The sequence below is a fragment of the Budorcas taxicolor genome, chromosome 6 (genome assembly GCF_023091745.1).
Source record: "Budorcas taxicolor isolate Tak-1 chromosome 6, Takin1.1, whole genome shotgun sequence".
NCBI lineage: Eukaryota > Metazoa > Chordata > Mammalia > Artiodactyla > Bovidae > Budorcas > Budorcas taxicolor.
Window position 1 is genome coordinate 45,235,710 of NC_068915.1, and position 68,889 is coordinate 45,304,598.

The 68,889-nt window shown below is 39.2% G+C and overlaps 1 protein-coding gene across 1 annotated transcript; it reads left to right on the forward strand.

The window, feature by feature from the left end:
• Window positions 1-25,545: 25,545 nt before the first annotated feature.
• PI4K2B (phosphatidylinositol 4-kinase type 2 beta) lies at window positions 25,546-59,404 on the forward strand. The gene is made up of 10 exons (XM_052642167.1): window positions 25,546-25,855; window positions 41,867-42,003; window positions 43,718-43,918; window positions 44,691-44,822; window positions 47,009-47,162; window positions 48,996-49,057; window positions 53,089-53,188; window positions 56,769-56,902; window positions 57,430-57,489; window positions 59,231-59,404. The coding sequence occupies exons 1-10, from the start codon at window positions 25,546-25,548 to the stop codon at window positions 59,402-59,404; spliced, it is 1,464 nt and encodes a 487-aa protein (XP_052498127.1).
• The last annotated feature ends 9,485 nt before the right edge of the window (window positions 59,405-68,889 follow it).

Sequence of the window (68,889 nt, forward strand, 5' to 3'; positions counted from 1 at the left end):
CATCTTTTTTGCATGTTAGTTCTAAAAGGTCTTGTAGATCTTCATAGAACCATTCAACTTCAGCTTCTTCAGCATTACTGGTTGGAGCATAGACTTGGATTACTGTGATATTGAATTGTTTGCCTTGGAAAAGAACAGAGATCGTTCTGTCATTTTTGAGACTGCATCCAAGTTGGAAAAGGTCAGTTTTCATTCCAGTCCCAAAGAAAGGCAATGCCAAAGAATGCTCAAACTACCACACAATTGCACTCATCTCACACGCTAGTAAAGTAATGCTCAAAATTCTCCAAGCCAGGCTTCAGCAATACGTGAACTGTGAACTTCCAGATGTTCAGGCTGGTTTTAGAAAAGGCAGAGGAACCAGAGATCAAATTGCCAATATCTGCTGGATCATGGAAAAAGCAACAGAGTTCCAGAAAAACATCTATTTCTGCTTTATTGACTATGCCAAAGCCTTTGACTGTGTGGATCACAATAAACTGTAGAAAATTCTGAAAGAGATGGGAATACCAGACCACCTGACCTGCCCTTTGAGAAACCTATATGCAGATCAGGAAGCAACAGTTAGAACTGGACATGGAACAACAGACTGGTTCCAAATAGGAAAAGGAGTATGTCAAGGCTGTATATTGTCACCCTGTTTATTTAACTTCTATGCAGAGTACATCATGAGAAATGCTGGGGTGGAAGAAGCACAAGCTGGAATCAAGATTGCCAGGAGAATTATCAATAACCTCAGATATGCCTATGACACCACCCTTATGGCAGAAAGTGAAGAGGAATTAAAAAGCCTCTGGATGAAAGTGAAAGAGGAGAGTGAAAAAGTTGGTTTAAAGCTCAACATTCAGAAAATGAAGATATGGCATCTGGTCCTGTCACTCCATGGGAAATAGATGGGGAAACAAGTGTCAGACTTTATTTTGGGGGGCTCCAAAATCACTGCAGATGTGGATTGCAGCCATGAATTTAAAGACACTTACTTCTTGGAAGGAAAGTTATGACCAACCTAGATAGCATATTGAAAAGCAGAGACATTACTTTGCCAACAATGGTCCGTCTAGTCAAGGCTATGGTTTTTCCAGTGGTCATGTATGGATGTGAGAGTTGGACTGTGAAGAAGGCTGAGCACCAGAGAATTGATGCTTTTGAACTGTGGTGTTGGAGAAGACTCTTGAGAGTCCCTTGGACTGCAAGGAGATCCAACCAGTCCATTCTGAAGGAGATCAGCCCTGGGTGTTCTTTGGAAGGAATGATGCTAAAGCTGAAACTCCAGTACTTTGGCCACCTCATGCGAAGAGTTGACTCATTTGAAAAGACTCTGATGCTGAGAGGGATTGGGGGCAGGAGGAAAAGGAGATGACAGAGGATGAGATGGCTAGATGGCATCACCGACTCGATGGACATGAATTTGAGTGAACTCCGGGAGATGGTGATGGACAGGGAGGCCTGGCGTGCTGCAATTCATGGGGTCGCAAAGAGTTGGACATGACTGAGCGACTGAACTGAACTGCATTTCGGACTCTTTTGTTAACTGTGATGGCTACTCCATTTCTTCTAAGGGATTCCTGCCCACAGCAGTAGATATGATGGTCATCTGAGTTAAATTCACCCATTCCAGTCCATCTTAGTTCACTGATCCCTAGAATGTCGACATTCACTCTTGCCATCTCCTATTTGACCACTTCCAATTTGCCTTGATTCATGGACCTAACATTCCAGGTTTCTATGCAGTATTGCTCTTTACAGCATTGGACCTTGCTTCTATCACCAGTCACATCCACAACTTGGTGTTGTTTTTGCTTTTGCTCCATCCCTTCATTCTTTCTGGAGTTATTTCTCCACTGATGTCCAGTAGCATATTGGCAACCTACCCACCTGGGGTGTTCATCTTTCATTGTCCTATCTTATTGCCTTTTCATACTGTTCATGGAGTTTTCAAGGCAAGAATAGTGAAGTGGTTTGCTATTCCCTTCTCCAGTGGACCACGTTTTGTCAGAACTCTCCCCCAAGACCTGACCATCTTGGGTGGCCCTGTACAGCATGGCTTAGTTTCATTCAGTTAGACAAGACTGTGGTCCATGTGATTAGATTGGCTAGTTTTCTGTGATTGTGGTTTCAGTCTGTGTACCCTCTGATGCCCTCTTTCAGCACCTACCATCTTAGTGGGGTTTCTCTTACCTTGGACGTGGGGTATGTCCTCTCAGCTGCTCCAGCGCCACGCAGCCCTATTAGGCATTTTACCAACATCTATTGAATGAATAAATGAATGTTTTAACTATTTAAAATTTGTCCATAAAAGTTAAAAGAAATACCTACCAAAGCTACGGCTTCCCCTGTGGCTCGGGGGGTGAAGAATCCACCTCTACTTCAGGAGTTGCAGGAGACACAGGTTTGATCCCTGGGTTGGGAAGATCCACTGGAGGAGGAAATGGCAACCCACTCCACTATTTTTGCCTGGAAAATCCCATAGACAGAGGAGTCTGGTGGGCTACAGTACAAAGGGTCTCAAAGAGTCGGACACAACTGAACAATTAAGTATGCGACTTCAAAACTTAGTCTTCATCTACCCTCTGACCTAGTGATTCCACTGCTAGAAAGTGAAGTCATTTAGTTATGTCCGACTCTTGGTGAGCCCATGAACTGTAGCCCACCAGGCTCCTCCATCCATTGAATTTTCCAGGCAAGAGTACTGGAGTGGGTTGCCATTTCCTTCTGCAGGGGATCTTTCTGACCCAGGGATCAAACCTGGATCTCCCACACTACAGCAGACCCTTTACCATCTCAGTCATTGCTGTTTCCCTTCTCCAGAGTATCTTCCCAACCCAGGAATCAAACCGGGGTCTCCTGCATTGCAGGTGGATTCTTTACCAACTGAGCTATCAGGGAAGCCTCTCCACTGCTAGTTATATATACAAAAGTGCCATGTGTCTACAATAGACCTATGAAAAAGTGTTCCTAGTAGCTCCAAACTGGAAACAACTCAAATGTTCAACAGAACAGACAAATAAATGTTACAATGTTCACGCTTTGGGATGCTATACAACAACATAAAAGAACAAACTATTAATATTCACAATAGCATGGTTGAATCCCACGGACATAATATTGAGGAAAACAATATACACACAAGTACATACTATTTGTTTTCATTAAATAAAGCTCAAAAACAGAAACAACTAATCCATGATGATAGAAATCAGTGGTTACCTCTGGGAAGGGGAGATAAATATTGAGGAGTAGGGACATGAGAGAATCTCTTGAGGTGAAAGAAATGTTCTACATCTTGATCTGAATTATGGTCATATTGGTTTATACACATGAAAAATTAAGCTGTATACTTGAAATGTGTGTACCTTACTATATATATGTTATACTTCAATTTTTTTAAAGAGCAGATAAGTTTTTTTCTTTTAAAGGATATGCATGGAATATTTTTTACTCAGTCTTCATTTCAGGAAGGTATTACCTTAAGTGCCTTACAAAATAACCTTCATAATTACACTATCAAGTGGGCAGTGCTATCTTGCAGATATGAGACTCAGAGAGATTAAGTTATTTTCCAAGGTCACACAGCTAATCAGTGTCAAAGCTGAGATTTGAATACAAATTTATCGGATTCCAAAGCTCATGATTCTTTTCTCTGTGTTACTGTAAAATAGGCAGGCACTTGCATAGCCAACTTCCCAAAGTCATAGAAAAAATTATCACTGTGACCCAGTGATACTCTACACTGGGTAGATTTTCCTATAGAAATTGCCTAAGTAGAACAGAAAAGGCTTTATGTACAAAGATAGTCATTGTAGGATTTATAATAGTAAAAAAAAAACCAACTGGAAACAACCTAATTATTCAACAGCATATAATTAAGCAAATTATAATGTATATATTCAATAAAAAATTATGCAGCCATTAAAAATTATGCCCAAGAAAGCTTATGATATAATGTTTAATGGGGTAAAACGGAATAGAAATTGCATTTACTTTAAGAATACAGCCATGAAAAACCAAAAAATTTAAACTTATGTCCATAGAGCAAAAAGCCTGAGAGTGTTTGCATGTAAAGAACACTAACAACGTCTGCCTCTAAAGAATATGATTTGGCAAGGTGGTGGTAGGAGTTGGGGTGGGTGAGGGGTTAGGGAGAGGACAGCAACTTTCATTTTTTGCTTTACAAACCCTGTATTTTATTTTTATGATGAAGATGCATTTTATGATGAGATTTTAATTCATTAAAAACAACCAGAAGGGAATTTGTAAAATATTAACAATGGGTTGTCTTTGGGTAATGGGATTTGGGAGATTTTGTTAAAGTCTTCTTTCACCTTTCTGTACTTTTTTAATATTCCTATGATGAGCATATGTTCCTTTACACCGGAAAAAAAGATAAACATTTCAATGAGATGATGCATTTGAAAGCACTCTGTAATCTGTGAAGCAATTCAATTATAGAAGCGCTTTCATTACTACTGTAAAACATATTAAATGCTGTACATGCCATTTGTAAAGTCAGAGGGCAGATCCGCTAACCAGCTGCCCAAGCACTCAAGTCTGTGCAGCTGCCACCTTCCAGAGGTGGGAGGGAGGCTGGGAAACCACCACTGCCCACTCAGAACAATTATAATGCTTTAGAATTTCTCTGGCAAAACCGCAGGTGTTAAATTAGAAAAGCATTTCTTGGGGCTGTGGTTCTCAGCCCAGGAGGCACATTAGAATTACCTGAGTGAATTTTTTAATGCCCTACCCCCAGAGATAAGAAATCTATTGTTTAGGGTGAGGCCCAGGTGTGGGCACTTTAAAGATGTTTCCCAGTTAATGCTAATAAGCAGAGAGAAGAGTGATGCCTTTGGGAGATACTGTAGATAAATTCTCCATGCAAGTGCTAGAATGGCTTCCTTGGATTTTCAGGTAGTAAAGAATCTGCCTGCTATGCAGGAAACCGTGCTATGCAGGGTTTGATCCCTGGGTCTGGAAGTTTCCCCTGGAGAAGGGAATGGCTACCTACTCCAGTACTCTTTCCTGGAGAATTTCATGGACAGAGGAGCCTTCCAGGCTCCAATCCATGGGGTCACAAAGAGTCAGACACAACTGAGCAACTAACACACAACACACATGTGCTGGAAAGAGTTCTAAAACCACTCTGGGAATGATTAACTCTCTCACCAAAACACTAGAAAAATTTTGCTTTCTTCAAGCCAACCTGAGGTTTTTGATTTTTTTAAGTTAGAATTTTAATTACTATTTCTGTCTTTACAATTTACAAGGGTCATCATGGAAATAATCTCATTTGATAATCTCATTGAATTATGATAATATATGTAAAGTACTAACAGGTATAACTGTCTGAGACTGTTCTGGGAAGTAAGTGAGGCAAAAACCATTGTTTACATTTTACCTGGGAGGGAATTGAGAGAGTTCAGAAATTTCCCAAGATCAATTAACAGCAGAGTTGAACCCAAGTACCTTTCCCAACTACAACATGTTGGTTCCAAGAATTGGCTCCTATCTTTGAGTTTCCAGTGAAATTTGTTGTTGTTTAGTCTGTTTAGTTGTTAAGTCATGTCAGACTCTTTGTGACCCCATGGACTATAGCCTGCCAGGCTCCTCTGTCCATGGGATATCCCAGGCAAGAATACTGGAGTGGGTTGCCATTTCCTTTTCCAGCTGATCTTCCAAATGCAGGGATCAAACCAGCGTCTCCTGCATTGGCAGGCCGATTCTTTACCACTGAACCACCAGGGAAACCAGCCAATGACATGATACTAGAACAAAAGATTCAAAGAAGCTTTGTGTTCCTCCTTTCCCACTGCATCCCAGGACCTGGAAAGCAAAGTAAAAATATAGCTGACTCTTGATATCCATGGGAGACTGGTTCCAAGACTCACACAGATACCAAAATCCAAGAATGCTCGAGTCCTTTTTATAAAATGATGCAGTATTTGTTTTTAACCTAAGCACATCCTCCCAAATACTTTAGATCATCTCTAGATTACTTATAATACCTAATACAATGTAAATGCTATATAAATAGTTGCCTTTGAGCAGCAAATTCAAATGTTTAGGGGAACTTCCTGGATTTCACCCCCCTCAAGCATTTTCACTCCACAGTTGGTTGAATCTAAGGATTCAAAGCCCACAAATTCAAAGGGTCACCTGTGTTATATGAACATATTTTACATGAAATTATGACACCAATAGCACTGCTGAGAGCAGGGCCTGGACACATGAGTAAGTGTGTATTGAATGAAAGAATGAATGACTATATCCTCCAAGATAACATTACCCCCATTTGTCTTAGTCCTTTCAGGCTGCTATAACAAAATGCCATAGACTGGCTGGCTTATAAACAACAAGCATTTATTTCTCAGAGTTCTGGAGGCTGGTAGGGCTAAGATTAAGGCACTGGTATGTTCAGAGACTGGTGAAGTCTCCCTTTGTGGTTCGTAGATGGCAGTCTTCTCGATGTAACCTCACATGGCAGACAAGGTGAGGGGGCTCTTAGGGGTATCATTTGCAAGGGCACTGTTCCCATTTGTGAGGGCTCTACCCTCATGACCTAATCACCTTCCAAAGGCCCCAACTCCTAATTCTGTCATCTTGGTGGTTAAGATTTAACATATGTATGAAGGGAAGGCCATAAACATTCAGATGTATAGATAGAACCATTTTACAAAGGAGGTAACCAAGACTCCAAGAGAGAAGATAACATGCCTGAAGTAAGAGAATTATGCCAGACAGAACTGAAAGGAAAGAGAAATCAGAACAGCCAACCTTCTATTTTTATCCATGATACTAAACTACTGACTTTTATAGCATTTAGAGACTAAGCCCCAAGGATAAGTCCTTAGAGATAATTTATGTAGCAACTCTTCTCTAGATATTAAACAAAGATACTATAATAGGATGAATATTGAATAGGAGTTGGCAGCAGTGATTTGCTATTATAGTGTTTCATTGAAAACAATTCATTTTACTTAAGACTTACTTCCAAAATCCTTAGTCTGATTAATGACAACCTTATGAAATGATTTAAAAAAAAAATAAAAAAGATTTTGCTTCCTGAAAAATTCGCATAATATAGTGTGTGACAGATCACCATAGTCATATATTTAGATCCACAATTACTAGGCACAAATAAAAGAGAGCTGAAGAGAAGACATCATACATGGTTTTAATCAGGAAAGACAAAGAGCTTTCCAATCAATGTCTTGCAAAATCATTAACCAAAGTCCTAAACTGAAGCTCAAATAATTGAAAAATGAAAATGATCCATCTACTCATGACAGGGAGATTGCAGTCTAATAAAAAAGTTGGATGCATATATGGATGAAAAGGATTGACACTACCATTTGGTAATTGGCTAAATAACCATCATAAATAAATGGAAGAAATAACCAAGTTAAAAGCAAAACTCAGAATCTTCCCCAGCATCTTTAAGAGGTCACAACACATTGATCTGGAATTTAGATGCTCAAATCATTGGTTATATGTAATGGAACTGAATGGTAAAAGGCTTTACAGTTCATCCATCCATTATCATTCCTCCATCCATCATCTATCTGTCCATTCATTCATCCAGTCATCCATCCACTCATCGATCCATCCACTATGTTTAACAAACATGAAATTACCATTATTTGATCATTTTGACTTCAGAGAAAGGCAGCTTCATGTGGCTCAATAAAAAATATTCAGTAAATACTTATTTGAACATGCTAACCATGTTCAAGTCTTGGGGAGTAACAGTTGGATAAGAAATACTCCCCATCGCTTCTAAGCCTTTTGGCTAAGATCAAGAAATACTCCCCATCTCTGCAAATCTTCACTGGGAGAAACACACACCAGCTACCATTTACAAGAGAGTTGCAAAGTACTATGGGATTGTATTAATGACTGAATATGCATAGAAAGAACATACCGCAAATTGTCAATGGTTGGTGGGAATTTATAAAATTCTTTTTCCTTCTGTTTATTTCTACATTTAAACTTTTCATTCAGTGAACATGCATTATTTTCATAATTAAAATTTTGTTGAAAATGTACCATAAAAGTTGCTGAATTAATGGATATTAATAGGTATGTGTAAGTTAAAGGATTTAAAACTTAAAATAGGTTAAGTAATTTAGGGAAAATATAAGTGAGAAATTGAATATACAAACAGAGAATTGTCAGACCAGATATTAAAACAGAACTCTGACCCACAAACTGTAGAAACCAGCCTGGGAAACCAATCAATTGATATTATTTATAGTAACCAGACCGGAAAGCCAGTCTTCTGTGTAAATCAGACCACTGTCTCTATCAACTGGCCTAGGAAGCTACATTGATGCTTTTGAACTGAGAAGACTCTTGAGAGTCCCTTGGACTGCAAGAATATGCAACCAGTCCATCCTAAAGGAAATCAGTCCTGAATATTCTTTGGAAGGGCTGATGCTGAAGTTGAAACTCCAATACTTTGGCCACCTAATGTGAAGAGCTGACTCATTTGAAAAGACCTTGATGCTGGGAAAGATTGAGGGCAGGAGGAGAATGGGACGACAGAGGATGAGATGGCTGGATGGCATCACCGACACAATGGACATCGGTTTGGATGGACTCCGGGAGCTGGTGATAGACAGGGAGGCCTGGCATGCTGCGGTTCATGGGGTCGCAAAGAGTTGGACATGACTGAGCGACTGAACAGAACAGAACAGAACAGGAAGCTACATAATAATCTCCACAGCAGCTGCCCCCAAATCAGGCCAGGACTTGATTATTAACTGAACTTCCCTAATATTTGTCCTCACTTTGAACCTGGGACCAATCAGACACAGCCTGATATACACCCTTACCAATATACACCCTTACACCATATAGGATGTCCTATTTCTAGTTAGCCCACCTCCAGGCTTCTCCAAGCCCAACAGACTCCAATCGGTCCATACCTGAAGCTTTCTCTTTGTTTTACTATAAAACTTTCCCACTCCTTTGCCTGCCTTTCAGTCTCTGCCAAAAGGCAAGTAATGGTGGGTTATTCCTTTGCTATAGCAAATTCTAAATAAAAACATCTTGCCTGTCCTCATTTGGTTAGTCTTCATTTATTTCCATAGGAGACAAAGAGAAATGAACTTGGGAATGAGCACAGCACACAGAGTGCAAATGACAAAGGCATATACATGTATGAGAAATAAGCATTATAGCAACTCTCCATACCCCACTGATCACAGGGTCTAGCTAGATTCTGATTAAGCTCCAAGAAGATGAAGTTGTTTTACTTCTTTGCTTTTCCTTCTCCACTCCCTCATTCAGCATGCTTTATCCCCAGCTACTTAACCTGAAAAGGAAACTCTAGAGCCACCATATGCCTCTGCTTCGGTTTGACCTTTGAAGACACAGTTCAAGTCAGGAAGACCTTAGGAACCAGGTTTTATCACATAGAATATCAACTCCATGAGGGAAGGAAATGTGTGTTCAGCCCATCTCCACGTGTCCAGCTAAATGACTGAAATAAACACGTGGATGCATCCAGGGTATAAGCACAACTCAAATGACCAAGATCATGTTGAAGACCTGTTTTAGTTCCCTGAAGTTCTTAAACCGAAGCACATTCAGGTGCTATGTTCCAACATACCGGATGTTGTCCAAATAGCCTAGCCACCCAGGAGCCGAAGATTGGGGTCATCACTCCCTGTAATGTGTCCTGTGTTGCTGAGTGCTTAGTTGGACACAGCTGCATTTCTAACTCCCTCTTCGTTTTGTGTTCACTGGATAGCAAACATGAATTGCTATTAATAATAATTTTCCACCGCACGTCCAGAACAGTCCATCCAGAGAAAATTGGAACTTCTTCTTTGCTGAGGTCCAGTCCCATCAATTTGATGCTCATTTTATAGAAAGGCCATTGAGCAAAATTAATGTACCCAAACAAATAGAGTTTGTCCTTGTAACAGATTCCAAGTATGACAGGAAACAAAAGGGCTGCCTTAATGGCCTCCTCTGGGAAATTTATTTTCAGAACATTGAGTTATTTTCTTCTACTTGACCAAGATTAGATTAAAATCTTTATTAAAAAAAAAAGAAAGGAAGAAAAATAAAACTTAGTTGTCTGTTTTCATGGAAATCACTTTGAGATCTAGCTTCATTTAAATTCACTTGTTATTGTCCAAGTCAAATAATGTTATAATCTTAGGGTTATTTTACTTTTTTCCATTTGACACTTTTTTTCCCATTTTTTTTTCATACTGTCCCCAGTATGTTTTACTCCCAACCTCAACGTGAAAAAGAAAGTCTAGAGCCACCATATGCCAGAAATGAGGGAGACAGAGCTTCTTTAAAATACCACTATACCTTGCCAGGAGATAACACTGTGGACTATTATCCAAAAACGCTGGTCATCCTTTTTCTCCTGTATTGGACGGATCAGTTTGGATACTTGCCTTTTGGTCACTGTGGGAAAAGAAGGCCTCCACCACAGCCTCTGAAATGTTTTTTTCCATGTGATCTGCCTGCCTTCTCATCTTCTCCATGACAAACCAATTAGACCAATTGGAAAGCTCTATCCAAACAGGAAGGATAATAAGAAAAGAAGCCAACCAGGGTACCTTGGTTAGAAATTAGATCTAGAAAATATGAAGAAAGAATCAGCTAGGTTCAAGAAGAGACTCTGAAAACATGCAAAGAAAAGGCATGAGTGACCACATGTTACTCACAAACAGCTGCCACAAGGTCAGGAAGACATAAAAAGATGGAAAGGTTAACAAGTGGTGCTGGGAAAACTGGTCAACCACTTGTAAAAGAGTGAAACTAGATCACTTTCTAACACCACACACAAAAATAAACTCAAAATGGATTAAAGATCTAAATGTAAGACCAGAAACTATAAAACTCCTAGAGGAGAACATAGGCAAAACACTCTCCGACATAAATCACAGCAGGATCCTCTATGATCCACCCCCCCAGAATTCTGGAAATAAAAGCAAAAATAAACAAATGGGATCTAATTAAAATTAAAAGCTTCTGCACAACAAAGGAAAATATAAGCAAGGTGAAAAGACAGCCTTCTGAATGGGAGAAAATAATAGCAAATGAAGCAACTGACAAACAACTAATCTCAAAAATATACAAGCAACTTACGCAGCTCAATTCCAGAAAAATAAACGACCCAATCAAAAAATGGGCCAAAGAACTAAATAGATATTTCTCCAAAGAAGACATACGGATGGCTAACAAACACATGAAAAGATGCTCAACATCACTCATTATTAGAGAAATGCACATCAAAACCACAGTGAGGTACCACTTCACACCAGTCAGAATGGCTGCGATCCAAAAGTCTGCAAGCAATAAATGCTGGAGAGGGTGTGGAGAAAAGGGAACCCTCCTACACTGTTGGTGGGAATGCAAACTAGTATAGCCACTATGGAGAACAGTGTGGAGATTCCTTAAAAAATTGCAAATAGAACTGCCTTATGACCCAACGATCCCACTGCTGGGCATACACAGTGAGGAAACCAGAATTGAAAGAGACATGTGTACCCCAATGTTCATTGCAGCACTGTTTATAATAGCCAGGACATGGAAACAACCTAGATGTCCATCAGCAGATGAATGGATAAGAAAGCTGTGGTACATATACACAATGGAGTATTACTCAGCCATTCAAAAGAATACATTTGAATCAGTTCTAATGAGATGGATGAAACTGGAGCCGATTATACAGAATGAAGTAAGCCAGAAAGAAAAACACCAATACAGTATACTAACACATATATATGGAATTTAGAAAGATGGCAATGACGACCCTGTATGCAAGACAGCAAAAGAGACACAGATGTGTAGAGCGGACTTTTGGACTCAGAGGGAAAGGGAGAAGGTGGGATGATTTGGGAGAATGGCATTGAAACATGTATACTATCATGTAAGAAACGAATCGCCAGTCTATGTCTGATGCAGGATACAGCATGCTTGGGGCTGGTGCACAGGGATGACCCAGAGAGATGTTATGGGGAGGGAGGTGGGAGGGGGGTTCATGTTTGGGAATGCATGTACACCCGTGGTGGATTCGTGTCAATGTATGGCAAAACCAATATAGTATTGTAAAGTAAAATAAAGTAAAATTAAAAATTAAAAAAATAAAATAAAATATAAAACATTAAAAAAAAAAAAAAGATGGGAAGGTGTCAGTGGCTGATAGCAAGAGAAGACCAAAAGAGACGGGCATAGCTGAGTCAGCAGAATGGCTGGGAATTTGTGGCCCTTGCTGCTGAGAGGCAAGGGAAGAAGCTAGTTCCTGATCAAGTTTCCTTCAAATTCATCTGGACAGCATTATAACCCCAGATCACATTTTGGTTTATATTCAAAGTATCATGGGAGGCTACTGAATCTTTAAGCAGAGGAGGAACATAATTGGAGATGCAAGTTGGGAAGTTCACTGTGGCTGCTCTACAGAAGGGATTTAGGGTAGAAGACCTGGAGAGAAAGGTATTGGGTTGCTTGCCTTTCTGTGGCTTTGTCTGGTATGAAGCTGCTGACAACAGCTGCAATCATCGTTCACCCATGAGAGTGGCAGCCTGAAAGTGAAGCCAACGAGCTAAGCATGAATGAGCTAAAGGATGGAGAGAACCTGGGTCTCTGGTGACAATGATGAGCCCCTGAGTGAACTAGCTCCCAAACGTGCCCTCTTGTTGGCCTTCCTCCAAAGCACGATAATGATTTTCCTTTAAACCAGTTTGAATAGCTGCTGCTGCTGCTAAGTCACTTCACTTGTGTCTGACTCTGTGTGACCCCATAGATGGCAGTTTGAGTAGAAGCAGAATCAATAGAGTGAGGAGTGGATGGATAAAAGGATGGATAGATTAAATCATTAGGAAAGTTCCATGCCATACAGCTTCCCAGGTGGCTCAGCAGGTAAAGAATCTGCCTGCAATGCAGGAGACTGCCTGTAATGTGGAAGACCTGGGTTCTATCCCTAGGTCTGGAAGATCCCCTGGAGAAGGAAATGGCAACCCACTGAAGTATTCTTCCTGGGAAGTCCAATGGACAGAGGAGCCTGGCGGGTACAGTCCATGGGATCGCAAAGAGTTGGACACAACTGAATGACTTAAACCACTGCCCCTGCCATGCCATACACCATGTTGACAATGAGTCTCTTAGTCTGTTTGGGCTGCTATAAAAGAAATACCATATACTGGTGGCTTATAAACAATAGAACTTGACTGAAGGCTGGGAAGTCCAAGACTGTGCTGCCAGCAGATTTGGTTTCTGGCGAAGGTCTGCTTCCTGATTAATAGATGCCCATCTTTTCACTGTGTCCTTACTTGGTAGAAGTGGACAAGAATGCTCTTTGGGGTCAGGGTACTAAATCCATTCATGGGAGTTCAACTCTCATGACCTAATCATCTCCAAAATACCATTATATGGGGGATTAGATTTGATTGATAAATTTTGGGAGAACACAGTCTATGGCAGTTACTTAATAGCTTAATATACCATTTGAAAATGTTTTGTGGACCAGGAATGATTGCAACTGTACTTTTGAGGTTCTTTTGCATCTCATTCATTTACCAACAGTACCAACTTGGTGATAGAAGTTAAAAATAGTATCAGCATGTAAGTTTGTTTGTTCACTTGTTTTTTAACCTATGTCAGTGTCCATAAGTCTAATTCTGGAAGCAGAATTGACTGAGTAGCCACTCTCCAGTGTTTCCTCAAAGCCGAGAATAACAATTTCCAATTGCCAAAGCTTCCTTAAGCAAATAAAGGTTTCCCTCAGAGAAGCAGTATTCAGAAGGGAGTGGCCAGAGGTTATTTTAGCTGGAGTGTCTTTGTGGGTGGCTCAAACAGGTCTGGATATGTTTACAAGCTTGTGCATCCTGTCCTCTGAATGTACCTGGATCCTTGCAGGTGGGCCTGTCACCTGTGATGAGGGGACCCTGTGAGGAAGATCAGAGTGCATTCAAGATGCCCCAGAGAGTTAATGGAACCACCTTCACCATATGGTGTCTCATAAGCAGATCTCCTTCAACAAGAGCTTTCATTATGAGCTTTGAAATCACAGGCTTTTCATCCATGGAATAGCATTAAGTCTGGTCACACATAGGAAGCAATTTTCCTTGTCTTTTTTGTGACCTCTTCTTAGGTTTTCTCAGTGGCTTCCTTTTTTGATAGTCACAGATTCCAGGCAAGCTATACTAATAGGCACACTGAGGTTTTGGTGGGGGACCTCTCATCTGACAATGACAAGTGCAAGTTACTGTGATGAGGTTTTAGTGTGGGTTGAATAGTGTCCCCTTTTTATAAAAAGAAAAAATCCTATGTCCATTTAAAACCTCAAAATGTGACCTTATTTGGAGATAGGGTCATTGCAAATGTAATTAGTTAAGATCATGTCATACTGGATTAAGGTACTCCCTAAATCTAATGACTGATGTCCTTATAAAAGGAGGAGAGAACAAGCAGAGATACATAGAGAGGAGCTGGCTACATGACACTGGAGCAGAGATTAGAGTGATGTGTCCACAAGGCCAGGGGTTTCCAGCAGCTACCAGAAGCTGGGAGAAATAAGGATGATTTTCCCCAAGAGCCTTTGGAGAGAGCATGGCTCTGCCAACATCTTGATTTCAAACTTCTTGCCTCCTGAACTGTGAGAGAATAAATTCTGTTGTTTCACGGCACCCAGTTTGTGATGGTTTGTTAGGGCAGTTCCAGGAAACTAATACAGGTTTCAAAGCTTGAGCCCCACTTGCAGGCCCACACTTGCTCACCCTAGTTCTTCCTCTTCCCTAGGGGCTCAAGGATTGGACCAGTTTTCCTTTTCTTTCAACAACATCACCATCTGCTTGTCTCCCCTCACCCAGACCCAGTAGCAGCGTGGTACCCAATTTCCCAGCTCCTCATTTTCTTGCTGACAAGCTAACAGTCGTCTCTCTGCTTTCACTGATTTTTCAGTAAGTACTGGGGACAGGCAACCACACAAGTAAGAATACCAGGGAAATTACAAGGTATATAAAACCACAGTTCCTGAAGTCTGTCTTGTCCCTGGATTTATCTAGTGTCTGCAATTAGGTTGGCACTTGGCTAGTTTTGCTTCTGTCTATTGAAATAAAAATAAGACAAAAAATTGAATTATATACTTCTATACAGTTATAAAAAATTTAAATACTTTGTAAAAATGATATTAAACTGCATAAACTGGAAGTACTTTCATCAGGTATTTTCATCAAGTACCTATATTTGTAACCACTGTCACAGTTTTTTATGCCATGAACCCATTGCCATTCCCAACCAGGATTTTGGAAAAGAAAATCTGGCAACTCTTTGCTTAACTCTCTTCTGAGATGGCCTCTGAGGAACTTGGCTTCTGTCCTTCATCTCATTCTGGAGCATGGGGCTAGCTAGCCCTTTTCCTCTTTTCTTGCTGAGGTATTATTCTTTCCTTTGAGAGCTCTTCTCATTTGGCAAGTGTGATTGTTGCATGGCCCTTGACTGACATCTGGGATTCTCACTGACAACTTGGGTCCCACCATTCCTGATAAGAGTGACTCACTGTGCCTGAAATGTTTATGCAAACATTATGGTTTACGCTGAACACATGCATTGTTTCTAGGGATCTGGAATTTTGATTGATGCTAGGCAAAGGATGCCTGCATGACCAGCCCCAATAAAAATCTCCGACACTGTCTCTGAGCTTCGCTGGTAGACAGGATTTCACACTTGTTGTCATAACTTGTAGTCTAAGGAGGTAAGAGTGTCCTGTGTGCCTCCACTGGGAGATGGCTCTTGGAAGTGAGTGCCTGGTTTCCTCTCAACTTCATCTCAGGTGCCTTTTCCTTTGCTAATTCTGCTTTGTGTCCTTTTACTATAATAAGTCATAGATATAAATATGACCTCATGCTGAGTCCTGTGAGTCCTGCCACTGAATCATCAAACCTGGGATGCTCTTAGGGACCTCTCAGCACAGGCTTCTTTGGTGATATTTGGGAAGCAGATATCAATATTATCAAAGAAAAGGTGAGGATTAATGGCTTTCATTACAGAATTTTACAGACTCCTTTAAATATAATTTTACTGATTTGTTCATTTGTTCTTGAATTTATAAAACCTTTGTCAGGCACACAGTATGTTCTAGTCACTTTCATAGGAACTGGAGGAAGTGAGAGAGAAATACAGAGAGAACATCACCTCCTTTACTGCCGGGGACTTGCACTTTCACAGCACCTTTGAAATGATGAAAGTTTAGTGGGAGGGGTGCCACTGGAGGAAGTCAGAGCAAGGATTTAGGGAGAATATAGGATAGAGACATGATCTCTGTTTAGGGAAGTGGGGTTTTAGAGGTGAGGTAGATGATGGCCACATGGAGAAGATGGTAGAGATATCCTGTCAGCAAGATTAAAGTCAGGGACAGGGAAGCCCGGTGTGCTGCAGTCCACGGGGTCACAAAGAGTCAGACACAACTGAGCGGCTAAACTGAAGATTAAAGACACAGAGACATGAAATAACTGGTCTTAGAAACAGGAAATCAATCAGGATGGCTGCAGCTGGGGTTGATGTGAAGGGTTAGAGCCCAGTTGGGGAGGAATTACATACCATGGTAAATTTTTAGGTTTGCTTCTGTTTTCATTTTTAAGTGAGCAATGAGGATGGCATTAGAAGCTAGTGACTGTCTGTCAACAGATGAGTGGATAAAGGAGATGTGAGATAGATATATAATGGGGTATTCAGCAACAAAAAAGAATGAAATAATGCCATTTACAGCAACATGAATGGACCTAGAATTTATTATCTTAAGTGAAGTAAGTCAGAGAGGACAACTATCATATGATATCACTTATATATAGTATCTTTAAAAAAAGATGAAAATGAACTTATTAAAAAACAGAAATAGACTCACACATACAGAAAACAAATTTATGGTTACCAAAGGGGGAAGGGAGAGGAGAGATAAATTAGGAGTTTGGGATTAACATATACATACTACTAGATTTAAAATAGATTATCAACAGGACCTACTGTATAGCACAGGGAATGATATTCAATATCTTTTAATAACCTATAATGAAAAAGAATCTGAAAAAGAATATATATATATATATATATATATATATATATATATATATGTATTGTATACTGAATAGGGTTTCCCTGGTGGCTTAGTGTAGAAAATCTGCGTGCCAATGCAGGAGATGCAGGTTCGATCCCTGGGTTGGGAAGCTCCCTTGGAGGAGGAAATGACAACCCACTCCAGTATTCTTGTCTGGGAAATCCCATGGGCAGAGGAGCCTGGAGAGCTACGGTCCAGGGGGTCACAGAGTCGGACACAGCTTAGTGACTAAACAATAGCATTAACAATATAAATGAATCACTTTGCTGTACATCTGAAACTAACACAACATTGTAAATCAACTATCCTTCATTAAAAGAAAAAAAAAAAAAAAAGATCTCCTGAAGAAGAAAAAGAAGTTAGTGACAACAATCAGAACTGTGATTTAGAAAGAAACTTACTTTGGTTTCCAAAGCCAAGAGAGGCTGTAGAATGGAATGACTGAAAGGGTGGAGCCAGACCACTGGTGTTCCAACATTAATTCTTCCACTTACATCTGGGTGACCTGGGACAAATCACTTTCACCTGTATATGCCTTAGTTTCCTCACATGTAAAGAGGGGATAATAAGAACCCTGCCACAATGGGTTGTTGTGAGGGTATATATGCTAATTAACTCAAAGCACGTGGAACAGCATCTGGCTGTAGCTTTCATTATCACCGCATTAAAGCAGCATTTGTTTCAGAAGCGTTTTATCTGCATGTAAGTTTTTGGGAACAGATTCTGCTTAAAGCAGAATCCAATATTAGTATGAGATCAATTTGGGAAATGACAGAAAACTGGGAATTGTGTTTTTTTTCTTTGGTATGTCTGTATTCAAGTCACAACACATACATATAAATATTGAAGTGGAGCCGAATACAAAGATTGGAGGGCTCATCTAGAGGATCTTTGTGTTTCTTCAAGGCAGTAATAGATTCCCCATGAAGTAAAAGTCCACTGCAGCTAGCTGAACAAAGCCAAAACAGATGATCAAGCAGCTACTATCAGATTTACTCAAAGGCTAGCAGTGTTCTGTTTTCTGGGGTTACACATGGCATATCAACTGAATCATAACCTTAAAATCAAACTCATCTAATTAAGACATTCACCTAGAACCAGTAGTCTTTGTTTCCCCCCCCCCCCTGCCCCTCACTGCTATACAAACCTTCTGGTGCACTAAAATCATTGTAATGTAACTTTTTAATTAAAAAAAACACACACACAAAAATTAGAACAGAGCCAAAAAATACACAGAAGAAGCTCCAGAATTTTCACATAGATAGGATTTAGAAGTAACCATGTATTTGGAGCATTTATCTCAGATAGCCTAATAGCTATCATATCATTGTCCATTCTGTCTTTGAGTGTTTGACTATTGTATTATTTTCTTGTTACTGTTGGCATTTCTTGGATTCTTTGGCTTGTGGCCACATCTCTGTCTCATCTTCACATTTGCCTCTATGTGTGTCTTTTCCTCTTTTGTCTTAAACTTCCCTCTGCCTTTCTTTTATAAGGAGACTTGTCGTTAGATTTAGTGTCATCTGGGATGATACAATCCCCCAGTCCTTAACTTAATTACATCTTCAAAAACTTTTTTTTCCCAAATAACATAATATTTACAGGTTCCAGGGATTTGACATGGAAATATCTTTTGGGGGAAATCACCATCCAAACCATTACAACCACCTTTTATGCAATAGCACCCACTTGTTTGCAGTACTGTCATTCTGTACTCTTCACCCTGCATTATTCTTTTTCAAAACATTTGTCATCTTTTCACATTGTAACATTCTATTGGCTACTTTTTATTATTTGTCTTCCTCATGAGAATGGAAGCCTCATGAGAACAGAGGTGTGTTCTCTTTTCTTTCCCCAGCACTAGACTAGCACTTGGTACAATGTATTTGTTAAGGGAATGGAGGAATAGAAACTTTCTTCATGAGTTCCCAACCCTGAACCCCCCTCCTACTTCCCTCCCCATAGCATCTCTCTGGGTCATCCCAGTGCACCAGCCCCAAGCCTCCTGTATCCTGCATCCAACCTAGACTGGCGATTTGTTTCTTATATGATATTATACATGTTTCAATGCCATTCTCCCAAATCATCCCACCCTCTCCCTCTCCCACAGAGTCCAAAAGTCTGTTCTATACATCTGTGTCTCTTTTGCTGTCTCGCATACAGGGTTATCGTTACCATCTTTCTAAATTCCATATATATGTGTTAGTATACTGTATTGAAGGAGAAGGCAAAGGCACCCCACTCTAGTACTCTTGCCTGGAAAATCCCATGGACAGAGGAGCCTGGTAGGCTGCAGTCCACGGGGTCGCAAAGAGTCGGACACGACTGAGCGACTTCACTTTCACTTTTCACTTTCATGTATTGGAGAAGGAAATGGCAACCCACTCCAGTGTTCTTGCCTGGAGAATCCCAGGGACGGCAGAACCTGGTGGGCTGCCGTCTATGGGGTCACACAGAGTTGGACACGACTGAAGCGACTTAGCAGCATACTGTATTGGTGTTTTACTTTCTGGCTTACTTCATTTTGTATAATCGGCTCCAGACCCTTGGCAGATTCATGTTGATGTATGGCAAAACCAATACAGTATTGTAAAGTAAAATAAAGAATTAAAAAAAAAAAAAGAACAGAAATGCATTTTAGCATTGAAAAAAAAAGAAACTTTCTTCAGTCTGTGTTTGCTTAGTAAGGATAGTTTTCTACTTAGGGGTGAAAATAAAGATTATTTGGGGTACCTGAGAGAGAGGAGGGTTGTTGATGGAGCCCAACCAATACCACTAGCAAAAAATAACAGCTAGATTGCTACAAAACATGACCAGAAATTTCAGGTGGGATTTTACTCCAGCCAAGTCTCTTCCCTACCCCTATATTCTATTTCTTAGCCCTCTTTCCTGATTGGTCTTCCTCATATACTCTCATAGCAGCCTGTACTTCCTTCACAAATCTCTTAGGATACTGTATTGCAACTGCCTGTTTGTCTGTAAGTTCCATTTCATCATAATTTCCATTAAGGCAGAAACCTTCAGATCTTTGCTGAGTTCTGTGAGTTGTTCTAGCAAATTACAGAACCTAAGGAGGTGATGGGCCCCCCAAATATAGAGCCAGTTGGTTATAAATGGAGGTGGCCTGAGGACCCATGAAGGGTAGCTGACATCTGAAGTAAGGATGGTCTCATGGAGGACTGACTCTTTAACTTGTAAGATCTGTGCTAAGTCTGTGTGCTTAGTGGTAGAACTGAATTCCAGTTGGTGCTGGAATATACCTATCCTAAATCTTCCAGTGGTTCCTTGTGCTGGTGTATAAAAGACCTGAGGCTCACAACAAAGATTGGATTTTGAAATACAGATGTTGGTAAAGCCTTGATTAATGAATGTCCCATGAGTAGCAACAGTGCTTCATGTCTTCTCTTATTAAGGGAGCATTAAAGGTGATGGTGCGGAGAAGGCAATGGCACCCCACTCCAGTACTCTTGCCTGGCAAATCCCATGGACAGAGGAGCCTGGTGGACTGCAGTCCATGGGGTCGCTAGGAGTCAGACACAACTGAGCGACTTCACTTTCACTTTTCACTTTCATGCACTGGAGAGGGAAATGGCAACCCACTCCAGTGTTCTTGCCTGGAGAATCCCAGGGACGGGGGAGTCTGGTGGGCTGCCGTCTATGCTGTCGCACAGAGTCGGACACTACTGAAGCGCCTTAGCAGCAGCAAAGGTGATGGTGACATTGGACATGGTGCATTTAGTCCTGTGTGAGGATGTTCTGAATACATAGGTATTATACAGTTAGATTGCAAGAGTGATGCCAAATTTCATTTAAAGATCTTGCATCTTCAAAACACCAAATACAGTATATTAATGCATATATATGGAATTTAGAAAGATGGTAACGATGACCCTATATATGAGACAGCAAAAGAGACACAGATATAAGGAACAGACTTTTGGATTCTGTGGGAGAAAGCAAGGGTGGGATGATTTGAGAGAATAGCATTGAAACGTGTATATTATATGTGAAATAGATCACCAGTCCAGATTCGATGCATGAGACAGGATGCTCAGGGCTGGTACACTGGGGTGACCCTAAGGGATGGGATGGGGAGGGAGGTGGGAGGGAGAGTCAGGATGGGGAACTCATGAACACCCATGGCTGATTCATGTGAATGCATGGCAAAAACCACCACAATATTGTAAAGTAATTAGCCTCCAATTAAAATAAAAATAAATAAATAAATAAAGATCTTGCATCTTCTAAACCCTGACTATTATCAAAGAATGGACTCCTAAGGAAATGTTCTGTGGGAACAAAGTTAAGAAATATCTGTGAGAAATACTAGAGGCAGCAGAGCCTTAGAATTTTAAAACTGAGATGCTGACACAGGGATTTATTTTACCATGTTTGTGTGCTTGTGCTAAGTTGCTTCAGTCATGTTTGACTCTTTGCGATCCTGTGGACTATAGCCCGCCAGGCTCCTCTGTTCATGGGATTCTCCAGCAAGAATACTGGAGTGGGTTGCCATGCCCTCCTCCAGGGTTTACCATATTTGTTGTTGTGAAAGACACTTAGTCGTTGTTGTGAAAGACACTTAGTCGTGTCTGACTCTTTTCAACCCCAAGGACTATACAGTCCATGGAATTCTCCAGGCCAGAATACTCCAGGGGATCTTCCCAACCCAGGGATCAAACCCAGGTCTCCTGCATTGCAGGTGGATTGTTTACCAGCTGAGCCACAAGGGAAGCCCAAGAATACTGGAGTGGGTAGCCTATCCCTTCTCCAGGGGATCTTCCCGAGCCAGGAATCGAACCAGGGTATCCTGCGTTGCAGGCAGATTCTTTACCAACTGAGCTATCATGAATTGAAAAAATACTTGCTTTGGCGGACTGATTTGATAGTGGATATTGGCTTTCCAGTTAACTTTTAAGTTAGACTTTTTTTTTAACATACATTGAATGAACCAAATCTGTAGTCCTAAAATTTTGGCAAAAATATACTTAAAACTCGTGATAAGATAAAAGCATTTTAACAAGTAGTATTGTATTGCCAAAATTCTATAGATGTGTTAATATTTTTATTTTCTCAACTCAGTTAAAAAAAGTGTCTTGAAAGAGTTACAGAACAATTATTAATAACTGATAAGTCTTTTAAAAGCCTTTTTGGTATACTTGCCAGAAATCGAATAACCAAAAGTGTGAATTCAGTTCAGTTCAGTCGCTCAGTCGTGTCCGACTCTTTGCATGAAAGAAAGTGAATAACTTAAACAAAAGAGGACCTAAATAAATTGCCTGATGATAGATAATAAAAAATAATTTTTGATGATAGACACTATATTACTTTTAGCATATATCTTGAAAGATCAAAAATTTGAGTGACATGGCTATTTCAAAGCATTCACCATAATCATCTATTTATTTGAACATATTTTCTCAGTGTTCATATCTACGAATAGAACTGATGCTGAATCTTGTCTTATCTAGCAGTAAGTAGTATTCCTCTACTAATGTGTGCATGTGAGTTCAGTCACTTCAGTTGTGTCCGACTCTTTGTGACCCCATGGACTATAGCCTGCCAGGCTCCTATGTCCATGGGATTATCTCAGTGGCAAGAATACTGGAGTGGGTTGCCATTTCCTCCTCCAGAGGATCTTTGCAACCCATTTGTCGAACATGGATCTCCTGAATTGTAGGCAGATTCTTTACTGTCTGAGCCACCAGGAAGTCCACTAACATGAACTATAGACAAAAAAAAAAAAAACCAACAACACAGCACCAGCACCATTCACCTCACTAAAAGAAGATACATTCCTGTAAAAATATGTCATAGGAAGTTATATCAGACTAAGCCTTTTATAGATAAAGTCATAAACTTTGGATAAAATATAAAAGCAATTATTTGAAGATGCTGAAAAGCAACCCAAAGCAGGCAGGTGGAATTTTAAGGGATGGCCACTGTTCAGAGAACTGAAATATAATGAGTGTGATTTTATGCTCCTGCATCTTTTCATCTGAGGGCATTGCTCAGTCTGCACTGTGAAAAGCAGCTGGAACTCAGAAAACTACAATATGAATGGCTTAAGGAATTAGAGAATGGAGCCTGGGGCTTCCAGAGCTGCTGGAAATTGAAGATGAAATTCCTGAAAAGGAAAGAGTAGTCGAGGAAAAGAACTCCGAAGCTGACACATACACTCTGCCAAAATCCTTGGTTGACTCCTAAACTCTGTGTGCATAGGGTAAAAATTAACTGCCTACTAGAATACATCAACATTTATCAGAGGAAGGATAGCAGCATCTATAGGCTCTACAATATTCATATATATACATCTATAATATCTAGTACACAATAAAAAATTAGCAAATAATAAGGAGCAGGAAAGTTTGACTCATAGTTTAGAGAGAAGATAGTCATCTTGGAGATGACTCAGATGTAAGAATTAGCAAAGACTTTTTAAAAATTTTAGTTGATGTACAAAGTTGTGTTATTTAGGTTCACAGCAAAGTGATTATATACACACACCTATATACATATATCCTTTTCAGATTCTTTTCCATTAGAGATTCTTATAAGATATTGAATGTAACTCCTTGTGTTATACAGTAAGTCCTTAAAACTTATTTTCTATTTAGTAGTTGTATATGTTAAACTCCCAGTTTATCCCTCCCTCACATTTTCCCTTTGGCAACCATAAGCTTGTTTACTGTTTCTGCTAGTCTATTTCTATTTAATAAATAAGTTCTTTGTATCATTTTTTTGCTTCCACATATAAATGATATATATTTCTCTTTCTCTGTCTGACTTACTCTACCTAGGATGGTAAATTCTAGGTCCATCTGTGTTGCTGTAAATGGCATTATTTCATTCTTTTTTATGGCTGAGTAATTCTCCACTCTGTGCGTGTGTGTGTGTGTGTGTGTGTGTGTGTGTGTGTGTGTGTATCTTCTTTAACCGTTTCATCTGTCAGTGGACATTTAGGTTGCTTTCATGTTTTGGCTATTGTCAATAGTGCTGCTGTGAACATTGGGGTCCATGTATTTTTTTGAATTAGAGTGTTCTGTGGATACATGCCCAGGATTGGGATTGCTAGATCATACTGAAACTCTATTTTTAGTTTCTTAAGGAATCTCTATATTGTTCTCCATAGTGGCTAGCAAAGAGTTTTAAACAGTTATTATACATTAGGCAGGAGGAGAAGGGGACAATAGAGGGAAAAATGGTTGGATGGCATCACCAACTCAATGGACATGAGTTTGAACAAGCTCTAGGAGTTGGTGATGGACAGGGAAGCCTGGTGTGCTGCAGTCCATGGGATTGCAAAGAATCGGAGACGACTGAGCAACTGAACTGAACTGAACTGATACATCATACAAGGACATGAAAAAGTATATGGTCATAATAACGAGTTAGCAGAAAAACTCAGCTATACAGAAACTATATCTCATCAGAGATACAGAAACTCTAAAAAGAGAAGAGGGGAATGGAAATTCTAGAACTGAAAAGTACAAATTTTGAAATAAAAAATTCACTGGGTGGGTCTAGCAGCTAATTAGAAATGGCTGAAGGACTGGCAAACAAAAACAGATTAAGAGAAATTATTCCAGCTGAAAAACAGAGATAGAAACTATTGAAAAAAAATGGACAGAGCTATACTAATCTTTAAGACGATATTGAAGAGCTTAAGGTACCTGTAATAGGAATCACAGAAAGGGAAGAGAGTGGAGTAGAAAATTTTTTGAAAAAATAATGGCTGAGATTTCCCCAAATTTGGTAGACTTACAAATTTGGTAGACTTACAAATTAAGAAACCGAGCAAAACCCAAACAAGGTACATATATTTAAAAAAGAAAAAGGAAGAAAATTATTAAAAAGTCAATGAACTAGAGAGAACAGATAATCAATGGACCCATAGATGGCTTTTTGAAAAAACTAAAAATTTATATAAACTTCTGGCTAGATTAACCAGTGTTTAAAAAGAGAAAATGCAAGCTACAATATCAAGAATGTTTGGGGAAAATGACGAAGCCCTGGCTCTCCCGGACTTCTAAGTGGGGGAAACATATGTTAGTCATACAAAGAAATAAATACACGGGTATACATTGTGGGAAACATGAGAGAATTCTGCAGGGGAGGGAGAGGCCGATTTGGGTTAGAGAGGGGCACCTCTGCAAAGGTAGATTAACATCCACCCCCGCGCTCCACAAGAAGTAACTTTAGACCCGCAGGGCGTCGTCCCCAGTTTCGGAAGACAGGTGGCGGCCGGGCCCCCGCACGACGCCCCCGCACTTCCGCGCAGGCGCGGGGGAGGCGCGAGGTGGGGCTCGGCGGGCGGGCGGGGCAACCGCCTGGCGGGCGCCGAGCTGGACAGTGCGCTGGCTAGGTTTCTTCGGTCTGACCCAGAGGCTCCGGTTCCCCGCGATGCCGAGACCAGACCTGAACGCCTCGCCTCTCTGAGTCGGTCTCAGCGCGGAAGGCACAGAGGGAAGGCCATGGCGGAGGCCTCCGAGCCCGGGAGGCCAGAGTCCGCCGGCAGCGGGAGCCTGGAGGAGGACGAGGAGGACGAGGAGCGGGAGCCTCTGCTGCCGCGGATCGCCTGGGCCCAGCGGCGGAAGGTCGCTCCGGGGGGCGCCGTGAGGCTGGAGACGGCTGCCGGGGAGGAAGGTGCGGCCTCCCCTAGCCAGGCCAGCGACCGGGAACTGCCGCTTCTGCCCCGGGATGCGTCTTTCTCCTCCTCGCCGGGCTTGGGGCGCCAGCGGAGCTCGCCCACCAGTCTGGACCGGAATCGCCCCGTGGGTTCAGGTGCGACCCGGCTCTTCCCCACTCCCGCGCGCTGCCAGAGTGCCCCTCTCCGCCGCGCTCAGCATTCAAGCCCCTCCTCGGGTCGCTGCCCCCGGCTTCTCTCTCTCTCGCCCGCTAGCCCATGCCTGGTAAGAAAAGCTGTTCGCCAGGCACCTCGTCCTGAGCACCGGCCGAGGGTTCAGCTGTCTCTCACACCTTGGTCACCTCGCCTTTTTCTCCCCCATCCCCGCTCCCCCGTCTACTCGCACCTTCTCCAGGGGCAGTATAGGCTGCTGCTCCTGACGCAGGAGGTTGTCATTAAACTCCGATCCCTGGGGCCGCCCCCAAGAGTGATCCTAAACTTTTGGAATCAGACAGGAAATCTTAACACTAAAATGACCTAAGTTGCTTGCTCAAGTTTGGCTTTAAAGTTTTGGCTTAAGAACCCTGAACTACCAAGAAAGTTTGTGAATTTGCAAGGTGGATGACAGTCAAGAGATAGCAAGAATATCCGGTTGCCACTGGGACACGTTTCAAAAACTTTAAAAATATTGCTATTGTGACATTAGCCAGAGGGGGCAGAAGCAGTTGAACTTCTGTACCTGCTTTCTCTCTTGCAAAGTTTTCTTTCTCGAGACTTTTTAATTTTTGTACAGAAAAAGGAAAAACCTTTCTCAGTATTAAGCAGACAGCCTCATGAAAGAGAGGGTTATTGAAATGTTGAAAGGTAGTAAAATTTAGGCACGAAGCTGCAGGCATGGGTATTTGTTGCTAAATGGAACTTTTTGGCAGAGATGGGTTGAATTAGGCTAATTTAAAAAATAGAATAGACTTGTAAGGTCCTAGGTAGCACTGGGACAGGCTTGTTTTGTAAAATGATCCTGCTAACACTTGCTCCGTGGTGGTAAGGATGGTTTAAATGAGGTAATGTTTGCATTCTACCTGGAATATCGCTCTGCACATGACAGCTTAAAGAAAAGGCACAGAAAATGTAGTTTGCATTACGCTGCTGAAGTTTTTGTGGAGTAGTTAGATTTTACATTTTCTGCTACTGGTTCACTAATGGGGCTTCTGTGCTTGATAGAGTAGGTTACTCTAGTTGTAGTTACCGTCAAATGGTAGAGTGAATGAATCAAAGAGGCCCGAGGGAAGCAGACTTTAATGAAGAAAGCTTTAACAAACTGGTCTGACTTACAGGTCAGCTGTTGCTGCTGCTGCTGCTAAGTCGCTTCAGTCGTGTCCGATTCTGTGCGACCCCATAGTCGGCAGCCCACCAGGCTCCCCGGTCCCTGGGATTCTCCAGGCAAGAACACTGGAGTGGGTTGCCATTTCCTTCTCCAATGCATGAAAGTGAAAAGTGAAAGTGAAGTCACTCAGTTGTGTCCGACTCTTAGTGACCCCATGGACTGCAGCCTACCAGGCTCCTCCATCCATGGGATTTTCCAGGCAAGAGTAGAGTGGGGTGCCATTGCCTTCTCCAACAGTTCAGCCAGCTACCATTATAATGTTAACTTTTGGATGCATCGACAGTACAACATTTAACAGAACAATCAAACATGGATTTGGAACCAGATCACAAATGGATCCACATTCACCCAGCTGCATTGATTATAATGGTATATAATACCTAGAAACCTGTCTGTGAAGTCACTGAGGTTTGTGTGGCAAACTTGCCTTTTTCTACCCAAAGTTACCTGTGGCTAAATTTTAAAAGAACCTTGAAAATGCATTTATTCTGTGAAGGTAAGATTTTGCAAACAAGTGATATTAAAGCTGCTGCTGCTGCTAAGTCGCTTCAGTTGTGTCCAACTCTGCGACCCCATAGACGGCAGCCCATCAGGCTCCCCCTGGGATTCTCCAAGCAAGAACACTGGAGTGGGTTGCCATTTCCTTCTCCAATGCATGAAAGTAAAGAGTGAAAGTGAAGTCACTCAGTTGTGTCTGACTCTTAGCAACCCCATGGACTCCAGCCTACCAGGCTCCTCTGTCCGTGGGATTTTCCAGGCAAGAGTAGGGTGCCATTGCCTTCTGATATTAAAGCTAGAAAAAGTAAAAGTGAGGATAGAGTGTAATATTGGAATACAAATGGATTATTAAAGAGAATCTTAACCTTTTTAAATGGCAGTAACATTTATATCTCAATTGATGGTTTTCTAAGATCTTCAAGGCTTCTTCTTACCATCTTTAAGCATGGTGGCTCAGATGGTAAAGAATCTGCCTGCAGTGCAGGAGACCTGGTTTCGATCCGTGGGTCAGGAAGATCCCCTGGAAAAGGGAATGGCTACCCACTCCAGTATTCTTGCCTGGAGAATTCCATGGACAGAGGAGTCTGGCAGACTACAGTCTGTGGGGTTGCAAAGAGTTGGACATGACTGAGCAACTATCACTTTTTTTTAAAATATTTCATTAATTCTTACAATAGCGCAGCAAGTTAGTTGGGTTGTCATCCTGGATATGAGCATGGAAAATGAATGAAAACTGCAATGACTAGTAGTTGATAGAAACTTCAGCTGTAAGCCAAAATCAAGGCCCAAAAAGTGGAAAAGCCAGACTGAACCTAGTTCTTTCATATCCTGCATTTTCCTATAGATCCCCAACTGTTATAAAATAATTGTTACCTTTATTTACTTATTACCAAGGTCTTATTTTTAATGGATTTTAAAATAGTTTCGAACTACAAAAGCTATTTTTAAAATTTCAAACCATTCTCCTAAAAAGTTTGATTAATTAAACTAGATAATTAAGTCATTTTTTGAATTCATTAACTTCCTTTGTCCTTTACCATCCAATTTCCATGAAGCCATCTCTCTAGTTCCAAGATATTCTTATCTTTAGATTGATATTAGCATCATTTATCAAGCTTAACTATTCTGTGTATGTAAATGGGAGCTTTATGTACTTTAACCAGTGGAAGAATGGCCTAGCTCTGTTATCTTTACTTGAACAAGGCATGTGGCAAAGTCTAGAACCAGCGTAAACATTGGATTGTTGGATCAGTGTCAAAGTAGGAGAATTAGTGGTATTCCTTTTGCTAGTTGTCATTTTAATCAATGAGTCAGAGTAGTAAAGACAATAATAGTTAATACCCACAAAACAATACGTGCAGGGCATAGTCCATGTGTTTCATATATATTAATTTATAACCAACCCTATGATATGAGCACTTTTTAAAAAGTTCTCATTTTAAAGAAGCACAGAGGTGAATTGAAGGTTCCAGTTAATATAAACCAAAAGCACTTATCAGTTTTTGTTGGAGAGCCTAGTGATTAGAGAATGGTGTTAGAATTTACAAGCTACCAAAGTAAAAGAAAGTGTGTGTTTATAAGCCATTTAATGATTCATGGTGGCTTTATAAATGTTTGAACAAAATAAAGTCATTTAAAAGTAAGGAAGAATTACGAGAATGGGAAATAAGAGTAATGAAATAAATCAGATGGAGGCCAGAACAAGACGGCACAAAACTAACATCACACACTTGTTGCAGGCAGTGCATGAATTTGATTTTTAAGATTACTGACCTAGCAGCTTGAGAGAAACACAATCACTGTGCTCATCAAGTTAAAACAGACTAGTTATCTGAAACAAAACCAAACCGGCAAAGAATAAACTGTTAGGTATTCTCTTGCAGAAGAGACTATATGCTAAGTAATATCTTGGTAATAAAAGTGATGACTTTTATGAGTGTTTCATACAACTTCCCTGAAGTTCATTTCAGTGGAAGTAATTCTTGTGGGTGATGTTATCAGTATTGCTGGATCTAGATTCAAGATGCTGATAGTCTGGCTTAATTTAGAGGAAGGTATTAGAAGAACAGATAATCTCATGGGTCTTGACAATCTTCTAAAACAGCTTCTGAAAAGTAGGGAGCATCAGTGTGTGGGAGAGTTTTCCTCAAACCACTAATTAGAATGCACTTGTTGCAGAAATCCATCAGTCAGTCAGCAAATGTTTCAGTGCCTTGGGCACCAGTGGAAATCCAGCTCTTAGGGAAACAGTGGTAACCAGATACCAAATGGATGTCCAGTCACCAGCCCTGTCCTCATGTAACCTTATAACTTAATGGAGGAAACAGTCAATTAAAACAGACAGTTCTAACAGGATATATGTGCATCATGGGGAAAGCTGACAGTTCCTTGGAGCCCTACCTTGATATAGGGGCCAGGGAAGACTTAGCAGAGGAAATGGCGTCTAGTTTGAGGCTTGAATAGCACTGGCACCCTCGAGGGTTCCAGTTTAGTTTGGATCATCAAACTTATGAACCAGCTACTTTACATGTTAGAAGATATTCTGGCCAGTGGGTAAGAGATATTCCCAGCCCTTAGGTGAAGAAGAGTTCATCTTGATTTACTTATTTAATATGAGAACTTGATACGTTGCTATGCATACTTATATAAAAGTAATTGTTAACAGGTTATACAATGGGTTCTCTAAATCCATTTTCATTTCTACTTTCCAGAGGATCAACTGTAGCCCTTAAGTGTGGTTAAGGGTTTGTTGATAAGTATTTCTCACATTATTGAAGGTCTGCCATGTGTCAGGCACAGGTTTAAGCACTTGGCATATATCACAGAACAGAAGAAAGATTTCTGCCTTCCTGGGACCAAGATCATTTTGTTACAGCATTACAAGTGGTCAGATGGAGCTGAAAGATGGATAAAAATTAGCCATAGGAAAGAAACTTGCCATGTACATCAGAACAGCATGGACAAAAGTTCAGAGAGTGGGCTGGATGCCTTGTGAAAAGTGAGGAATTTGAATAGGACTGGAGCTTGACTGGAAGGAAGGCCACCGCTCCTTAGGTCAGTCCCAGTGGGAGTATACAGAGGTAGGACTGACAGTCTCCTCAGAAAATCTGAATATTTTCTAGTACAGAGACAAAGTTTCACAGTTTATTCCTTAGAAGGAGTAAAAGTAATATTAACTGAACAAAATTTAAAGAAAATATCGCATGTACACCCGTGGTGGATTCAGGTCAATGTATGTCGAAACCAATACAGTATTGTAAAGTAAAGTAAAAATAAAAATTAAAAAATAATAATAATAAAATAAAATAATTTCTGCTAAAGAAAATATAGCTATTTAAGCTCCTCAGCTATTAACAATCAAACCAATGACAGTAAACCTTCAAACCAAATATCCATTCTTGAAGTGGTATAACTTAGAGTGTATTCTCCAAGTTAAACTCATGGCTAAATATACATTTAAGTAACTAAAATGAAAGTTGTAGGATGTAATTGTGAATTATGAATCAGAAAAATCTACTGAAAAATAATTACTTTGATTTTTAGAAGAGTTGATATGTATTCGTGTTGCTTTTTTTTCTTTTCTGGTAGTAATTAGACAGGACCAGTTGTCTTCCAAGTGCCTTTCTGGACTGTGATGGTATATCCAGACCATCTTCAAAGAACACCAGTTTTCATGTAGGGAGATAGTCTCGTTTATCGAAAAGAATTGCTCAGTGAAGGGACAAGCTAAAGAGAAAGGGATTGAAAACCTGCTGGCTGACTGTATAGGAATGGTTCAGGTTTGGGTTGAAGCTGAATTATTGAGTGTCCAGAGTATGATCCTGGACTCCATGAGAGTAACAAAGGCAGGTTCTATGATGAACTCATAAAGCTTAACCCATAAAGCAATCTGAAACATGTAACAGTAATGTCAAAGTCTGCACATAGTTTCCAAAAGAACTGCTTTAGTACAGGATGGGAGAGACCAAAAGTGGTCCAAGAGTTTAGCCAGTTCAACGTGAATTAGTATGACAGGACTCCTAAACAACGATTGTAATACTAGAGTACTTCTTATTTTGGTATAGTGTCAAGACTGAGAGCTGTCTCTGTTCTCCGCAATGGGTTGCTCGATTCTGGAGACCATATTTTTAAAAGGCACATTGGAAAACTGAAGCATGAAGCCAGAGGGCAACTCGGATGCTGAAAAACCTGAGAACACTTCCATGTGGAAGGAGGCAGAGAATAGAGGAATCTTAGGGGAGCATGACATGGTCTGCAGCTATGTGAAGGCCTCTCCCTGGGAAGAGAGGAGTAAGTAGACTTTTGTTTTGCTCCAGGTGGCAAGTCTAGGACATTGGGTGAAGCTACAAGGAGCCGTGTTTCTGAAAAAGAAAAGTTTTATATTTATTAAAAAAAAAAAAAAACACAAAAAGTATCAACAACAACAAAAAAATGAGTCTCTCTTTGGAAGTGTTTAAACATTGGCCCAGAGACCACCTGCTGGAGATGTATTATAGAAAATATACCAGTACTGGGAACAAAGTTGAGATAAATAACTTTGTGACTTATTTCTTGTTACCTAGAAGAAGTATCATTTGATTAATGTAGTACTTACTAGCATATTCTGCCATATAAGTAATACTTTATTCATTTAAGTGTTTATTAAGAACCCACTAAATGCTGATGCTTCTTCCAGGTGCTAGGGCACACAGTGAATGAGAAAGACAAAGTTTCTCCTTTCATTCTTTTTTTTAAAATATACATTTATTTATTTTAATTGGAGGCTAATTACTTTACAATATTATATTCGTTTTGCCATACATTGACTTGAATCCGCCATGGGTGTACATGTGTTCCCCATCCTGAACCCCCCTCCCACTTCCCTCCCCATACCATCCCTCTGGGTCATCCCAGTGCACCAGCCCCGAGCATCCTGTATCATGCATTGAATCTGGACTGGTGATTCATTTCACGTATGATAATTTACATGTTTCAATGCCATTCTCCCAAATCATCCCACCCTCTCCCTCTCCCACAGAGTCCAAAAGACTGTTCTATACAACTGTGTCTCTTTTGCTGTCTTGCATACAGGGTTATCGTTACCATCTTTTCTAAAGTCCATGTATATGCATTAGTATACTGTATTGGTGTTTTTCTTACTGGCTTACTTCACTCTGTATAATAGGCTCCAGTTTCATTCACCTCATTAGAACTGATTCAAATGCATTCTTTTTAATGGCTGAGTAATACTCTATTATGTGTATGTACCACAGCTTTCTTATCCATTTGTCTGCTGATGGACATCTAGGTTGCTTCCATGTCCTGGCTATTATAAACAGTGCTGAGATGAACCTTGGTGTACACGTGTCTTTTTCAATTCTGGTTTCCTCAGTGTGTGTGCCCAGAAGTGGGATTGCTGGGTCATATGGCAGTTCTATTTCCAGATTTTTAAGGAATCTCCACACTGTTCTCCATAGTGGCTGTACTAGTTTGCATTCCCACCAACAGTGTAGGAGGGTTCCCTTTTTTCCACACCCTCTCCAGCATTTATTGCTTGTAGACTTTCGGATTGCAGCCATTCAGACTGGTGTGAAATGGTACCTCATTGTGGTTTTGATTTGCGTTTCTCTGATGAGGAGTGATGTTGAGTATCTTCTCATGTGTTTGTTAGCCATCTATATGTCTTCTTTGGAGAAATGTCTGTTCTTTGGCCCATTTTTTGATTGGGTCATTTATTTTTCTGGAATTGAGCTGCAGGAGTTGCTTGTATATTTTTGAGATTAGTTGTTTGTCAGTTGCTTCATTTGCTACTATTTTCTCCCATTCTGAAGGCTGCCTTTTCACCTTGCTTATAGTTTCCTTTGTTGTGCAGAAGCTTTTAATTAGGTCCCATTTGTTTGTTTTTGCTTTAATTTCCAGTTTTCTGGGAGGTGGGTCATAGAGGATCTTGCTGTGATGTATGTCGGAGAGTGTTTTGCCTATGTTCTCCTCTAGGAGTTTTATAGTTTCTGGCCTTACATTTAGATCTTTAATCCATTTTGAGTTTATTTTTGTATATGGTGTTAGAAAGTGTTATAGTTTCATTCTTTTACAAGTGATTGACCGGTTTTCCCAGCACCGCTTGTTAAAGAGATTGTCTTTTCTCCATTGTATATTCTTGCCTCCTCTGTCGAAGATAAGGTGTCCATAGGCATGTGGATTTATCTCTGGGCTTTCTATTTTGTTCCATTGATCTATGTTTCTGTCTTTGTGCCAGTACCATACTGTCTTGATGACTTTGGCTTTGTAGTAGAGCCTGAAGTCAGGCAGGTTGATTCCTCCAGTTCCATTTTTCTTTCTTAAGATTGCTTTGGCTATTCAAGGTTTTTTGTATTTCCATACAAATTGTGAAATTATTTGTTCTAGCTCTGTGAAAAATACTATTGGTAGCTTGATAGGGATTGCATTGAATCTATAGGTTGCTTTGGGTAGTATACTCATTTTCACTATATTGATTCTTCTGATCCATGAACACAGTATATTCCTCCATTTATTAGTGTCCTCTTTGATTCTTTCACCAGTGTTTTATAGTTTTCTTTATATAGGTCTTTAGTTTCTTTAGGTAATATATTCCTAAGTATTTTATTCTTTTCGTTGCAGTGGTGAATGGAATTGTTTCCTTAATTTCTCTTTCTATTTTCTCATTGTTAGTGTATAGGAATGCAAGGAATTTCTGTGTGTTGATTTTACATCCTGCAACTTTCCTATATTCACTGATTAGCTCTAGTAATTTTCTGGTGGAGTCTTTAGGGTTTTCTATGTAGAGGATCATGTCATCTGCAAACAGTGAGAGTTTTACTTCTTCTTTTCCAATTTGGATTCCTTTTATTTCTTTTTCTGCTCTGATTGCTGTGGCCAAAACTTCCAAAACTATGTTGAGTAGTAGTGGTGAAAGTGGGCACCCTTGTCTTGTTCCTGACTTTAGGGGAAATGCTTTCAATTTTTCACCATTGAAGATAATGTTTGCTGTGGGTTTGTCATATATAGCTTTAATTATGTTGAGGTATGTTCCTTCTATTCCTGCTTTCTGAAGGGTTTTTATCATAAATGGATGTTGAATTTTGTCAAAGGCTTTCTCTGCATCTATTGAGATAATCATATGGCTTTTATTTTTCAATTTGTTAATGTGATGAATTACATTGATTTATTTGAAGATACTGAAGAATCTTTTCATTCCTGGGATAAAGCCCATTTGGTGATGATGTATGATCTTTTTAATGTGTTGTTGGATTCTGATTGCTAGAATTTTGTTAAGGATTTTTGCATCTATGTTCATCAGTGATATTGCCCTGTAGTTTTCTTTTTTTGTGGCATCTTTGTCAGGTTGGTATCATAGAATGAGTTTGGAAGTTTACCTTCCTCTGCAATTTTCTGGAAGAGTTTGAGTAGGATAGGTGTTAGTTCTTCTCTAAATTTTTGGTAGAATTCAGCTGTGAAGCCGTCTGGACCTGGGCTTTTGTTTGCTGGAAGATTTCTGATTACAGTTTCAATTTCCGTGCTTGTGATGGGTCTGTTAAGATTTTCTATTTCTTCCTGGTTCAGTTTTGGAAAGTTGTACTTTTCTAAGAATTTGTCCATTTCTTCCAAGGTGTCCATTTTATTGGCATATAATTGCTGATGGTAGTCTGTTATGATCCTTTGTATTTCTGTGTTGTCTGTTGTGATCTCTCCATTTTCATTTCTAATTTCATTGATTTGATTTTTCTCCCTTTGTTTCTTGATGAGTCTGGCTAATGGTTTGTCAATTTTATTTATCCTCTCAAAGAACCAGCTTTTGGCTTTGTTGATTTTTGCTATGGTCTCTTTTGTTTCTTTTGCATTTATTTCTGCCCTAATAAAGATTTCTTTCCTTTTACTAACCCTGGGGTTCTTCATTTCTTCCTTTTCTAGTTGCTTTAGATGTAGAGTTAGGTTATTTATTTGACTTTTTTCTTGTTTCTTGAGGTATGCCTGTATTGCTCTGAACCTTCCCCATAGCACTGTTTTTAGTGTCCCACAGGTTTTCAGTTGTTGTGTTTTCATTTTCATTCGTTTCTATGCATATTTTGCTTTCTTTTTTGATTTCTTAATGTGATTTGTTGGCTATTCAGCAGCGTGTTGTTCAGCCTCCATATGTTGGAATTTTTAATAGTTTTTCTGCTGTAATTGAGATCTAATCTTACTGCATTGTGGTCAGAAAAGATGCTTGGAATAATTTCAATTTTTTTGAATTTACCAAGGCTAGATTTATGGCCCAGGATGTGATCTATCCTGGAGAAGTTTCCATGTGCACTTGAGAAAAAGGTGAAATTCATTGTTTTGCAGTGAAATGTCCTATAGATATCAATTAGGTCTAACTGGTCTATTGTATCATTTAAAGTTTGTGTTTCCTTGTTAATTTTCTGTTTAGTTGATATATCCATAGGTGTGAGTGGGGTATTAAAGTCTCCCACTATTATTGTGTTATTGTTAATTTCCCCTTTCATACTTGTTAGCATTTGTCTTACATATTGCAGTACTCCTATGTTGGGTGCATATATATTTATAATTGTTATATCTTCTTCTTGGATTGATTCTTTGATCATTATGTAGTGTCCTTCTTTGTCTCTTTTCACAGCCTTTGTTTTAATGTCTATTTTATCTGATATGAGTAGTGCTACTCCTGCTTTCTTTTGGTTTCTATTTGCATGGAATATCTTTTTCCAGCCCTTCACTTTCAGTCTGTATGTGTCCCCTGTTTTGAGGTGGGTCTCTTGTAGACAACATATATAGGGGTCTTGTTTTTGTATCCATTCAGCCAGTCTTTGTCTTTTGGTTGGGGCATTCAACCTATTTCAGTTCAATTCAGTTCAGTCACTCAGTTGTGTCCGACTCTGCGACCCCATGAATTGCAGCACACCAGGCCTCCCTGTCCATCACCAACTCCCAGAGCTCACTCAAACTCACGTCCATCGAGTCGGTGATGCCATCCAGCCATCTCGTCCTCTGTCGTCCCCTTCTCCTCCTGCCCCCAATCCCTCCCAGCATCAGAGTCTTTTCCAATGAGTCACCTCTTCACATGAGGTGGCCAAAGTACTGGAGTTTCAGCTCTAGCATCATTCCTTCCAAAGAACACCCAGGGCTGATCTCCTTTAGAATGGACTGGTTGGATCTCCTTGCAGTCCAAGGGACTCTCAAGAGTCTTCTCCAACACCACAGTTCAAAAGCATCAATTCTCCGGTGCTCAGCTTTCTTCACAATCCAACTCTCACATCCATACATGACCACTGGAAAAACCATAGCCTTGACTAGACGGACCTTTGTTGGCATTTAAGGTAATTATTTATAAGTATGATCCCATTGCCATTTATTTTATTGTTTTGGGTTCGGGTTTATACGCCCTTTTTGTGTTTCCTGTCTAGAGAAGATCCTTTAGCATTTGTTGGAGAGCTGGTTTGATGGTGCTGAATTCTCTCAGCTTTTGCTTGTCTCTAAAGCTTTTGATTTCTCATTCATATTTGAATGAGATCCTTGCTGGGTACAGTAATCTGGGCTGTAGGTTATTTTCTTTCATCACTTTAAGTATGTCCTGCCATTCCCTCCTGGCCTGAAGAGTTTCTATGAAAGATCAGTTGTTATCCTTATGGGAATACCCTTGTGTGTTATTTGTTGTTTTTCCCTTGCTGCTTTTAATATTTGTTCTTTGTGTTTGATCTTCATTGATTTGATTAATATGTGTCTTGGGGTGTTTTGCCTTGGGTTTATTCTGTTTGGGACTCTCTGGGTTTCTTGGATTTGGGTGATTGTTTCCTTTCCCATTTTAGGGAAGTTTTCAACTGTTATCTCCTCAAGTATTTTCTCATGGTCTTTCTTTTTGTCTTCTTCTTCTGGGACTCCTATGATTCAAATGTTGGGGCGTTTAACATTGTCCCAGAGGTCTCTGAGATTGTTTGTCCTCATTTCTTTTAATTCTTTTTTCTTTTTTCCTCTCTGCTTCATTTATTTCCACCATACTATCTTCCACCTCACTGATCTTATCCTCTGCCTCAGTATTCTACTGTTGTTGCCCTCCAGAGTGTTTTTGATCTCATGCCCTGATGGCTCAGAGGTTAAAGCATCTGCCTGCAATGCGGGAGACCTGGGTTTGATCCCTGGGTCGGGAAGATCCCCTGGAGAAGGAAATGGCAACCCACTCCAGTATTCTTGCCTGGAGAATCCCATGGACGAAGGAGCCTGGAGCGCTACAGTCCAGGGGGTCGCAAAGAGTTGGACACAACTGAGCGACTTCACTTTCACTTTCATTTTCATTGCATTATTCATTATATATTGACTTTTTTATTTCTTCTCGGTCCTTGTTAAACCTTTCTTGCATCTTCTCAATCCTTGTCTCCAGGCTATTTGTCTATAACTCCATTTTGTTTTCAAGATTTTGGATCATTTTCACTATCATTATTTGGAATTCTTTATCAGGTAGATTACCTATCTCCTCCTCTTTTGTTTGGTTTGGTGGGCATTTATCCTGTCCCTTTACCTGTTGGGTATTTCTCTGCCTCTTCATGTTGTTTATATTGCTGTGTTTGGGGTGGCCTTTCCATATTCTGGCAGTTTGTAGTGTTTTCTTTATTGTGGAGTTTCCTCGCTGTGGGTGGGGTTGGATGGGTGGCTTGTCAAGGTTTCCTGGTTAGGGAAGCTTGTGTTGGTGTTCTGGTGGGTGGAGCTGCATTTCTTCTCTCTGGAGTGCAATGAAGTGTCCAGTAATGAGTTATGAGATGTCAGTGGGTTTGGAGTGACTTTGGGCAGCCTGTATATCGAAGCTCAGGGCTATGTTCCTGTGTTGCTGAAGAATTTGTATGGTATGTCTTCCTCTGGAACTTGTTGGCCCTTGGGTGGTGCTTGGTTTCAGTGTAGGTATGGAGGCGTTTGATGAGCTCCTGTCAATTAATGTTCCCTGGAGTCAGGAGTTCTCTGGTGTTCTCAGGATTTGGACTTAAGCCTCCTGGTTCTGGTTTTCAGTCTTATTTTTACAGTAGCCTCAAGACTTCTCTATCTCTTTTTGAAGACAATGGGCTGCTTTTTTGGGTGCCTGATGTCCTTTGCCGGCATTCAGAAGTTGTTTTGTGGAATTTTCTCAGCGTTCAAATGTTCTTTTGATGAATTTGTGGGAGAGAAAGTGGTCTCCCCGTCCTCTTCCTCTGCTATCTTAGGACCACCTCCTCTCCCTTCATTCTTAAGAATTTTCATGGGCTAGATCTGAAAATAGTATATCAATTTTATGAACATGACTAAATACTTGGATTATTTATTGTTTTAAGTAGGTTAAATATGCCCAAGGACCCTTTTTGCAGTATCTTTCTCAGCATAAGCTTTTAAAAATTAGTAAATAATAGTTCTATGTCTGAATTAAGGCAAGTTTTAAATTAAGGAAAGTTTATAGTTTGAATTTTCGTGAGATTTACATGTAATAACATTTATATGCCTTTCAAAGAAAAATGTGAGTATTTAACTTGTCTACCATTTTAAAAGATTAATTATTAATTCTGCAAATATATATTGAGTGCCTCTTATGTTCCAGGAACTATAAAAAGTTGGGTATGTAGCAGTGAAAGAAATACTTGTCTTCTTGGAGCTCACAAAATAGCTAAGTTATATGATAAGTTAGGTGATAAGTGCTAAGCCGATAAATAAAGTGGAGGTTAGGGGATATTGTATAGAGTCTTGGGGGCCAATATTAGAACTTAGATTTTTTTTCTTTTGAATGAGATGGAGAATCACTGGGCTGCCCCATGAGTGAAAGTGCTGGGTCCTCACCAGTAGACCGTCAGGCAATTAACTGACTTAGGTTTTAGAAGGATTCTATAGCTTCCCTGTTGAGTATAGAGAGGAGACCCATTAAGAGACTCTTGTGACAATCTAGGCTAGAGTTGATAGTGATTTGAATCACATGGAAGGAATGGAGATTGTAAGAAGTGGTTAGATTCTGGATGTTCATTTAAGGTGGAGTTATACAACCTGCTGATGGATTGGATGTGGAGGGTGAGAGTGAGGTCATGGATGATTCCAACGTTTTTCGCAAGAGCACCTAGAAGATTTGGAATTGCCAGTAATACAGGGAATACTGGGAGTGAGGCAGTCGAGAGAAAATGAATTGAGTTTGAGGCAGTAAAGTTTGCGCTGTCTGCTAAACATACAAGTGGAGAAGCTGAGTATAGTAAGTAGTCTGGGGTTCAGGGCAGAAGTCCAGGCTTGATATATGAATCTGGAAGTCATCAGTGCTAATGAAGAGGACCATGAACTGAACCTGGGCTTTCCAAAGTTAAGCTGCTAGGGAGGTGAAAATGAGCCCACAAGAGACTGAAAAAGAGGAGCCGATGAAATGGAAGGACAGCCTGGAGAAATGGCATCTTGGCAGTCAAGTGAAGTGAAGTCAAGTTTTATGTGTTTGTGGAAATGATCCAATAGCGAGGGAAATACTGATTCAGGAAAGAACTGCTAAAGACATGTCCTGGGGTAGGACTTCCCTGGTAGGGGTCAGATGGTAAAGAATCCACCTGTAATGTGGGAGACCTGGGTTCAATCGCTGGGTCAGAAAGATCCCCTGAAGGAGGGCATGGCAACCCACTCCAGTATTCTTGCCTGGAGAATCCTCGTGGACAGAGGAGCCTGGCAGGCTACAGTCCATTGGGTCACAAAGGCGGGCACAACTGAGCAACTAAGCACACAGTCAGAGAGATAGGTCTAGTATACAAAGTGGAAGAGACAACCTTAGATTTTGGATCATTTCTGTACAGTAATAAGCGGAAGGCAGAGAATGTGAAGGGGTAAATATGATGCTGAGGGCGGATGATCGTTTTTCCTGCCTGCTTCTGTTTTCTTCTTGAAATAGGAAACTAGATCATATGCTGAGATGAAACAGTTGTTGGGAATATGAGGTGAGGAGAGGAGAGGGTATGAGATAGTTGTCCAGAAGAGTGGGAGAAAGTATCAGGGAAGTTGTCCTAGTTTAGGATGTTATGACAAAATACCCTAGCCTACGTGGCTTTTGAACAACAGACGTTATTGCTCAGTTCTGGAGGCTGGGAAGTCCAAAATCAGGGTGTCAGCATGATCAGATTCTTGGCAAGGGCTCACTTCTTGGCTTGCAGATGGCAGCCTTGTCCCTGGGTCCTCACATGGCCTAACTCTATCGTGGGATCCCCACCCTCGTGGCCTCATCTAAGCCTAATTACTTCCCCCCAAATCCCCCTGCATATATGATCACATTGGGGAATAAGGCCTCAATGTATTTCAGAGGAACACAAGCATTCAGTCTTTAACAGGAATGTAGTATGCTCCCCAGACAACATGAAGAGTCCAGCTGAGGTTTGTGGGTTTTTTTTTAAGGGGGAGACACCAGGCATTTAAGGGAAGACACCAGGCATTGTGTTTGGCAAGTTCAGCTGTCCAGGCACAGGCATAGTCAGTAGACAGCTGGATTTAACCAGGATTGAGATTTTACAGGTAACTCTGATGAGGAGTGGGAAGAAGAGAGTGATTTTAGTGATGATTAACCATAATTTATGCTAGCCAAGGTGGGACACAAAGCAGGTGAAGACCCTTGAACAGTATTTGGTAGATCAGTGCTTTAAAGGTCCTAGTGGGATGGAAGAATTTTTGGACTCAGGATGCCTGAAGCAGTGAACTAGGAAAATAGAAGATGACTGAAATGCTAAGTGTGATGTGGTTGCAGGTGTTGGTGATGATATATCTGAGGAATGACTGACAATGCAGGCTGAGGCTGGATGAAGAACAAAAGCACTGGGAGGGAGGAGTTCAAGTTAACACAAGGAATTTGTGTGATTTTTTTCAGTGTAGCAAATATTGTTTTCCTTGTGTCTTAACTTGATAGTTAAAATGGGGTTAAAAAAGAAAAAAAAAAAAAAAGACATTGAAATACTCCATGGAAAAAAAAAGTGAAAGTGTTAGTCGCTCAGTCGTGTCCAGCTCTTTGTGACCCTATGGACTGTAGCCTTCCAGGCTCCTCTGTCCTGGCCAGAATACTGGAGTGGGTAGCCATTCTCTTCTCCAGGGGATCTTCCCATCCCAAGGATTGAACTCAGGTCTCCCACATTACAGGTAGATTCTTTCCCATCTGAGCCACCAGGGAAGTCTACATTTTTCTGTGCCTAAATGTCTTAACACTAGTAACCTAATCTAGTATTACAGGTCCATGTTGTGAGCTCATATGTTGTCAGCTATTCTCATAGCTGGTCTTTCTTCTTTTTTGCATTCTGTAGTAATGTTTTTCTTAATGTAATAATTGTTGATTCTTCAGAGTTGAACACATTTTTGGATGATCCAGAATTTGCCAATGTTATATTGAAAGCGGAGCAAGCAATAGAGTTTGAAGTTTATCCAGAAAGAATCTCTCAAGGTTCAAGTGGAAGTTACTTTGTGAAGGATCCTAAGAGGGTGAGAATTTCATAGACCTACTATATATAACAGACCTTTTGGAAAACACTAATTTTAATGTGAAGTCATTGTGAGTTTTTGAAGATATTTTCCTAATAAATCTGGTTGCACCCTCTGTTCAGAAATAAAGGTCAGTTTATTTTTAACTAAAGCACTCTACTGTTTAAAACTAGAGCTGTTTGTATAATTTCTGTTTTATTATTTTAATACTTGGCTTCAAGTATTTATTGAATATTCAACATTCAGATGTGGATTTGTGGGGTTTATATTCACAAGTCCTTGTTGTTTTTTAGTTGCTAAGTTGTGTCTGACTCTTTGTGAGTCCATGGACTGCAGCACGCCAGGCTCATCTTTCCTCCACTATCTCCTGGAGTTTGCTCAATTCATGTCCATTGAGTCGAGTGCTATCTAACCATCTCATCCTCTGCAGTTTTCTTTTACCTAAGCAGAGTTTTCTTTTACCCTCAGAATATTTTTTCCAGCATTATTATACCAGAGAAGGATCCTGGGCAGTTTGAAGTTTGAAGGCATTGGAATGTGACAAAATGAAACGAACCAAAGAATAATCCTAAGGCAGAAAAGAGAACCTGATATGGACTTTGTTCCACTCAGTTTAGAATTTTTCAAAAATCTGTATTATCATTTCTAAAAGCTTTCTGAATGATGCATAGCCAGCAGTTCTTTTTTCAGGAGGAAAAACAGGTTATAATTCTACCCAAATATTTTTTCAAAGACTGAAGTTATATTTTTTAAAACAGTGTTTTTGAGATTTTAATATATATATATGTAGGTAGTGTCAATGTCTTAATCTTTATTCTAAGCTTGATTTCTTGATTTGTTCTTGTTGACTTCTTTATTAGTGACTCAGACTTTACTGCATTATAAAACAATTATATACTTATAATCAGATTTTTTATTTCTTTTCTAAGGATACTTCAGCTTCTAAATTTAATATGAATATATTTTATCAGACCAATAATAAAGACAGTTCTAACAGGATATATATGCTTGATGGGCAACGACTTTTAGACATCCATAAGCAGTTTTTTTAAGAGGAGAGAATTTATTTAAAATTGGCTCATAAAAAAATTGAAAAAAGTAGGAGAATCTGGCAGCATAGATGTCACTATAGCCTATCATTTCCTTTGTATCTTAGAGATGGCTTTTTGTCATTGGATTTATTCATTTAACAAATGCTTGAATGCCTACTGTATGCCAGGTACTGTTCTGAGTACTGGTGATACAGCCCTCACAGAGAAAGTCCCTGCCCTTTTAGAATGCACACTTGCTGGGAACGTAGATAATGAATAATAAGCATATAATTTGAATATTTAATATACATTGAATAATAACACTGTTTGACCTAGGTCACTGATTTCAAACATTTTAAAATCAGCAGAACTCTTTTTTAACTAGCGCATCTATTATGTAAAATGGGTGTAACCAGAGGATGAGGTCTCAGAGCCCTCTCCTCTCACCTTCTCTAGGGTTTCTCAGAGCACAGTTTGAAAACCACTAGCTCAAAAGATTATTGATTTTAGATTGTTGAATGAGAATGAGTGTAAAACTGTGACTGGAATTAAAACTCTTAATTGTTAAGGGTTATGCCCAAATCTGTGGTGGGAAGAGTAGAAAAAGACCAGAATGCATTTTTATGGATTAACATCTCCCTATGTTAAAAATCTAACAAAGTGTTTACTTTCTTCCTATATAGAAAATTATTGGTGTGTTTAAACCCAAATCAGAAGAGCCTTATGGTCACCTGAATCCGAAATGGACCAAATACGTTCACAAGGTCTGCTGCCCTTGCTGCTTTGGCAGGGGCTGCCTGCTTCCTAACCAGGGATACCTTTCTGAAGCTGGTGCCTACCTTGTGGACGAAAAGCTTCATCTGGGCATTGTGCCAAAAACAAGGGTAAAGGAGGCGTTCTTTCTATTGTGTCCTTCTAGTGTACAGAATCTAAAGTCGCGGTTGGTGATCCAGAGTCACAAATGACTAGTAAATTGATTCTAGTGTCAGTCAGTGGGTTCAGTCACTCAGTTCTGTCTGACTCTTTGTGACCCCATGGACTCCAGCACGCCAGGCCTCCCTGTCCATCACCGACTTCTGGAGCTTACTCAAACTCATGTCCATCGAGTCAATGATGCCATCCAACCATCTTATCCTCTGTTGTCGCCTTCTTCTACTGCCTTCAATCTTTCCCAGCATCAGAATCTTTTCCAATGTGTAGACACACAGAATATCCAAGGGAATATCTCTTTCTCGTGAGCTGAGATGATGCTGACAAAAAGAAGAGAAAGAACCAGCATTTAGAAAGCAGAAAAAAATCAGTGATCTAGAAATTCTGTTGAAGGTAGAGATAACTAACATACTCAGAAGATTCCTGTCTGTTTCTGTTTGGCCTTTATACATTTTTACTTAAAGTTCTCTATATCTTCCTTCCTAATTCTACATACTTCTTTCTTCAACTGGCCAATTTAGGCTGCCTCTCTCAGAAAGAAATACATGTGTGCCATGTTACTAACTTTGCAAAGTCTCTTAGCTTTTCTGCTTTAGATTCTCAGAGGCATTTAGTATAGCATTAAACTTCACTCATTTGCAGCATTAGTGTGAGTTCCATGGTGTATGTGAATAGACATACTATAATGCAAATTCTAATAGCTATTTCTCTAAACTACATTTCTAGGTGGTTTGGCTTGTCAGTGAGACATTTAACTACAGTGCAATTGACCGTGCAAAATCTAGAGGCAAAAAGTATGCTTTAGAGAAAGTGCCAAAAGTAGGTAGAAAATTTCATCGGATAGGACTTCCTCCTAAGGTAAGTTACTGTGATGAGCTTTGGGGAGGGGGGGAGGCGGGGGGGTGGCGTGGCGGAGGGTGGGCAATTCATCACATATTGGGCTTCCCAGATGGCACAGTAGTAAAGAATCTGCCTGCCAGTGCAGGAAGTGCAAGAGACACAGGTTCAGTCCCTGGGTCGGGAAGATCCCCTGGAGAAGGAAATGGCAACCCACTCCAGTATTCTTGCCTGGATAATCCCATGGACAGAGGAGCCTGGCAGACTACAGTCCATGGGGTCACAAAGAGTCAGACACAACGAAGCACACACAAACTTCAACAAACTTCATCACATATTACCAGAGGTCTGTAGGCTCTGCTGTGGGCTGTGGATATATTAGTAAAAACGGTTTTCTCATCTTCAAGAGCTTGTAGTAACAAGCAGTCTCAACACAATGTGATAAAGCTGTTAATGATGATTAAGTGCAGAGAGCTTATAGTGGGTAGAGGAGGGATATTTAATCCAGTTTGGAGAGCTGGGGAATTTCCAATAGGAGATTGCACCTAAGGCTTTATAAAGTTACAGCTAAAAATAAAGGCCGAGAATTAGACCTAGACTGTACTCCAAGCCTCTTCACCAGTTAGCTCTGAGACCTTGGGCGAGTCTCTTATTCTCCAAGCTCCAGTTTCTATAAATCGAGGATAACAGAAACTACTAGGGTTGTGAGAATAAAACGATAAAGTTTATGTCAGGTACTCAGTATAGTCCCTGGCACATAGTAAATGGTAGTAACCAGGTTTACTCACTACATATTAGATTTTGTTTTTTCCTTATCATAGGTTTTAAATAAACCTAAGGGATGATTAGCAACTAGCTCAGCAAGGGTAGTGAAGGTTAATGGGAAAAACATTCTAAAAAAGCAATAGACTTTTTATTATTTTTTTTAATATATTTAACCTGTAATTTTTTTTGTCTTGTTGTTGCTATGCATTTATCTATATAAAAGAATTAGAGTAAGAACTACATAACTTGTCTTTAATATTGTACTCCAAGTAAGCAGGAAATTTTGAAAACATTGACAAGGCTTGTTACTCCTTGCATATGCTGAAATAATTTTCCTATTTATCACTACTAGGACCTCATTATGAGTGCTTTAGAGAAAACATTTAGGAGATCATTAAAATTTCATGCCAGCAACAAGTCACATAAAGTGTTAAGAGATGTTTATTTTTGGTATCACCATGCAGCTTGTAGGATTTTAATTCCCCAACCAGGAATCGAACCCCTAGCTCCTCAGCGGTGAAAGCATGTAGTCCTAACCGCTGGACTGCCAGGGAATTCCTGAGATAGATTTTCTTTCTAGTGATTTGTTTGTATTTATGAAGCCAGCTTCCCTGATGGCTCAGACAGTAAAGAACCTGCCTGCAAGGTGGGAGGCCTGGGTTCAATCCCTCAGTAGGGAAGATTCCCCGGAAGGAGGAGATGACAACACACTCCAGTATTCTTGTCTGGAGAATCCCATGGACAAAGGAGGCCAGCCAAGTTACCATTATCTATGTGTTCTGTGCTGTTTAAATTTATATTTTCTTCTTTAAAAAATTGTTTAATGTTAACAGCTCGTAATTTTAGTGATAGGAAACCTCATCATATAGACATATCTTCAAGGAAAGGACTTTTTTAAAAACCACTGTAGAGGTTATGATTAATTCTTTAAAATTTATTACAGGATCTTTAAGCTGCATAGTCAAATAATTTATTCATTAAAAAAAATAAAGTTATTTTCTGTTGTAAAAAAGAATCTTAATATATTTTTCCAGTAAGATAAAATTACACTATTATTAAATAGCCAAGAGATGTACAGGTTTTGGTCTTTGTAATTGAATTCATTTTAATAAATATTTTTAGAAAATAGCATTCTCGTTGAGAATATTACCTTGAGGACATGTGTGTATTTTCTTTTTCAATTATCCTAAAATAGCTTCTATGCTCCTTAAAAGTCTAGGATTGATCATTTTTTATTTGCTATGTATTCTTTATGTGATTATTTTAAATTAATGTATAAAAATAGTTTTCTTGATAAATGTGGCTTATGTAAATTAGTGTTAATTTCAGTTTTTCTTATTGTATTTATATAAAGTATTTTTTGACAGTACTGCTGAGAAATTTTAAAAGTAATTCCGTTGTTCTTGTATTTTCTTTTCTAACTATAATTCTTAAAATTATAGATTGGTTCCTTTCAGTTATTTGTTGAAGGTTACAAGGAGGCCGAATGTTGGCTTAGGAAATTTGAAGCTGACCCTTTGCCTGAGAATATTAGAAAACAGTTTCAGTCACAGTTTGAAAGATTAGTTGTTTTGGATTATATCATCAGAAATACAGGTATGGAAGTTCTGTCATTTTTTTACTCACATCTTCTTAACTTTCAAACTGTATTCAACTCTTGTTTATCCAAATGAAAGATGTAAAGTTTTGCTGCAGTAGTCTTAAGGCTACTTTTTGAAAAAGGCAAAGTCTTTTTATTTGCCTGCCTTGGAAAGCAGAGATGTAGTGCTGACTCTCCCAGGCAGAATTAACCTCATACTGGAGATTCTGACTCAGGGCTGGCTCCTGCCCCAGTGATAGTGATGAGTACCTGTCCCTCAGGTGGAGTTTCTTGGCAGCAGTACAAAGCCTACTGGAAATTGGAGATGTTATCTGCATAATATGAATAATTAAAACTTGATTGTGTAAGTTATTTTAGATGCTTATTTTGACATTAGATGACTGTTAGTACAGTCTGTAAATACAACAAACTCTTAATTGTTTCTGTGCTGCCAGGGAGCAGTGACATTGTTGATAACTTGAAACAGTGATTCCCAAATGTGGTTCCCTGGTCTCTTTTAGGGTCAGTATTATGTGGGCCCAAATGCATCTTCTGGGAACCCATCCCAATCTACTGAACGTGGGTCCAGCAGTTAGTGTTTTAACAGGTCCGATGGGGCTTCCCTGGTAGCTCAGTCAGTGAAGAATATGCCTGCAATGCAGGAGACCCAGGTTCAGTCCCAGGGTCAGGAAGATCCCCTGGAGAAGGAAATGGCAACCCACTCCAGTATTCTTGCCTGGGAGATCCTATGGACAGAGGAGCCTGGCAGGCTATAGTTCATAGGGTCACAAAGAGTTGGACATGACTGAAGCGACTAAACTACCACCCACCAGGTAATTCTGATATACTCTGAAGCTTGAAAACTCTAGTTCAGAATTTTTGCTCATTTATATTAGTTTTGGAAAAAAGATTATGTACCTTTTTAGATTTACCTTTTAAAATCATACAGTCTTAATGGTAAAATTAGTGTAGAGTCCAATGGAATATAGTACTCAGTCACAAAAAAGAATGAAATATTGCCATTTGCAGCGATGTGGATGGAACTAGAAAATGTTATACTTAGAGAAGTAAAGCAGACTGAGAAAGATGAAAATTATATGGTCAATTATATGTGGAATCTAAAAAAAGTAATACCAATGAATCTGCATACAAAACAGAAGCAGACTTGCAGACGTAGGAAACAAACTTATGGTTACCCAAGGGGAGAAGGAAGGAAAGAGGGACAAATTAGGAGTATGGGATTAACAGGTACCAACTGCTACACATTAAATAAATAAGCAACAAGGAATGGTATGGCACAGGAAATTATATTCAATATCTTGTAATAACTATAATGGAAAATAATCTGATAAATTGTGTATTTACCTGAATCACTTTGCTGTACACCTGAAACTAACACATTTTGTATTCAATAAATCAACTCTATTCCAGTTTTTAAAAAAGTTTGTGTCTAGAGTACTCTTGTCTCGACATTAGGTAAGAGCCCATCCAGAAATTTGCTTGGTAACAGGGGTATAGTTTTTCTCCCTAAGGTGAAGAGAAATTATCCTTTCTAATAAAAGTTCTTGACAGTAATTGTACCTACTTCACACAGTTTTTATAAGAATTTGATGAGTTAGTACATGTTAAGCACTTAACAACGTCTGGCACAGAGTAAACAATAAATGTTAACTAACATTTATGAGTATTTTTAGTTTATATGTATTAAATTGAAGCCTTTAATGTGTTAATATGATACAGATAACAAACGCAGGTCTCAAAATCGAAGAGGTGACTAGATTTTTCTGTTTGATATAAAGCTATGATATCTATAAAAAATGAAGTAATAGATTTTTCATTTGTTTTGAAAGACAGGGGAAATGATAACTGGTTAATCAGATGTGAAAAGCAGACACATGAAGATGAAATTACGGTGAGGGAATTTTAATATATATGCATATATAAACACACTATCAGTGTCTATTAAAAATTCCTTGAAGTTATTCTTCATCACTTCCTCATTTCCTTCACCTTAATCCTTGGTTTTTGTTTCTTTTTTCTGTTTTTATCATCTTCTTTCTTTCCTTAGCCTGCTTATGTTGCATTTTTTATTCTGTTTTTGAAATCTCTGTGCAATTTTATTTTGTATGTTGTATTAGTACAGAAGGATAATATCAGCTCAGTACTGATATTCTTTTTACTGGAAAAGGTCAGTATTCATTCCAGTCCCAAAGAATGATCAAACTACCACCCAATTGCACTCATCTCACATGCTAGTAAAGTAATGCTCAAAATTCCCCAAGCCAGGCCTCAACAGTGTGTGAGCCATGAACTTCCAGATGTTCAAGCTGGTTTTAGAAAAGGCAGAGGAACCAGAGATCAAATTGCCAACATCCACTGGGTCATCAAAAAAGCAAGAGAGTTCCAGAAAAATATCTACTTCTGCTTTATTGACTATGCCAAAGCCTTTGACTGTGTGGATCACAATAAACTGTGGAAAATTCTGAAAGAGATGAGAATACCAGACCACCTGACCTGCCTCTTGAGAAATCTGTATGCAGGTCAGGAAGCAGCAGTTAGAACTGGACATGGAACAACAGACTGGTTCCAAATAGGAAAAGGAGTACGTCAAGGCAATATATTGTCACCCTGCTTATTTAACTTATATGCAGAGTACATCATGAGAAACGCTGGGCTGGATGAAGCACAAGCTGGAGTCAAGATTGCTGGGAGAAATATCAATAACCTCAGATATGCAGATGACACCACCCTTATGGCAGAAAGTGAAGAGGAACTAAAGAGCCTCTGGATGAAAGTGAAAGAGGAGAGTGAAAAAGTTGGCTTAAAGCTCAACATTCAGAAACCTAAGATCATGGCATCTGATCCCATCACTTCATGGCAAATAGATGGGGAAACAAGGGAAACAGTGTCAGACTTTATTTTGGGGGACTCCAAAATCACTGCAAATGGTGACTGCAGCCATGAAATTAAATGATACTTGCTCCTTGGAAGAAAAGTTATGATCAACCTAAGCAGCATATTAAAAAGCAGAGACATTACTTTGCCAACAAAGGTCCATCTAGTCAAACCTTTTTTTTTTTTTCCAGTAGTCATGTATGGATGTGAGAGTTGGAGTATAAAGAAAGCTGAGCACTGAAGAATTGATGCTTTTGAACTGTGCTGAGAGTCCCTTGGACTGCAAGGAGATCCAACCAGTCCATCCTAAAGGAAATCAGTCCTGAATATTCATTGGAAGGACTGATGCTGAAGCTGAAACTCCAATCCTTTGGCCACCTGATGCGAAGAGCTGACTGATTTGAAAAGACCCTAATGCTGGGAAAGATTGAACGTGGGAGGAGAAGGGGATGACCGAAGATGAGATGGTTGGATGGCATTACCAACTCAACGGACATGAGTTTGAGTAAGCTCCAGGAGTTGGTGATGGACAGGGAGGCCTGGCATGCTGCAGTCCATGGGATCACAGAGAGTCGGACACAACTGAATGATTGAACTGAACTGAACTGATTCTTATCATTTAAAGCTGTTACATCACTTTAAAAAGTTTGTAGTTTTCATAGTTCATCAAAGAATTTTGAAATTACATATTCAAAGTACTCAGCAATAAATAAAGAACACATGTGATACACGCAATAATGTGGATGAATCTCAAAACCCTGCTGAGTGAAAGAAGCTAAACAAAAAGGAAGATACCATCTGATTCCTTTTATATAAAAATCTAGAAAGTGCAAACTAATCCCTAGGGACAGAAAACAGATGATGTTTGCCTGGGGTGGGATAGAGGGAGGGAGGAGACTGCTAAAGGACACAGGGAAACATCTGGTTGGTTTCATATCTTTCAGTGCTTATTGACTTGTACACTTTCATGTGTAAAGTTTATTGTGTGTAAATTATACCTCAGTGAAGTTGTAAATAGAAAAAAATGATAGAAATAAAAATAAATGACACTTATGGCAGAAATGGGTTTAAAAATACACATGTAAAAATATACATGCTTATAATAGTTTCTAAATATATCTTAGTGGTATATCTAAAGCAACTGGATTTTACTGAAAACCTTATTCTTTTGCTCTGAACTATTTTGTGCATTCTCATTTAGATAAGATATTTGATACAAACTAACAGAAACAACTCTGGCATGTATCATCTGTACCTTCACTCTAATACTTTTAATTTAAAAATTATCTTTTTCACCTTTTTAAAGTCTAGACCACTTAATAATGACAATGTCTATTTTTAGATAATAAGAAGTGCTCTTCAACATGAAAACTGTCTTGCTCCTGAGGCTTGCATTTTCATTACAGGAGAATGGAGAAGTTAGAAATGGCTTACATTCTGTAATCAAGAGTATCTTGAGGTTCCTTCTACCGGACCTTATTACATTTAGCCATGGTTGTTGGAAAGTTTTATTTAGAAACATTTTGTATTTGAACTAATTATTTCTATGAGACCCTAGCAAAGACTTTATTTTAGTAAGGTAACTTCATCATTATCTTAAAAATATCAGTATTTTGCAAATACCATACATTTAAGCCCTGGTGGCTCAGTCAGTAAAGAATCAGCCTGCCAATGTGGGAGACCCAGGTTTGATCCCTGGGTCAGGAAGATCCCCTAGAGAAGGAAATGGCAACCCCACTCCTGTACTTTCGCCTGGAGAATCCCATGGACAAAGGAACCTGGCAGGTTACAGTCCATGGGGGTTACAGAGGCAGACACGACTGAGAAACTAACACACACACATCCATTTAAGCAACACATCTAACATCTAATTATCCAGAACTAAACATTTTATTTATTTTTCTCCCCAACTTTATTGAGGTATTATTGACGCACATGCAGTTTTAAGGTGTGCAATATGATGATTTGATACAAGTATGTGTTGTGAAATGACTATCACAGTATGGTTAGCTAACACCTCCATCCCATCACATAATTAACATTTTTTGGTATACATGGTCATAATATTTATTTTCAAAAAAATTTTTAATTGGAGGACCGTTGCTTTACAATGTTGTGTTGGTTTCTGCAATGCAACAACGCAAATTAATCATAATTATACGTATATCCTCTCCCTTTTGAGCCTCGCTCCCCTCCCTCGCATGTCACCCCTCCCTCTAGGTCATTACAGAGCACCAGGCTGGACTTCCTGTGTTGTATAGCAACTTCCCTCTAGTTTTCTGTTTTACACATAATAGTGTATACATGTCAATGCTACTTTCTCAGTTCATCCCACCCTTTCCTTACCCAGCTGTGTCCATAAGTCCTTCCTCTACATCTGCATCTCCATTTCTTCACTGCAAATAGGTTAATCAGTACCATTTTTCTAGATTTCGTATGTATGCGTTCATATATAATGTTTGTTTTTCTGACTTACCTCACTCTATACAAAACTACCATATAACCCAGCCTTCCCACTACTGGGCATATACCCTGAGAAAAACCACAATTCTAAAAGACACATGTTCCTCAGGGTTCATTGCAACACTATTTAACAATAGCCAGGACATGGAAGCAACCTAGATGTCCATCAACAGGTGAACAGATAAAGAAGATGTGGTACAGATATATATAATACAATGGAATATTACTTAGCATAAAAAGGAATGAATTTGAGTCGGTTGCAGTGAGGTGGATGAACCTAGAGCCTGTTATACAGAACTACACATTTTGAAGTCTTAATAATGTCAAGCCTTCTTCCCCAAAGATGAAAAGAATGAAACTATTACTGTATAACTTTGTAATAGCAAATTAAAAAGTAGTGATTATGAAGGTTTTACTGGTTGTTAAGACCCTGTTTTCCCTTAAATGGTAAATTGGTACTTTTTGGTAAGTTTATTTTTATAGACTCTTCAGGTAAAATGTCTTTAAAGCTCAATGATTATTATACATTTTTTCTTTTGGAAATATGCATATAAACTGTTATATCAACTATTTTCTCCCTTTTAGGATACAAAATGGCCTGATGATAAAGAAACACTTATTAAAATAGCTGCAATTGATAACGGTCTAGCGTTTCCTTTTAAACATCCTGATGAGTGGAGAGCATGTGAGTATTTGGAAATTTTTATAGAATCTCTAGTGATCCCTTTTTCAGAATAGGATGGGAATGAAATTTATGGATATCAAAATAGTAGAGGAAAAGCTGGATATATTACAGTCATTCGAGCTCAGTTCTAGGCACTTGGGATGCAAAGATGTGTAATACACTCTGTGAGCCTTGCCATGTTTCGTTCCTTATTTTTGAGTGACTATGTCTGATTTTGATTTCTTGGCTTGTGTTAGCCTTGTAAAATAAATTTAATAGCTTTCCAAATTTGAAATTTGTTAAGTCATTCTCTGCTAACTTGATCTATGGCCAATTTAAAGGACTATTTTTGAGAAGAATGTGGTTGAGCACCAAGTCTGTCTTCTAATGAAAACTTGTTAGTTAGTCAAATCATATTCTTGACCCATTTTTTAACCACTTAATCTGCTAATTTTGAGACAAAGTTCACCGTGATTGCGATTTTGTCAATTTCTTCTTGTATTTCTGTGTACTTTTTGCTTTGTATTTCACACTCAAAGTCTTAGTGTTTTATCTTGCTGGGGTGACTTGTTCTTTTTGTTAATGTAAAATACATCCCTCGTTATCCCTCACAGTGTTTTTCGCTTTTCTTATTTTGTCTGTTGTAATATTGCTATGCCTCGTTTCTTTTTACTAGTATTTACCTGTATTATTCTATACTTTTATTTTCAACTTCCATCATTTTGTTTTAAGTATATGACATATAAATAGCTTCTAGCTGAAGATTTTTTGCCCAATCTGAGATCCTTTTAATAGCTACATTTAACTCTGTAGTTTGTCACAATAAGCTCCTGATGTGCTTGAACTTTTCCTACCATTTTTTTTTCCTATTTACCATGGATTTCAATTTTTTTCTTTCCTATCTTTGGTTGAACTGACTTGAGATGTCTTTGTTCTTTTTTTTTTTTTTTTTTAACCTCTAATGGTTTGGAATCTAGATACAAATTGCCTTTTAAAGGTGTCAAGTTTAAGATGCCTACAATACACCTGGAAAATTTTACCAAACACAAACACCAAAAAATAAGGATCTAGAACTTGAAAGAGTAATTGGTATTGAGGATGTAATTTTTAAACTGTTACTTTGGTAAGCGGAAGCCATGGCAGTGTTGCTATCACCTGGGAAAACCGTAGTGAACAAATGCCATCACGAAGGCAGTGTGAGATACATAGCTACTCAATAAATGTTTCATGAATGTTTGGTGGGTCTTCTCTGGGAGCTCAGCTGGTGAAGAATCCGCCTGCAATGCAGGAGACTCCAGTCCTATTCCTGGGTCAGGAAGATCGCCTGGAGAAAGGGATAGGCTACCCACTCCTGTATTCTTGGGCTTCCCTGGCAGCTCAGTCAGTAAAGAATCTGCCTGCAATGCAGGAGATCTGGATTCAGTCCCTAGGTTGGGAGGTTGGTATTGAGGGTGTCATTTTTAGACTGTCACCTTGGTAAGTGGAAACCATGGTGGTGGTGCACCTGGGAAAATCATGGTGAACAAATGCCATCACTAGGGCAATGTGAGATACGTAGGTACTCAGTAGACATTTCATGAATGTTTAGTAAGTGAAGGAGAGAAAAGATGAAGTGTAGAGTCTGGCAATGGTGGTGTTGAAACCGGGAGAAAAAGCCAGCAAAAGAGAAATGGCTTAAAAGACAAGGTAAAGTTTGAGACAGTGGTAGCACCAAAAACCACATAGGGGAACATTTCACAGAGGGAGACGATAGAGAACAGTGCTGCCTGCTGCAAAGACACGTGAAGTAGCATGAGGACTGCACACGGACTTTTGGAAAGAGCCTTATGAGGTGACTGGTGGCCTTAGGGGAGAGTGTGAACGATGATAGAAGAAGTTGAAGGGCAGGGATTGGAATTAGAGACAGGCAGAAAATCAGAGCTTTTCTTTTATATAATTGGTCAGGGGAAGGCTTTGTTTGGAATGGACTGTGTTTTCCATAGTATTCAAGAGATAGATAAAGGAGAATTCAGAAGAAATGACTCTAAAGGCAAAGTTTTTTTCCTTGGGGCTTTCTGAGTGGTAAGAGCCAGAGATTCTCCTTGAATGAACTGTAGTTCTGTAGGATATCATACTGTCATAAACCTTACATTTTCTTGCAAGAATCTGAATATGCACCTTATATCTAGATTATCTTTCTAGCCCTGCCACTGTGTATATTTAATGGTCTTCTTGGGCGAGAACTAGAGTTAGCCCAAAATGATGAATCTCTTCTCTCTCAAAGCGGCTTCCCTAATGACCTGAAAGTGAAAGTTGCTCAGTGGTGTCTGACTCTTTCCCACCCCATGGGCTATAGAGTCCATGGAATTCTCTAGGCCAGAATACTGGAGTGGGTGTAGCCTTTCCCTCTTCCAAGGGATCTTCCCAACCCAAGGATCGAACCCAGGTCTCCCTCATTGCAGGCAGATTCTTTACCAGCTGAGCCACAAGGGAAGCCCAAGAATACTGGAGTGGGTAGCCTATCCCTTCTCCAGCAGATCTTCCCAACCCAGGAATCGAATTGGGGTCTCCTGCATTGCAGGAGGATTCTTTACCAACTGAGCTATCAGGGAAGCCCACCTATTGACCTACTAATGATTTAAAATTTTAGAACATTTTACCTATTGACCTGCTGCTGCTAAGTCGCTTCAGTCGTGTCCAACTCTGTGCGACCCCATAGACGGCAGCCCACCAGGCTCCCCTGTCCCTGGGATTCTCCAGGCAAGAACACTGGAGTGGGTTGCCATTTCCTTCTCCAATGCATGAAAGTGAAAAGTGAAAGTGAAGTCACTCAGTCGTGTCTGACTCTTCACGACCCCATGGACTGCAGCCTACCAGGTTCCCCCATCCATGGGGTTTTCCAGGCAAGAGTACTGGAGTGGGGTACCATCGCCTTCTCTGGCCTATTAACCTACTAATGATTTAAAATTTTAAGCACAGACACAAACACACACACCAATGAGTCATCAATTCCTGACCATTTGTGGCTGAAACTGCAGGGAGATCTCAGTCATGATATCTGGGGCTGTGAACAAATTATAGGTACTGCTCAATTTCCAAACACAGCAGCCAGACATTCAGATATGATATAGGGCTGTTGGAGATATACTCATTATCGAAACTTACTATTTTCCTGTTTAAAACTCAGAAACCTAACCAGCTCAGGTAAATACCTTACTGTGCTTTACCATCTGAAAGTGAAAGTATTAGTTGCTCAGTCCTGTGCAGCTTTTTGCGACTGCATGGACTAGAGCCTGCCAGACTCCTCTGTCCATGGAATTCTTCAGGCAAGAATACTGGAGTAGGTTGCCATTCCCTTCTCCAGGGGATCTTCTCGACCCAGGGATCAAATCTGGGTCTCCCGCATTGCAGATAGATTCTTTACCTTCTGAGCCAGCAAGGAAGCCATCTGAATTAACCATCTAAACTTAGAAATTTGAATAACTTAGATGGCAAAGAGTAAATGTTCCGATAATTTCTCCTGTCTTTTTGTTAACCCAGGAATTATAGAGAAAAATACAGAATAAATGTGAGTCTAAATAAACTATTTCCCTTCACTGATAAGAATACTTTTTTTTTTCAGATCCATTTCACTGGGCTTGGCTTCCTCAAGCAAAAGTTCCTTTTTCTGAAGAAATAAAAAACTTGGTTCTGCCATATATTTCAGACATGAACTTTGTGCAAGATTTATGTGAAGATCTTTATGAACTTTTTAAGGTAAATAGATTTTTAGTTTTAACTATTTCAGAAAATGAAATAAATCTTAGAAGAGTTTTTCCTGATAGAGCTAATTTGCAGTTAACTGCTTCTGATATCACTGCTTGCAATAGAACCTGACATAACAGAAAGGAGTTAGCATTTTTCTTTATAGGAGCATAAATTTGTGAAGTTAAACTTTGAGTATTCTTTGAAATGAGACTACATTATAATTTGGGAAGTTATTTTCTTCAGAAGTTGAACTTTTACAAAATTACTCTGTGAATTATAAGAAATGTTAGCCTAAAGTTGTTGGCTAGAAAGTAATTTTAAATCCTTTCTGGAACCAGTTGGAGTATAAGAGTATTTATTGTCATTCTAAGATGTACACAAAAATGCATCAAGTAAAAATAATCTTTTTGTGTGACTTTTTCTGTTAGGAATGCTTTGTAATGATCTCATGTACTAAGTTGAGTTCATTTGTTTTCAAGTGTTTTTTTCAAAGAGCTTGATTTTTATAATAATGTTTCCTTTTCTGTTTGTGATAGATTGACAGAAATTTTGACAAAGCCACTTTTGAAAAGCAGATGTCTGTGATGAGGGGTCAGGTAGGTTACTTTTTTAAGATCTTGTTCATTGAAAAGAGCTCTCTGAAATAGTAGTCAACTTTTTTCCTCCATTGTGACGCAGAGACAACTCTCAGTACTGTCCTTTATTCTGAACCAAAATAGCTCAGATGATTAGAAATAAAGTTGATTTCATTACTTTTTTTTTCCCTGTATTGTTTCCATATTAGATTTTTTTTTTACTTTGTTGTGTATTATTTGGTTAATCAGTTTCCCGCTACTGCTAATTATTGTCCTCACTTTAATATCTGTTTTCCTGAGTGTTAGTATCTTTCTCCTTCTCAAATCCACTTGCTTGAATGTTTCAATACCAAGTTCTGTTCCCTGTGGATGATTTTCCTCAGAGAACATGTTTGGCTAGAGCAGTCAGTAAATAGTCGTGTCACCAAGGACGAGCACTACTTGGGACATAAAAGTACTAGTTGTAACTCAGTCCTCTCACTCCTTTTCACCTCCTTTAATTAGAAACACAGGGTATTAATTACATCTGCTAGTGTGGACCTGAAGGCTAGGCTAACCTACAGGTGACTCTGCTTCTTCTACTCTACTACTAGTATTTAGATTCCAAAAGAAAGATTTGAAATAAAAATAAACTATAGTGCAAACATGGTCATTCAGTGACTTACTAATTAATTTTTTCTTTCTAAAAGATGCATTTCATTTAAGATAGCTGCTGCAGACCTGTGACCAAGAAGACAAGTCTAGTTTTTGCACTATTTATTATGTAACATTAACAAATGGATATAATTAAATAACTATTGTATTTATTCATTAATTGCTTATTGACAGAACCAGTGCCAGAAACTGTCCTAGTGATTGAGAGAAAGCAGTGAGTAAAACCAAGTTCCTCCTGTCCTGGAGCCCTTGCTCTGATGAGGCCCGGGGCTAGGGAAGAGGACAAATTATTAGCTTGCATACCCCTTGGTGTTCTGTTGTACTTACTCAGGGCTTTGCTGGAGTCATAAGTTTTAAATAGTAAATGAAATGATTGGAGAAGCAGGCTAGAGAGTCAGATTTTGGAGGGCCTTAGGTTCCACATGGAAGGGATTGGAGTAGTTATTCATCATTTCTGCCATTTTTTTTCAGATAATGTCTAAAAATATATTTCAAGTAAATTAGTATTTCTGAGGTCCAGTGTTCCAAATAGGCACAGGTAGAATAGGAAATGAATGCTCTTCTTGAGATTGATCATGACCCTACTGCTATTTAATGTAAAATTCAAAAGTTTCAACTTAATAAACATTATTAGTCAAATTTTAAAAGAAATACCTTCATACTAGGTCCTATTAATAATTCCAGTGAACATGCAATAAATTTGTTTAGTGAGTGGGTAAGGCAAGTATTTAGTAAAAATGAGATCATTTAGACCAGTATCTGTTTAGGACCAGTATCAATGGAGTATGTATGTGGAACCATTCACTTTATTCCGTCTCTGATTCAATTCTTCTGGATGTAGATGCATTCTAGAATATTTCAGAGTTGTCAATTGGCAAAAATTATTTAATTCTAATCTTGTGCATTTGTTTGTGTATATGGATGTGTATGTACAAGCATACATACCTCCGCATATTTGTATTGATAGCAGGTACTCCTCATCACCGTCTCTGTTGGGCATAAATGGATGAAATAAAAGCTGTAGTTATAAATAGATAGTTAAAATAATATCAGTGAACTGAGGCCTTTACCTTTTTTGAGCTGATGAAAACCTCTCTTCCTTCCACAGATCTTAAACCTCACTCAGGCACTGAGAGACAGGAAGACTCCTGTCCAGCTGGTGCAGATGCCTTGTGTGGTTGTGGAGCGCAGTCAGGGTGGAGGGCAGGGTCGGATCGTCCAGCTCAGCAATTCATTCACCCAAACTGTCCACTGCAGGAAGCCATTTTTTTCCTCCTGGTAGCAGCTGTGAGAGAAACAACTGGGCCTTGTGTGGTTAAAACATACTGTCACGTAAATCTGCTGGTAAGAGCTCCAGCTGCCAGAGCCTCAAATAATATAAGTTTCTAAAAGGCTATCTTTTGAATGTAATCAGAGTTTACAGTTTTTTGTCCAAATATTAAATTTCTATTTCAGGGAAGAAGTGATATATCTCTTATATCATATTTTTGTAGAAAAATTGTATTTTATGTTGTTGATGTTAGTTTAAGGTAATTTCATAGTTTACACATTCTAAAATGACTATAATTACTCTTGAATTCCAAACAGAAAAATAAGGTGTTTGATGACTTTGAATACAGTAACTTTTTATATACTTTTTAAACATTGACAAGAATGGTCATGTTAATTCTTCTTACATTATAAAAGGCTTTTGAGGATAAAAGTGCTCTTATGAGCTATAATAGAGTAGTTAATAAAAAACAGGTAAGAATAAAGCAATGTTGTCTTAATTTAAAAAGCTGCTATTTTAGAACTTGAATAAATACTCCTAACGTGACCATTATTAGGGACCAGAAAATTATATTTTGTTTAAGTAACTGATGACCATTTTCTTTTTCATACTTCAGAATATTTTTGTCAATTATTTTGTTTACAGTGAGGAAAAAAAAATCTAATGATGTCTCCCACCTTTAAAAAAAAATGGAAACACTCAATTGAGACTTGAGGGAAATAATATGAAATGAAGATGGATCCCCAGTATTCTGAAATTCCAAAATAGCATTAAAAAATCCCTTCTGTTTCTTGCATGGGGTCAGTACTTATCAATTAGTACTTTTGAGTACTGATCTGGTTCAATTTAGTACTTCAATTAGTATTAAACTTCACTGAAAAGTAAAACATAATTCAAACTGTATATTGGATGGCATTTTGAGGACCTAGGACATAACCTCTTAAAAATAATAGTAGTTTTGTAGAGTACTTGAATTACTGATGTTATAATTACACTCAACTTTAGAATATCGGCCCCCATTAAAGGGGTACATGACAGAGATAACCATAAAGTCATTTTTATTTTATTTTAAACACCAATATGTCTGACATGCTGGGAATTTGTAGTACTTTTAACTCACTGAGTAATTTAAATTGAGATGAGCTCCATATGAAGATTTGATCCCAGAGAAGCAAGCAGAAGCTTCTTTCTCTCCTTAGGCTCCAAACAAGTAACATCACCACTCAGACTAAACTGGGCAGTTTGTGGTCTTGGCCTTGTGTTTTTCAAGCTTTCTGTCCTGTAATCTTTTAAACTTAGTTATTTTTATGTAAAAGGTATTTCCTGAAGGTTGAATTAGAACAGAAGTCCTCCCTTCCTCTACATCTTTCTCTTGGTCTTTGTGGATGTGATGAGTAAGAATACTGCTGTCCTGGTGATGTCCATTGGAAACCTGTGTTTTCTTACCTTCTCCCACCCTCCATGATCTTCATATTGAGATAATGAAAAACTGACTGGAAATTCAAAACTCAAGCTACTGTCTTCAGATAAACACCAGTAATTAAAATGTGCCTTTTGAAGATGTTTTCTTAATGAAACAAGTTTTTATGATCTGGATACTGCTCTCATAAGACAGTTTTTTCAGTATTTTGATAATTGCTATATTAATTTTTATAACATAAACTTAGTAAGTTGCTACTGTTTTATATCCTAAAATTAAATAGTGTGAAAATATTTTTAAATGATCTGACCAGGTCAGAAAAATAAAGCTGAAATATTTAAGATATGATTACAAGTCAGAATACATTGGTTGTATTTTGTAAATTTTCATGAACTTTGTTTTTTTTTTAAATATTGTTAATTTTTTCAGTGAGTATATTTGTAGTGTTACACCTGTAAACTAAAGGTAATAAGTTTAAAATCAATTCTAGATTTCTCCTGAAGTATGTATATTGAATATTTAGAATGTTTGTGAATATGTTTATGTTTATGAATGATGCCAAACCACCATTTTCTTACTTTATATGTTAGTACAGTTTAATGCGTTATCATTCCAAAAGACATGTAACTGGAATCTTTATAATTAGAGGCATTTTAATTTTTATTTAAATGTAAGCTGCCTTATTCTCCAAATTTGTCAGCAAACATGGAGACGTGTTTTTGTAGGCTTGAAAACGACTTTACAAATTTTTTTTAAAGTTTTGTACTAATGGAATTAAAACCTTATTAAAAAGAGTGGTGACCAGTTCTTTGGTTAGATTATATCTTAAATCGTTTTACAGATATACAAAGAGATGGGTACCGTTTTATAGTTCCCTTTCTTTCCCGAAATTGCTTGGGCAGCTGTACAGAGTCGAGGAAGAGGTTTTCGGTGTGGTTTTGTTTCCAGTCCTTTCTTGTGGTTAGTTTGGAGTCATGTGACGGAGTCCAGCCAAGGATGTTACGTGACCTCCATATCTGGCAATAAAACTCACTGCATCACAACCAGTGGTCGCTGTTGACCACTCTCCCGTCTTCTCATTTGGCTATAAACAAGAATTTGCAAAGTGGAAGTACCCAGGGCATGTGAGTCACTGCTTGGAAACCTACCAGTAGAGCATGCCATCTGCACTGGACTGTGACATGTGCAAGAAATAAGGGCTTGAGTCACTAAGATTTTGCATTTATTTGTTAAAACTTACCATAGTCTGTCCTATCCTAGGTATTACAGTATAAATAGAAAAATGTAAGACATTTAAAAATTAAAAACCAATTACAGAAGGCTAGATGGCAGCCACAGTGAGTATTTAATGTCAGATCCTCATAGAGCAACTGGGATAGCAAAAGAAAAGTCACAGTGACACCATCTTCACTAAATTTAGGTGGAAGAATATCCCTCTGGACCCAAGAAACTAATAGGATCAAATGGGAACAACAGCATTGGAGGAGTGAGCAGAGAGAAAGGGAGGGGGTCTTGTGATGGTCCTAAGAGCCAAAGGTCCCAGAACCTGCCCACATGTCCTCAGCCCCAGAAGGAGGAGCCCCAGTCATCATGGCAGTATCAACTGTTGCATTCCAAACCACAATCAGAATTGGAAGAGGGCTGTCAGCATTCAAGTGGTAGCTGTAAAAGGAGCCTGCAGGGAGGTAATGAGGGTTCTCAGAAGTATCTGGTGAGAGCATAGAGGCCTACGCTGAGAGAAACTACTGGGAACAAAACAGACATCAACAAGGAAAGGACCCTGGGGATAAAGGAGAGAAAGGTCCTGATACATTTGGAACAGGGGACCAGATAAGACAATTCAGATGATACTAAGAAGGTACATAAAAAGCCATGTCATCTGGGAATATACCTAGTGCCACTGTACAGTTAAATATGGTTAAAATAGTATGTTTTATATTATGTGGCTTTTACCACAATAAAAAACAACCAAAAAAAAAAAAAAAAAAAAAAAACCCACATCATCTGGAAATTCCCTGGTCCAGTGGCTAGGACTCAGTGCTTTCATTCCCAGGACCTGGGCTCAATCCCTAGGTGGAACTAAAATCCCACAAGCTGTGAAGCACTGTTAAAAAGATAAAAATAATAATTTAAAAATGTTATTTTTTTAAATGTTATCTAATGATTTGTAGTAACTGCAGAAGAGGGAAACCTAGAACCACAAAACCAGGAAATTCCAGGCCCACCTCACCACCTACACTGAAATCTTCTGAAAATAAAGGAGCAAAGTATGATAAAGTTCATCTCATTTTAAACATGACCACATGGTGAGGCATACTTTAAGAAGACAGGATAACACACCTAGAGAAAATGAAGGTATCCTAGAAACATTTACAAAGCAGAGGAAAACAGTAATATTTGTTAAAATGCTGAAGGAATTCAAGAAATGATAGAAGCCAAGAAAGAACAATACAACATCAAAATCAGAAAAGCTCAGGAATTCAATGGGAAAAAAAAGAGGTTGATTATCTACATTAAAAAAAAAGAAAAATTGGATTAGTAAGCAATAGGAAATAAAATGACTGCTGACAGAGATCAGAAGAAACATCAGAGTTGAAACTATGTGTAAGAAATACACTAGAAGGAACCCAAGAGCATATCCATAGAAACTCTGCAGCAAACATCATACGTAGTGCTGGAAAATCTGAAGTTTCCTGTATTTGTTATCTGTTGCTGCTGTAATAAATAGTCACAAACATTAGTGTCTTCAAACAACACAAACTTCCATATCTGACAGCTGTGCAGATGAGAAGGCTGATATAAGCATCAAAGGGCTGTTTCTTTCTGGGGGCTCTAGGAAGGAATCTGTTTCCTTGTGCTTTCTTGTGTCTATGAACCTCAGACATCCCTCGGCTTGTAGACCTCTTCGTCCGTCTCCAAAGCCAGCAACAGTGGGTTGAATGCTTTTCTCATCGCGTCATTCTGACACTGACCCTTCTGCTTCCTTCTTGCACTTTTAAGGACCCTTGTTATTACACTGGGCCTACACAGGTAATCTAATCTCCCTATTTTAAGGCTTGTTTACATGTAATCTCAATTCCATCTTCAACTTTAATTCCACTTGGCCATGTAATATATTCACAAATTCTGAATGCTAGAATGTGGGCGTCTTTGGGGGTCAGAATTCTGACTTAAGTACTTTCTCTCTGAGATCCATAATGTGACAAGGATGTCTGCTTTCACAATTTGTGTTCAGTATCATACTGGAGAGCTTAGCCAGTGCAGTAAAGGCAGGGAAGAACTGAAAGGAATGAGGATTGCAAAGAAAATTGTCATTATTTACCGTTGTCATAATTATGCATGTAGAAATTTTAAAAGAATCTACCACTAACTATATTAGAATTGATGTGAATTTTGCAACATTTATATCCCAGCAACATCAGTTAGAAAATCTTCAAAGATACCAGTAGCAGCAAAATATACTAGGTTCCTAGGGATAAAAGTTCAACCAAAGACATATAAGCAAGCCCTCTACACCAGCTATTTTAAAGAAAAATTAGATTTAAATAAATGGAGAGCAATGCCATGATTATGTAGAAATAATACTAAGATGTTGATGCTCCCAAGTTTGTCTATACACAGTCAAAATGCCATCAGGATTTTTTGTTTTTTTAATTTGACAAGCTAATTCTAAAAGGTGTATGGAAATGTTTTGGCCAAACTATGAGACAAGAGTAAAAGGTGGAGGACATATAGGCTATTTGGTCTCAGAACTTGCAAAGCTACAGCAATCAAGACAGTGATAATTGGGATGAAGATAGACATGAAGGGCTTCCCAGGTGGTGCTAGAGGTAAAGAACCCACCTGCCAATGCAGGAAACTTAAAGAGAGGCTCCAACCCTGGGTCAGGAAGATCCCTTGGAAGAGGGCATGGCAACCCACTCCAATATTCTTGCCTGGAGAATCCCATGGACAGAGGAGCCTGGTGGGCTACAGCCCATGGAGTCACAAAGAGCTGGACATGACTAAATCAACTTAGCTGGCACATGGACCAATGAAACTGAATAGGGAATCCAGAAAAAATGTGTAAGTATTAGTTACACATAGTAAACTAATTTTCAACAAAGATGCCAAGGCATTTCAATGAAAAGGGTAGTCTTTTCAAAAAATGGTGTGGCAATAACTAGACACATAAACACACACACACACTCACAACTTTCACCTTAACACCATACAGAGACCTAAGTATGAGAGCTAAAATTCATAGAAGAAAACAGGAGACAATCTTGGGTAACTTTGTTTTCATAAAGATTTCTTCAAGCACAAATGGCACAAACCATTAGAGAAAAAATTGATAAATTGGTCTTGATTAAAGTTAAAATGCTCACTCGTTGGAAGAAAGGGTATGACCAACCTAGATAGCATATTCAAAAGCAGAGACATTACTTTGCTGACTAAGGTCATCTAGTCAAGGCTATGGTTTTTCCTGTGGTCATGTATGGATGTGAGAGTTGGACTGTGAAGAAGGCTGAACACCGAAGAATTGATGCTTTTGAACTGTGGTGTTGGAGAAGACTCTTGAGAGTCCCTTGGACTGCAAGGAGATTCAACCAGTCCATTCTAAAGGAGATCAGAGTGGGATTTCTTTGGAAGGAATGATGCTAAAGCTGAAGCTCCAGTACTTTGGCCACCTCATGTGAAGAGTTGGCTCATTGGAAAAGACTCTGATGCTGAGAGGGATTGAGAGCATGAGGAGAAGGGGACGACAGAGGATGAGATGTCTGGATGGCATCACTGACTCGATGGACGTGAATCTGAGTGAACTCCGAGAGTTGGTGATGGACAGGGAGGCCTGGTGTGCTGCAATTCATGGGGTTGCAAAGAGTCGGACACGACTGAACTGAACTGAACTGAAAGCTAAAACATCTTGCTCTTCAAAAGATACTTCAGAAATTAAAATTTCTAGTCACAAACAGGGAGAAAATATTTGACAAATATATCTGATAAAGAATTCCAAAGTATATAAAGAGATTGTACAACTCAAGAATAAGAAGATAAAGAGATGAACAAAAGATTTTACACAGACACTTCACAAAATACGGTGAATGGCCAGTAAGTACATGGAAAGAAGCTTGACATTATCACCAGGGAAATACAAATAAAACCCACAATGAATAAAGTTAAACTTACACCTATCATAACACCCAGTCATTCTTCTTTTACTAACCTAGGAGAAATGAAAGCAAACGGCTAGGTAGAACCTAAATTCACCAACAGGTGAATGGATAAGCAAAAAATACATTTATAAAATAACATGTATAATACCATATATGAAGCGAATCGCCAGTCCAGGTTTGATGCATGATACTGGATGCTTGGGACTGGTGCACTGAGACAACCCAGAGGGATGATACGGGGAGGGAGGAAGGAGGGGAGTTCAGGATGGGGAACACGTGTATACCTGTGGTGGATTCATGTTGATGTATGGCAAAACCAATACAATATTGTAAAGTAATTAACCTTCAGTTCAATAAATTTATATTTTTTTTAAAAAAGGAAAAGATACACTGGTAAACCCAGCAACATGAATAAACTTCAAAACCATTATGCTAACTGAAAGAATTACTGCACTGTTGCATTCATTCCACATGCTAACAAAGTAATGCTCAAAATTCTCCAAACTAGGCTTCAACAGTACGTGAAACAAGAACTTGCAGATGTTTAAACTGGATTTAGAAAAGCCAGAGGAACCAGAGATCAAATTTTCAACATCTGCTGGATCTTAGAAAAAGAGAATTCCAGAAAAAATCTACTTCTCTGCTTTGTTGACTATGCTAAAGCCTTTGACTATGTGGATCACAACAAACTGTAGGAGATTCTTAAAAGAGATGGAAATACCGGACCGCCTTACCTGGCTTCTGAGAAATGTGTATGCAGGTCAAGAAGCAATTGTTAGAACCGGATATGGAACAATGGGCTCGTTCCATATTGGGAAAGTACGCCAAGGCTGTATATCGTCACCCTCCTTATTTAATTTATACGCAGAGTACATCATGCAAAATGCTGGGCTGGATGAAGCACAAGCTGGAATCAAGATTACCAGGTAAAATATCAATAACCTTAGATACACAGATGACACCACTCATGACAGAAAGCGAAGATGAACTAAAGAACCTCTTGAATTTGACAGAGGAGAGGAAAAAAGCTGGCTTAAAACTCAACATTGATAAAAATGAAGATCATCGCATCTGGTCCCATCACTTCGTGGCAAATAGATGGGGAAACAAGGGAAACAGCGAGAGACTTTATTTTCTTGGGCTCCAAAAATCACTGCAGATGGTGACTGTAGCCATGAAATTAAAAGACATTTGCTCCTTGGAAAAAAAGCTATCAGTTCAGTTCAGTCGCTCAGTCGTGTCGACTCTTTGCGACCCCATGAATTGCAGCACACCAGGCCTCCCTGTTCATCACCAGCTCCTAGAGTTCACTCAGACTCACGTCCATCGAGTCAGTGATGCCATCCAGCCATCTCATCTTCTTGTCGTCCCCTTCTCCTCCTGCCCGCACTCCCTCCCAGCATCAGAGTCTTTTCCAATGAGTCAACTCTTCACATGAGGTGGCCAAAGTACTGGAGTTTCAGCTTTAGCATCATTCCCTCCAAAGAAATCCCAGGTCTGATCTTCTTCAGAATGGACTGATTGGATCTCCTTGCAGTCCAAGGGACTCTCAAGAGTCTTCTCCAACACCACAGTTCAAAAGCATCACTTCTTCGGTGCTCAGCTTTCTTCACAGTCCAACTCTCACATCCATACATGACCACTGGAAAAACCATAGTCTTGACTAGATGGACCTTTATTGGCAAAGTAATGTCTCTGCTTTTGAATATGCTATCTAGGTTGGTCATAACTTTTCTTCCAAGGAGTAAGCAATGACCAACCTATATTTTGTATTAAAAAGCAGAGACATTACTTTACCAGCAAAGGTCCATCTAGTCAAAGCTGTGGTTTTTCCAGTGGTCATGTATGGATGTGAGTTGGATCATAAAGGAGACTGAGTGCCGAAGAAGTGATGCTTTTGAACTGTGGTGTTGGAGAAGACTCTTGAGAGTCCCTTGAATTGCAAGGAGATCCAACCAGTTCATCCTAAAGGAAATCAGTCCTGAATATTCATTGGAAGGACCGATGCTGAAACTGAAACTCCAATCCTTTGGCCACCTGATGCAAAGAGCCAACTCATTAGAAAAGACTCTGGTGCTGGGAAAGATTGAAGGCAGGAGGAGAAGGGGACAACAGGATGAGATGGTTGGATGGCATCACCAACTTGATGGACATGAGTTTGACCAAATTCTGGGAGATGGTTATAAACAGGAACGCCTGGTGTGCTGCAGTCTATGAAGTCTCAAAGAATTGGATATGACTGAGTGACTGAACAACAAACCAAAATAATCTGCCAGGCACAAAGAGAACATACCATCTGGTTCCATTTATATAAAAATTTCTAAAATGAACGCTAGTTCATTGCTAAAGAAAACAATCCAGTGATTACTTGGGGACTGAGATGGATCCTGTGGGTGGGGTATGGGGTGGGAGGGTGGATGGTTTCCACGGAGGCCTGAGGAAATTTCAAGGGATGATGGAAATACTTTGTGTCTTGAGTGTGGTCCTGATTTCATAGGTGAGTACATTCATCAAAGATCATCAAATTGCACAGCTCATTGTAAGTAAAGTATTCTTCATGAAACAATAAACAGTGCATTACTACTGTAAACCTATCAGATTTGGGAGAAGTAAAAGCCTGTAGCTTGGTACAATCATTTTTGAGATCAACCTCTTGTAAAATTGAAGATACAAGTTTGCTGGTAGTATATGCGTTCAAGGAAACATATACAAGATTGGTCAATGCTGTAGTGTTTATAATACTGAAAAATTGAGAACATCCTGAATATTAGTAGGAAAATGGATAAGTAAACTGTGGTATACCCATACAATAGAAGACCACAGCACACTAAAAATAGTTAAATGATAGCCACATGTATCAAAATGTGCACATAAACCTCAAAACAATGTTGAAGGAAACAAATGTTGCAAAAGTATTTACA

Excerpts from the sequence above, each read along its gene's own strand:
- PI4K2B (XM_052642167.1), top strand. The coding sequence starts at position 25,546 with ATGGCGGAGGCCTCCGAGCCCGGGAGGCCAGAGTCCGCCGGCAGCGGG. Across the intron at positions 42,004-43,717 it reads TTGTGAAGGATCCTAAGAGG|AAAATTATTGGTGTGTTTAA; the intron begins GTGAGAATTTCA and ends CTTCCTATATAG. Across the intron at positions 57,490-59,230 it reads TGTCTGTGATGAGGGGTCAG|ATCTTAAACCTCACTCAGGC; the intron begins GTAGGTTACTTT and ends TTCCTTCCACAG.